At 35.7% G+C, this 72,089-nt stretch overlaps 4 protein-coding genes, 1 long non-coding RNA gene and 1 pseudogene across 5 annotated transcripts; 4 read left to right on the forward strand and 2 right to left on the reverse strand.

The window, feature by feature from the left end:
• The first annotated feature begins 213 nt into the window (after window positions 1-213).
• On the forward strand, window positions 214-2,253 carry LOC107607569 (uncharacterized). The gene is made up of 4 exons (XM_088494925.1): window positions 214-603; window positions 1,197-1,218; window positions 1,309-1,451; window positions 1,582-2,253. The coding sequence occupies exons 1-4, from the start codon at window positions 214-216 to the stop codon at window positions 2,251-2,253; spliced, it is 1,227 nt and encodes a 408-aa protein (XP_088351051.1).
• Window positions 2,254-19,335: 17,082 nt separating this feature from the next.
• Window positions 19,336-19,893, forward strand: LOC148553943 (uncharacterized). Its single transcript, XM_088494926.1, has one exon. The coding sequence runs from the start codon at window positions 19,336-19,338 to the stop codon at window positions 19,891-19,893; it is 558 nt and encodes a 185-aa protein (XP_088351052.1).
• An 8,008-nt stretch (window positions 19,894-27,901) lies between these two features.
• On the reverse strand, window positions 27,902-30,593 carry LOC107610074 (membrane steroid-binding protein 2). Its single transcript, XM_016312145.3, has 2 exons — window positions 30,093-30,593; window positions 27,902-28,428 (listed from the first exon to the last, which is right to left on the reverse strand). Exons 1-2 carry the CDS (start codon window positions 30,410-30,412, stop codon window positions 28,149-28,151), a joined length of 600 nt encoding a protein of 199 aa, XP_016167631.1. The 5' UTR covers window positions 30,413-30,593; the 3' UTR covers window positions 27,902-28,148.
• A 13,125-nt stretch (window positions 30,594-43,718) lies between these two features.
• LOC148553944 (uncharacterized) lies at window positions 43,719-56,137 on the forward strand. The gene is made up of 4 exons (XM_088492813.1): window positions 43,719-43,919; window positions 54,951-55,212; window positions 55,326-55,816; window positions 55,889-56,137. The coding sequence occupies exons 1-4, from the start codon at window positions 43,719-43,721 to the stop codon at window positions 56,135-56,137; spliced, it is 1,203 nt and encodes a 400-aa protein (XP_088348939.1).
• An 8,228-nt stretch (window positions 56,138-64,365) lies between these two features.
• Window positions 64,366-67,410, reverse strand: LOC148553945 (uncharacterized). Its single transcript, XR_015892026.1, has 5 exons — window positions 67,212-67,410; window positions 67,075-67,141; window positions 65,688-65,801; window positions 65,239-65,473; window positions 64,366-64,699 (listed from the first exon to the last, which is right to left on the reverse strand). It is a non-coding gene; the product is annotated as an uncharacterized LOC148553945 (long non-coding RNA).
• Window positions 67,411-68,136: 726 nt separating this feature from the next.
• LOC107607570 (putative magnesium transporter NIPA6) overlaps window positions 68,137-72,089 on the forward strand; it is a 4,336-nt pseudogene continuing 383 nt past the window's right edge.

Below are 72,089 nucleotides of genomic sequence, written 5' to 3' on the forward strand. Positions count from 1 at the left end.
AAATTTTCCAAATATAGGCGTACTGATAACAGTCGAACAGTAAAGAAAAGGAATGTGTACTAGACAATAAGTTCATTGTTTCGTATAATCCAGAATTGTTGCTCAAGTTCGGGTGCCACATAAATGTGGAATACACATGCCAAACAAGTTCTATTAAGTATCTGTTTAAGTATGTACACAAGGGTAATGACCACGTAACAACTACTCTATACAATGCTGGTGATCCGTCAGAAGCCACACAAGTTGTTGAGGAAAATTAGGAATTACTACGATTATAGGTACATTTCGGCATGTGAGGCAGTCTGGCGTCTATTTAGATACGAAATCCAAGAGAAAGAACCATTTGTGATTAGACTTCCATTCCATTTGGTGGATGAGCAACATGTGGTTTATGGTGAAACTTCTAATGTGAATGATATCGTCGAAAGAGCAATATCTCATAAGTCCATGTTTTTGGGATGGATGGCGGCGAACATGTCATATCTTTATGCTCGAAGTCTGACTTATGCTGAGTTTCCAACCAAGTTTGTTTGGAAGGACGATTCTTCAAAGTGGTTTCCTCGAAAGAAAGGCTTCGCAATTGGAAGACTCATGTACCTACAGGTAATGACGAGTTTATATTCAATTTTGATCTTACTTATTTAATAATTTAAATTTAAAATCTTAACAGCCTATACCCCACGTCCATTTTATTCGATTTATCTACACTAGAAAATAAATGTTCAAATAACTTTCAACAGTTATAATCTGTAGATTATACAATTTTTTTATTTTTCTATATTTTTTAGGAAAATTATTCTTATGCGGATGTGTAGCTACATAATAATTAAAATAGCGTAGCTTAATCCATTTAACAACTTAAAAGTGGGATTTTAACCAAATTTTTTGCAGCAAATATTGAAGAATATTACCAACGACTTTTCTTGAATACTCAAAGAGGATGTATGAGTTTTCGAGATATAAGAACAGTAGGAGGAATAATTTATGCTATGTATAGAGATGCATGCTTCGTCCTTGGACTCTTGCAAGATGACAAAGAATTCATTGATGCAATTAAGAAAGCAAGCTCATAGGCCTCAGGATCATATGTTAGGAGGTTATTTGTCATTCTATTAATATCCAACAATATCTCAAGACCAGAACATGTCTGGGATAGATGTTGGTATGAACTCTCAGATGATATTTTGTATCGACAGAGAGCTGTGATGAACATGAGGGGTGAGTTTTTATTAATTACAATGATAAAAGTTCTTCCTTATTGATCATTTTTAGTTTGATTGAATTTTTACAGTATCATATAATATGTAGAATTAACAATGTCAGATGATGAGATTAAGCAGTTGTGCTTAATGGATATAGACAAGATCTTACGTTCCTATGGTAAAACCTTGAAAGACTATCCTCCAATGCCTTTTGCAACTGAAATTGATAGTTCTTTGTTAACCGAAAGGGTTATTAGGGAAGAGCTAAACTTTAACAGGGATGATTTAAAGAAAAATGCCTCAGACATGTTAGCCATCGCAACAATTGAGCGGAGATATGCATTCGATAAAATTGTTACAACTGTGTATTGTGATGAAGGGGAGTTTTTTCTTTGTGTATGGTCATGGGGGTACTGGAAAAATATTTCTCTGGAACCTTATGTCTGCTGAGATTCGCTCAAGGGGTGATATAGTGTTAAACGTTGCTCCGAGTGGTATTGCATCTTTACTTCTTCCCAATAGAAGAACGGCACACTCAAGGTTCAAAATACCGCTGAACATAACTGAAGATTCTGTATGTAACATCAAACCTGGTTCCCCTCAAGCAATGTTGCTGTTGAAAGCCAAACTTATAATTTGGGATGAGACTCCAATGGTTAGTAGGTACTGCTATGAAGTGCCTGATAAATGCTTGGGTGATATCATGAGGTGTTCTCCAACATATAGCAAAGATTTGCCCTTTGGAGGAAAAGTGGTTGTACTAGGTGGAGACTTTAAACAAATTCTTCATGTCATTCCACGAGGATCGAGACAAGATATAGTTCATTCAACCGTGAATTCGTCTTACCTTTGGAAGTTTTGTCAGGTGCTCAAACTAACAAAAAACATGAGACTCTCTGTAGAGACGACTGCTTCAGATCAAGATGAGACAGAGCAATTTGGTGAGTGGTTATTGAAAGTTGGTGATGGTCTAATAGGTGACAATATGGATGTGAATATGAGATATGTCTTCCAGGAGATATTGTTATTCCTTCTTCGGACCAGCATTTGATGAGTTGGTTCATTTTTCTTATCCAAATATTTTGGAAAACATGTCCTCAAAGGATTTTTTCAAAGCAAGAACTATACTGGCTCCCACAATAGACATCGTTGAAGATGTCAACAACCATCTGATGCTATCATTCCTGGAGGGGAAAATTATATCTTAGTTCGGATTTCATTTGTATGGATGAAGGAAATATGGAGTAGAGTCAACTAGATCTCTATGGTCCTAAATTACTGAATAGCATAAATTGCTCTGGTTTGCCTCCACATAAATTAATACTCAAGATTGGTGTTCCGATGATGTTACTGAGGAATATTGACCAATTCAGTGGTCTTTGTAATGGTACAAGGCTACAAGTTAGGAAATTTGGAAATCATGTCATAGAATGTGAAGTCTTAACGGGTAACAATGTTAGTCATATTGCTTTGATTCCAAGAATGAATATGGTACCAACAAATGAAACCGTCCCAGTTAGATTCCAACGAAGACAGTTTCCTATAATAGTATCGTTTGCTATGACAATTAACAAGTCTCAGGGACAAACTTTATCTCATGTTGGATTGTGCTTTCCCAAACCAATTTTTACACATGACCAATTATATGTGGCACTTTCAAGAGTTAAGAGTAAGAGAGGTTTAAAAGTTTTACTTATGAATCACGTAGGAATATCTGCAAATTCAATCATCAATGTTGTTTATAGAGAAGTTTTTGAAAAAAATAGTATTCTAATGTAAATATTTTAATTTTATTTTAAATTCTGTATCAATGTATAATTATTTGACCTTAAAAAATATAAAATAATTATTACTCACTTTTTTTAAGTTAAACTTTGATTTTAATAATAATTTTATAAATTTCTTAAAATAATAATTATTTTGTACTTTTATTTTAAATATCGAAGCATATATTTTTTTTTACTTTTATAAATTTTTTCATGCTGAGCACGGGGTCATACACTAGTGTCATATAAAATCCACATATTAAAACAGCAAGATCAATTATATCTATTAATTTATCCTAATCTAAAATTTAATTCCAACCAAATAATCCATAATAAATCACAATTATATTCTAAATTTACAACAAACTAAATTACACCAAAACAAAAATGCTATAAGCCTTAAACCACTTAAATAATCACATCTAATTAATCTACAAGATTTTCCTACAAAAGTATATTTTACATGGTGGAAGATTTTATAATTGTCTTTATATGAAGATATTTTTTTTACCATTAGATCATAAATTATATGGTTTGATTTTGATGTATTACAAAAGTATTTTTTTTTAAAGTGTAGCTATGATGCACCATTATTTTATGATATATTTTGGACTGAATTGAGTGAGTTTGTGTCAACTAATCTCACACTTATTTATGTAAATTGCATGTTTTTCATTTTCTTCCTAATTTTGTGATATCATTGAAAACATGTTTCATACGCCTTAAAATTATTATTCTTTAATTCCCCTTTGTACCATTCGATGCCGTGATGTGTTTGTGAAGTGTTTTCAGGTTTACAGGGCATGAATGGCTTAAAGAATGAAGAAGAGGCATGTCAAAGTAGAAGGAACACAAGAAACTAAGGAGTTGAGCAGCGAGGAGCGACGCGCACGCATGGCTGACGCGTGTGCGTGACTTGGAGCATTTCACAGCGACGCGTATGCGTGACAGAGCGTCATGTGCTGCATTAATCAGAACTCGCAGGGGGACGATTTTAGGCTGATTTTGGACCAGTTTCAAGCCCAAAAACACATACTAGAGGCAGGGGTGTAGCTGGGACTTAACATACATTCACTTTCACTTAGTTTTGACTTTTTTGAGTTTTTGGGATTCTAGAGAGAGAAACACTACTTCTCTTAGGGTTCTTAGCACTATTAGTTCTGGATTCAATTTGGATCTTGAGAGAGTTGCTACTACCTTCAAGTGGAGTTATCATCGTCATAGTTTGCCTTTTTATCACTCTACTCTTTTGTTTTCCATTTAATTGCTCGTGGTCATATTTGGATATTGTTAATTTTGAGTTTATTAATGCAATGAACTATTTTTATATTTAATTCCATTACTTGTTTGATTTCTTTCAATTAATTATCAGCTCCAAATTTGTTTTTATTAATTTAATTTTAATTATCATGTCTCCTATTTACTCCCTTTACATGTCTGTGAAAATGACATTTATGTTAATGGAGTAGAACTCCCAACTTGGCTTTGGAGTTGATTAATTGGAAACCCTTGAGTTGGAATACTCAAGTATTAATCTGTAATTGGAAATTGTTGGCTAACTCAATTTTCACTAACTCTAATCCTTCCCTATGACTTGATTAGGACTTGTGAATCAGAGTTAGTGTCACCTGCTTGACTTTCCTTTATTAGTTAGAGGATCACTAAGTGGAAGCGACAACATTTTACTATTATACTTGGGAAGATCAACAAGGATAGAAACTCTAATTAATATTCTCCTAGCCAGGGCCTTTTATTTCAAATATCTAATACCTTTTGGCATTATTTATTGCTTTAATTGATCGCCATTTATTTCTCCGTTTCCAACTCTAAAATTTCTCAGAAAATTCCTAACCAATAAATTGCACCTTGTGTCAACTCTTTGGGAAACGACCTGGGAATTCTACTCCCAGTTATTTAATCTTAATTGTGACGCAAATTAAATTGATAGAGGAAATTTTGTCGGTTAAGACTATACTGATAACACTACTTTTATTAAAATTTCTTAATCAGCATTTTTTCTCCCATCAATTTTTGGCGCTGTTGCCAGGGAGTTGCAACAGTGTGCTAAATTATTGGTTGGTGTAAATATTTTTATTTACATAATCGCATTTTTTTATTATTTTAGTTGTGTGCTTTTTGTTTATTAGTAGTTTTATTATTAAATTTTCTTAATATATTTTATTACCATGAACTCTATGTTTCTTTTATTGAATGACGCGTTTATCACCGGATCCGAGCTTAGCCGCATTTGATCCTGAGATCGAAAAGACTATTTCGCGTATTAGGTGAGCTCGGCGTCGGTTAGCCTCTGAGGGTGGTGAAGGGGTTTCAGCCAATTCCCCAGTCTAATCTGAGGTTGAATCTGAAGCGTCATTTGAGGAAGAAACTAGTCTCTCTTCTACTGATTCTATTGACGCCTCTTCTGTTGATTTAAGTGCAAATACTTTAGCGGAGCCTAGAAGGATTATTCTTCAGGAAGCAGGAGCTCCGAACTTTACACTGCAACCATATCAAGCGTGCCATCCAAATTTGGCTGTGGATTTTGAACTGAAGACCGCTCTGATCAATCTACTGCCTAAGTTCCATGGCTTACCTGCTCAAGAGCCTATCAAGCACCTTAGAAATTTTTAGATAGCCTGCTCAACTACTAGGCAGCAGGGTGCGGATGAGATTACCATTTGGTTATGTGCCTTCCCATTTTCTCTTGAGAAAAAGGTAAGAGAGTGGTTCTACACTCAACCAGAAGCTGTTGTTACTAATTGGGATTTGCTCAGAAGGGAATTTCTGGACAAGTTCTTTCCAGCAGAGGTTACAGATAGATTGTGTCAGGAAATCTCCTGCATCATCCAAGGCGAATGAGAGACTCTCTACGAGTATTAGGAACGCTTCAGGAATCTCCTTGACACATGTCCCTATCGTAAGATTGACCAGTTGGTATTGATTAGCTATTTCTGCCAAGGCATGAAGCCTCAAGACAAGACACTCTTAGATGCTGCGAGTAATGGCTCTCTGACGAAGTACAAGACGACGACAGAAGCGTGGCAACTGATCACCGATCTAGCTGAGTCCACCTGAAATGCAAGGCAAAGGAACAATCATCCCAAGGTTATTGCGAAAGTTTCCTCTAGTAGTGAGACCGCTGCTCTCACCAAGACTCTGGGAGAGATGACCAATATACTGAAGTAGCTCCAGCTCAATCAACAACAACCTCAACCTCCTCCACAACAAACATGTCAACAGTTGGCCCCTCAGAGAGTGTGTGGAATATACGCTTGCTATTCTCACTATACTGATGAATGTCCACAACTCCAAGAAGACAATACCTTGGCGGCTACCAATGTTTATTACAATCATCCTAATTAAGGGTACTATTAACAAGGCGGTAATTATAACCAAGGTGATAACTACAATCAAGGTTGGCAAGATAACTCCAATCAAGGATGGAGAGACAATTCCATCCAAGAATGGAGGGACAACTACAACCAAGGAGGCAGAGACAATGGTGAAAATCAAAGGTGGAACAACAACTATCAACAGAACCGGTATCAACAAAACCCTCCATACCAATATCAAAACCAACGCCAAAGTTACCGGACACCTCATCAAAGGCAAGCTCAAGCACCTCAACATAATCAACAACAAGCCCCTCAAATTACCTATCCTCCCTCTTCCTCCAACCAAGATGAAGCACTCTGTTCTATCCTTCAAGGACAAAAAGAGCTCCAAAATTCACTTAACTCTAGTCTCACTGGTCTTAACTCCACTCTACAGGCTCTTATATCCCGCATGGAACCACCCTCTACCTCCAACAATCAACCTTCAAGCTCTAGTGCACTTTCCTCTCAACCTTTACCCAACCCCAAAGGTGGAATCAATGCTATTACTTTGAGGTCCGACACTACATTACAAGAGAGGAGTCCCGAGGAGCCAAGCTCAAGAGAAGACATTCAAGTTGAAGACATTGTTGAGGTAGAAGATGTTGAAGAAGAGGATAAGGTACAGGATGCGGTTGAAGAAAAAGTTTCTCAACCAAGGAATGGAGTATCTAAGGAAGATGATGTTGTGAGAGAAGCCATTCCCATTCTTTTTCCACACCTTACTAGGAGGACTAAGAAGCAAGTGGAGCTAGACCCCAAGATGGTGGAGATCTTCAAAAAGGTTGAGGTAACTATTCCCCTTTTGATGCTATTCGCCAGGTTCCTAAGTATGCTAAGTTTCTAAAAGATTTGTGCATGAATAAGAATAAGATACATGATTTAGAAACTATTCCTTTGGGTAGCTCTATTTCTGTTTTGATGGGTGTCATACCAAAGAAATGTGGTGATCCCGGTCCCTGTATGGTCACTTGTATTATAGGGGGTTTTCAATTTGTTGACTGCATGTGTGATTTAGGTTCATGTGTTAGTATTATGCCATTATCTGTATATGATGCTATGAGGCTCCCACCCTTGAAAAGGTCGGCAGCACGTTTTGTTTTGGCAGATAAGAGCATAATTCAGTGGTTGACATTGCGGAAGACGTCTTGGTGAGCATTAATGGGTTGACGTTTCCTATTGAATTCTATATTTTAGAGATGCCCCCTAATGAATCAGGAAGACCTTCATCCATCTTGCTTGGGAGGCCATTTTTGAAGACTTCGCGGTTTAAATTGGATGCCTTCTCGGATACCTATTCTTTTGAGATAGATGGAAGAGCAGTGAGCTTCAACCTTGATGAAGCTATGAAGCACCCACCGAAAGACCACTGTATCTTCCAGTGTGACATTATTGATGAGACTGTGGCTGAAGTTCACCAAGAGGCAGTAGAAGAGAAGAACATGGAGCAAAGTGCAAGTGTGGGGAAGCCCTCTGAGCATACTGAGGACACCTTGCTACCTCCAATGGTTCCGAATGATCAAGTGCCAAGCCATGAGCTGAAAATGGAGTTGAAGCCACTTCCATCTCACCTCAAGTATGCTTATCTTGAGGACAATCAGAAGCTCCCAGTTATAATTGCAAAGGAACTCACTTTCCAACAAGAGGAGCGGCTGCTTAGTGTACTTAGAAGTCACAAGAAAGCTATTGGGTGGAGTTTGACGGACATAGTAGGTATAAGCCCTCAAATTTGTGAGCACCGCATATTTCTAGAGGAGGGAGCAAGGCCTATCCGTCAACCTCAAAGGCGGTTGAACCCCACCATTTTAGAAGTTTTGAAGAAGGAAGTGACCTAACTGCTTGAAGCCAACATCATCTATCCAATCTCAAATAGTGAATGGGTTAGCCCAGCACATGTGGTTTCGAAGAAGTCTGGTGTCACAACAGTTAAGAATGAGCATGGGAAACTCATGGCTACAAGAGTGCAGAATTCCTGGAGGGTGTGCATTGACTACAGACGTCTGAACCAGGCTACTCGCAAGGATCACTACCCACTACCTTTCATCGATCGAATGCTTGATTGCCTGTCAGGTAAATCACAGTACTATTTTCTAGATGGTTATACTGGTTATTTTCAAATCCATATTGCTCTAGAAGATCAGGAGAAAAAAACTTTTACATGCCCCTTTGGAACGTATGCATATAAGAAAATGCCTTTTGGCTTATGTAATGCACCGGCTACGTTTTAAAGATGCATGACGAGTATCTTCTCAGATCTTCTTGAGCATTGTATGGAAGTTTTTACAGATGACTTTAGTGTTTATGGTGATTCGTTTGACCTTTATTTGGATAGTCTAGCTAGAGTATTAGAAAGATGTGTTAGTTCAAACCTTGTGCTTAATTTTGAAAAATATCATTTTATGGTAAAGTAAGGTATTGTTCTAGGACATGTTGTTTCTAATATTGGTATATCTGTTGATCCTGCAAAGGTAGATGTTATTTCTGGTTTACCTTACCCTTCTTCCGTGAGGGAAGTCCGTTCATTTCTTGGTCATGCAGGTTTCTATCGGCGTTTTATCAAGGACTTCAGTAAGGTTGCACTACCTTTGTCCCGACTGTTGCAGAAGGACGTAGAGTTTAAGTTGAGTGAGGACTGCATGGAAGCATTTGACAAGCTGAAGATTGCCTTGACCCAAGCTCCTATTGTGAGAGGGCCTGACTGGAGTAGGCCATTCGAGATCATGTGTGACGCATCAAACTATACGGTAGGAGCGGCGCTGGCTCAACGCGAAGGTAAGGACCCTTATATTATTGCTTATGCTTCTAAGACTTTAGATGGTGCTCAATCTAATTATACTACCACTGAAAAGGAACTGTTAGCTATTGTTTTTGCTTTGGATAAATTCCAAGCTTATTTAATTGGAACTAAGGTGGTAGTATATTCAGACCATGCGGCTTTGAAATATTTGTTGGCTAAGAAAGAGTCTAAACCAAGGTTAATCCATTGGATATTGTTGTTGCAAGAATTTGATTTAGAGATCAAAGATAGGAGTGGTTTCCAAAATTTAGTGGCGGACCCCTTGAGTCGCTTGGAGCATATTAAAAGTGACTCCACTCCTATCAATGATGCATTTCCACTTGATAGCTTGCAAGCAATATCAGAGGTGGTTCCTTGGTATGCACCTATAGCTAATTATTTGGTTAGTCGTACCTTTCCTTCTAATTTTTCTAAGCATCAAAGGGACAAGCTTAAAAGCGAGTCCAAATATTACATATGGGATTACCCATATTTGTGGAGATGTGGTGCTGACTAAATAATTAGAAGGTGTGTGCCACAATCCAAATTTCAGTCAATTTTAGAGGCCTGCCACTCTTCTGAGAGTGGTAGACATTTTGGTCCTCAAAGAACTGCTAGAAAAATTTTAGACTGTGGATTTTGGTGGCCCACACTTTTTAAGGATGCTACTGTTTTCTGTGAATCTTTCCCCTAATGCCAAAGGTTTGGAAATATATCCAAGAGGGATGAGATTCTCCAACAACTTATGCTGTTTTGTGAAATTTTTGATGTTTGGGATATTGACTTCATGGGTCCATTTCCAAACTCGAATGGTTTCTTATACATCTTGTTAGCTGTTGATTATGTTTTTAAATGGGTGGAAGCAATTCCTACCCGTACTGATGATGCTAACGTTGTTGTTTCTTTTGTTCAAAATAATATTATTTGTCGCTTTGGATCACCACGAGCAATCGTGAGTGATCAATGCTCTCATTTTTGTAACAGGAGAATGACAAGTCTGCTGAAAAAACATGGCATTATTCACAAGGTGGCGATGGCTTACCATCCCCAAACCAATGGGCAAGCCGAGGTATCTAACAGAGAGATCAAGCACATATTAGAGAAGATTGTCAAGTCTCATAGAAGAGACTGGAGTACTAGACTTGCAGATGCGCTTTGGGCTTATCGGACGGCTTACAAGACACCCATCGGAATGAGTCCATTCCTCCTAGTCTACGGAAAGGCTTGTCACCTTTCAGTGGAGGTGGAGCACAAAGCTTACTGGGCGGTGAAGGAATGTAACTTAGGATTGGGGGGAGCCGGGATTGAAAGGAAGCTGCAACTACAAGAATTGGAGTGCCTTCGACTAGAAGCGTATAAGAACTCAAGGCTCTATAAAGAGAGGGTGAAGGCGGTGCATGACAAGAACATCAAGAGAAGAGAGTTTAGAGCTGGGAATTTAGTCCTCCTCTATAACTCAAGGCTGAGACTCATGCCAAGCAAGTTGAGATAAAGGTGGGAAGGACCTTATAGGGTGGAAAAGGCTGAGCCATATGGAGTCTTCCACCTGAGTCACCCTTCAAGCCCCGCCTTCTTCAAAGTCAATGGCCACCGTTTGAAGCTATATCATGGTGAGAAGATGAAAAACAACAAGGAGTTGGAGATCTTCCTCTTGGAGGACCCAGCAAAGGAAGAGGACTGAGCTTGTGGACCATCCAACTTAAGGACGTTAAAGAAAAGTGCTAGGTGGGAGGCAACTCACCATGGTATGATCTTCCCTTTTTATTAGTTCTATTTTATTTTTATCAGTGTTAATTTCTAATTCTGCATAATTACCTCTATTTTACAGTATTTTAATACAAAAAAAGTGCCTCCGACGCGTAACAGTCGATGACGCGCACGCGTCATATGGAGGTATGTGCTCTCCCTTAAATTGAACAAAGAGTTACGCTGGAGACGCGCGAGAGAGGTGCTTGGTGCACAAGCCACCCCACGTGTACGCGTGACCCACACGTACACGTGACCTACGGATATGCGTCGCCTGCAATTTTTCGAATCCATGCGTAAGCATTAGCGACGCGCACGCGTGGTGTGCAGATCGGTGTAACATAGTGATTTGAACAGAGAGTTGTGCGGGCATGAGGATGGAACCGTGCGTCTGGCACGACGAAGGGTCATGCGTACGCGTGACCGACGCCTACGCGTCGACTGAAATTTTGCCCACCCACGCATACACGTGGGTGACGCGTGCACGTCACAAGCGCCGCGTCACTTACTCAGTGCGCCGCACAAAATTCTTTTCTTTCTCTCTTCTATTCCCTCTCTAATCCTAATTCTTCTTTCTTTCTTTCTTTCTTTCTTTCTTTCTTTCTTTCCTCTTACTTCCTTCTTCCTCCCTTCCCTCACCACCATCGGAGATCCCCAACTTCGGTAGCTACAATTTTCTTTCCTTTTCCTTTTTCCTTCTTACTCTTCTCGCATTCTTACTCCTCTTCACCTTCTTATTTTCATCTTCTTTTTAAGATTTCTTTTCTTCCTCTCCTCTAAGTTTTCTTCTTCTTTTATTTATTGTATTTGATTATTTTATTTATTTTTAATTTTATATTAGCTTTGTTAGTTATAATTTCTTTTTTATTCTTTTATCTTGCATTTTTATGTTGGTGTTAGAACTTTATTTGGATGATTATTTTTCTATATTTTAGCTTGTAGATATTATGAAGAGTAATTTGATAATTGACATTTATTTTGGGTCTCATATACACTTGAATTGACTACCTTACTTTCCAATTTTTATTTGCACACCAGGTGTTTGTGAAAAAGCTCACATGGCATTTTAATATCCTTTCTATTCTATTCTCACACTTTAATGCCCCCTTTTTCACAACCCTTGCAATCCTTGTGTATTGAGTATATTAGTCATAAATTGTCAGCATACAAGTGCTCATTATTTTGTTATATTTAATAATTGATGCTTGAGCTATGCTTTTCATGCTTGTTACTTGCATGCTTTTAACCCTCTTGCATCTAGTTGTTCTGATATGCCTTCATGATTTTCATTGATGTCTTTCTTGCATGTTGTAGCTACCATGTATTTAAGACATTCTCTTTTACTTTGGCATTCATTATTACTTGAACTTTTCACCTTCCGGTTTTTAGCTATCTATCTTTGACATCACTTCTCTTTCTTCCTTCTTCAAGATGGCCACCAAGAGAGGAAAAGAGAAGGTTTTTAACAAGACACCGGCGAATAGAGGAACTAAAAGAGCACCGGCCAAGGCGCAACCATCTACAAGTGTCAAGCCACCTACTAAGCGGGTAAAGAGGACCATCAAAGTTGATGAAGCGGAAAAGGCATTTCCTGTACGGGATTCTGCACGGTTCACTAACTGTTACTGTGAGTAGATGTTCCCCGTCTTAGCAGAGAGAAACTACAATAATGAACACTTGCTCATCCTTCCAACATATTTCGTTGACTTTGTGGAGCCACACATTGAAAGGAGACTGTGGGGATTCTTAAGGAGGCAGCCGCGGGAGGCCAATCTCTCTTGGGTAGTTGAATTCTACTCAAACTTCCACTCGCCTACCCTGCAGTCTGTCTATGTTCGTCAAAAGCAAGTCCCTGTCTCTGAAGGTGCCATACAGAGAGTACTAGATCTTCCACCTAGCCCAGAGGGGTTGGATGCCTATCAAGAGTCCCAGCTTCAGCGCCAGACATATCAGTTTGACTGGGACAGCGTCCTTGGATTCATAGCACAACCTAACAGCACTTGGATCTATGGGCAACATCGGGCAAAACCCAAGAGTATCTCCGCCAAAGCACTCACCTTGGAGGCTCACGTGTGGGCACAGATTATGTCCCACTACATCTTTCCGAGCACTCATGAGTTCACTTTCACTGCTGACATGGCCGTTCTCATCTGGTGCATTCTCACAGAACAACCTCTCAACTTACCAAGACTCATCCGGCAGGCTATGGGACATGTGCAGATTGCGGGCAACCTACCTTTTCCCGCATTGGTTACAGACTTGGTATCTGCAGTGGGAGTCTCCTATCGGGCTGGGAATACGAAGACCATGATCCCTAGGGACGATCAGTTTGTCCCGAATGGGAAGTATATCAGACCTCCAGCACCTTCTGTGAGCCAGTATGCAGGCCCGTCCTTAGACACCCCTTCATCTTCCGCTCCACCATCGTCCACACCACAGACACCATCACCATCCAACAATCAGTTGCTACTTGAGATCCTTGAGAGGCTAGACAGGCAAGCCCTGCGGATTGAGCAAATAGAGCGCCGCAACAAGCACCGATACACTTACTTGAAGGAGCTCATTGTCAGTACTCACACACCTCCGGAAGAGAAAGATACCCTGGACTCCACTTCACATGCCAACATGGAGAGCCATGACGAGCTGGATAGTAGAAGTGATGTTCCCAACACCACTCTGCTCATCACTGATGGCACAGAGGACCATGCAAAGTCTTAAGTGTGGGGAGGTCGGTAACTGACTTCCGAAGGTAACATCTCTCACTCTCAATACCAATATTTTATTTTGTTTCTTCTGTTAGCTAGGATAGATTGCATGGTAGTAGTTGCTTGCATGTATGTACTACTTGGTTGAAGTGATAAATTCTTTTTCAAGACACTGTTTTATAGGATTTCACTAATTTGAATTAAAATTTTTGTTAAACTTGTTTGAAGATTTTAATTTGGAACATGGTTTTATAGCTAAGAACACACAACCTGCGAGATTTTGAGCCTAATTATATGGTTATATTATTTAACCATGATTTTGATTCTTGTGTGCTTTCTTCTCTATGATTGCAATCTTTAGTTTGTTCCATTCTATATGTCCATTATTTAGTGTATATTCATGCATTTATGCGATTGAGGCTATCATTTGATTATAGCTCACTTATCCCAAATAGCCTACCATTTCATTTGCTTTTATTTGCCACTTTGAGCTTTTTTAACCCCTTTTTTGTTCTTTATATTACCACATCACTAGCCTTAAGCGAAAAAATAATTAAGTCCTATTGGAATCTTTGGTTAGCTTAAGATAGTGAGTGTGTGTCAACTAAGTGTGGGAAAATATGGAAACTTTGGTTGATGAAAATGTGTTTTATTTTTATTGACAAATATTGAGAATTTGGGTGCTTACTCGTGTATAATTATAGAAACCATATGCATTGATATATTATGCTTTCATTTTTTTTTAAAAAAAGAGAAGAAATAAATAAATAGGGGATAAAATCACCCAATGTTAAGTTTAATAAAAAGATCAATGGACATGTGATGGAATTAGAATTGATACATGAGTGTGAAAAGTGAGATTTTAGGTGGCTAAGCTTGATTTTAGAACTGTATAGAGAATGTGCATGTGTTAGGTGAGAACTCAAGTTAGTCAAAGATTCAAATGATAGCTCACTTGGCCATATATATATACCCTCACCCTTACCTTAGCCCCATTACAACCTTGAAAAGCCCTCACGATATTTGTATTTATACACTAAATATTTGTTGATTGGTTAGATGAAGAACAAAGTTTTAGAAAGCATGACTAGAGGAGATTCGAGTGGATTAACATTAAACACTTGAGCGATTAGAGTGCAAATACACTGCCAATGAGGGTTCGATGCTCGATTCTGTGTTTTCGGCTTTCATGAGCTTTCTTCTTGCAAGTTTACTTGTGCTTTATTTTGTGATTTAAATTAGTGGAATCCGATTTATGTTTGTCTTAGAGAATTTGTTTACTTTTAACCAAGTAGGTAGAAGCATCTTAGCATATAGTTGCATTCATATAGATAGGTTGCATTGCATGAGTCTCATTGTTTTCATCACCCCTTCATTATTTTGGTCTCCTTGAACTTAGCATGAGGACATGCTAATGTTTAAGTGTGGGGAGATTTGATGCACCGCTATTTTTTGATATATTTTGGATTGCATTGAGTGAGTTTGTGTCAACTAATCTCACACTTATTCATGTAAATTGCATACTTTTCATTTCCTTCCTAATTTTGTGATATCATTGAAAACATGTTTCCTAGGCCTTAAAATTATTAATCTTTAATTTTTCTTTGTACCATTCGATGCCGTGATGTGTTTGTGAAGTGTTTTCAAGTTTACAGGGCATGAATGGCTTAAAGGATGAAGAGGAGGCATGCCAAAGTGGAAGGAACACAAGAAACTAAGGAGTTGAGCAGCGAGGAGCGACGCGCACGCATGGCTGACGCGTGCGCGTGACTTGGAGCATTTCACAGCGATGCGTACGCGTGACTGACGCGTACGCATGACAAGCGCAGAAGACCAGCGACGCGTACGCGTGGCCGACGCGTACGCGTGACAGAGCGTCATGTGTTGCATTAATCAGAACTCGCAGGAGACGATTTTAGGCTGATTTTGGACCCAGTTTCAAGCCCAAAAACACAGACTAGAGGCAGGGGTGTAGCTGGGACTCAACATACATTCACTTTCACTTAGTTTTGACTTTTTTGAGTTTTTGGGATTCTAGAGAGAGAAACACTACTTCTCTTAGGGTTCTTAGCACTATTAGTTCTGGCTTCAATTTGGATTTTGAGAGAGTTACTACTACCTTCAAGTGGAGTTATCATCGTCATAGTTTGCCTTTCTATCACTCTACTCTTTTGTTTTCCATTTAATTTCTTGTGGTCATATTTGAATATTGTTAATTTTGAGTTTATTAATGCAATGAACTATTTTTATATTTAATTCCATTACTTGTTTGATTTCTTTTAATTAATTATCAGCTTCAAATTTATTTTTATTAATTTAATTTTAATTACCATGTCTCCTATCTACTCCCTTTACATGTCTGTGAAAATGACATTCATGTTAATGGAGTAGAGCTCCCAACTTTGCTTTGGAGTTGATTAATTGAAAACCTTGAGTTGGAATACTCAAGTATTAATAATCTGTAATTAAAAATGGTTGGCTAACTCAATTTTCACTAACTCTAATCATTCCCTATGAAGTGATTAGGACTTGTGAATCAGAGTTAGTGTCACCTGCTTGACTTTCCTTTATTAGTTAGAGAATCACTAAGAGGAAGCGCCAACCTTTTACTATTATACTTGGGAAGGTCAACAAAGATAGAAACTTCAATTAATCTTCTCCTAGCCAAGGCCTTTTATTTCAATATCTAATACCTCTTGTCATTATTTATTGTTTTAATTGATCGTCATTTATTTTTCCGTTTCCAACTCTAAAATTTTTCAAAAAATTCCTGACCAATAAATTGCACCTTGTGTCAACTCTTTGGAAAACGACTTGGAAATTCTACTCCCAGTTATTTAATCTTAATTATGACACAAATTAAATTGATAATGATAAAGGAAATTTCGTGTGCTTTTATTAAAATTTCTTAACCAGCATTTTTCTTCCCATCAAGCTAAACAAACAAAATACACTTTTAACATAAAAATCTTTATAAAAAGATATTTTTAACATTTTTATTTAAGTAGGAATATTAAAAACGAAATAGCAAATGAAGGAATCAATAACCAAACGTGCGACGATAGAAAAAGGTTAGACAGATGCTCTGTAAGCTCTCCTTGGAGGCAAGCATTTCAAAAAGAAATAATAAATACCACCGTGACAAAAAGGTCATAATTAAGTAAATAATTTGGAAAATATTATTCATCACTCTTATCTACTGTCATCATGGACCAAAGAAAATGATCTGGCTAAAATTAAATTAACTTAAAATATGCAAAAAAAAAAAAAAAACAAGTAATTTAAAGTATTCTTGCTTCAAGGACCCCGTTAAATATACTAGTTGAATACATGAAATAAAATTGAATTAATTATAGTGGCAATTCAAGTAAACAAAATAGCCAATGTTCTTGATCGACAAGTGTTACACACTCCAATCTTAGATAGTAATATGTTATTAACGATGGAAATTTTGATCCTCCTTCGGTAGTTGCTTGCGGCAGTAATGAAGTATGAACACAACACAGCATACATAGAAAATCTAGCTGAAAAGTGTTCCGTTTCATGGAACTTACATGCTCCATTCATAATACTAACACAAATCTTTCCAGAAGAGCAAAAGAGTGGCAAACCGCAAAAATAACATTATAATTGATACATGAATACGTGACCGTCGTTTCTTTAGGTATATCAATTTAATAATAGGGAACTGATGACCAAACTATAGAGGCCAATAACTAACTGCTTAGAAGGGTTTATGTACTTGCACATTTAGTACTTAAATTAGTACACAATAAATTTAAAAATAAAATAAAATTAAAAAAAGAAAAAAAGAGAGGCTAATGTTATTTGTAAAAACCATCACAAATATTTCCAAGAATACAATAAAATATTCATTTCAATCTTTTTCGTCGACTTTGGCCCTCATTTGAACTCATGTACCCTTTCACCATGGTTTTAACTTTCACCACTTAGAACCAATCCTTCTAAAAATGAAATAATTTTTTTTTTCAAATAAAAGAATCACAGATTTACATAAATGATGTTCAATAGTTCCTAAAAATGATGAGTTCATGTCAACTCATAAGATCCTACTATTCTATGATTTCTGCTAAGGCCTTCAATCCAAAAGTTTAATATTAAAGAAATGCCAAACCAAACTAAAATAACGTATTAGTTCTCAAGACCTGCCCAAAGAATCGCTAAAACAATATGCAGCCTTTCGTCCATACATAACAAGAAAAATCAAGGATAGTAGATTTACCACATGAAGTTTAAAATTTCCATTACATTGAAAAACTTGAATTATTTGTTTTTCTTTTGTCAATCTGGAAAGGACTTCTCTTTAAGGATTTTTTCAAGGTGCTAACTCTTTCATGGTAACACAAATAAAAACCTTTTAATTTGATCTGTTTGAGGAAAAGTTGAAATGTGTTACAAAATGAATAGGATTAAGTTATACACTCCACTTAAATCAATTCACAGGCATACAATGATGTTCTGCATTACAAAGACTTGTTTTAATGCAATTTCTCTAACCAGCCATGTGGTGGAATGCAAAACCACTAGACTTCCATTAGGAGTTGTGTTTAGGGGGAAAAGGAAAAAACCTAAATCACTTTTAAGATGGTTTTTCCCCATAAAAAAGAAGTAGCATTCAAACAAATATTTGATGTAAAGAGCCCAAATGTGACTAAATTATTAAGTGCAAATGAGAATATTTATTCTATAGAGTCCAAGCAAATACTAGTGAACACATGCATGGTTAATATATGGTTCAAGAAAGATATAAAATCTGTCGTCATGCAACTGTTCTCAAAATGGAGCATAACCAGATCATATAACTAAGTACTTAAAAGATGTGTTTTCATTTTTCCCTCCAAAAGAACAAGGAAGCAGGGAAGAAAAAAAAATGACCTACTTCAACCGATTCCTCAGGTTTAAGTGTACTTAATGCCCTCTCAAATAAAGCTCGTATATTTTGGTCATCGTTCAAACATTTCAAGAAATCAGCATATCTAAAGCATCATGAAAACATTCTTAATACTCAGTCAATAATACTTTGAATATGAAAGGAAATATTTTTAATAGAAATGACGACATGTACAACCAGTGAGGCAATACGATATCATCTAACTCGGAAAAAGAGGTAGTACAAGATCAAAAGAACTAGTACAATTTTTGTTCAGAGACAGCAAAGACATAACAATAAGAGGCACATAAACCAACATTAGTGGATGTATGTTTACAAAGATCCAAATATTAAGAGAGCAAGCTAGTCATACTAAGGATATGTTGAAGTGATATAATATCTAAGTATGTGTTGACTAGATCAAATCAAAATCAGATTCTTAATTCCTTTCATGAATCTTTTATGTAAATAAAATTAGTTATAAATATTTTTTTTTGGTTTAGCTTAATTTTAGGGATTTTATGATTAGAAATCTTTCCTTTATTTTAGACTAGTATCTTTCCTTTTATTTTTTTTTTTCATTTTCTAGTTATTTCTATTTCTGTAATTTCTCTATAAAGAGGATGATTTCCTGTACATTTGATAGTACATTTATATTCAAACACTTCAACTTGGTATCAGAACAGAATCTCTGCACTGTACCTCTGATTTATAATTATGACTGATAGTTCTTCAGTCATTAATCCTGAACAGAAGGAGAACACCACTCCTACTCCATTAGATTTAAAATCTGAGCAACGGGTACTAGTTAGTGGTGACTCCACACATTTCGACTCAATAGGTCAAACTACCTTAGGTGGTCTCAATCCGTTCAGATGTATATCCGTGGAAGAGGGAAGATTGGATATCTCACCTGTGAGCGAAGCCAGCCTAGCGTCACTGACCCACAATATAATATGTGGGATACCGAAAATTTCATGGTGATGACATGGATGGTGAACTCAATGGAAGATGATATCAGTAGTAACTACATGTACTATACCACTGCCAAAGAATTGTGGGATAGAGTAAAGGAGATGTATTCTAATCTTGGGAATAAATCGCAGATTTATGAACTTACTATAAATGCTAGAGAAATTCAACAAGGGAGTGACAATGTCACCAAATATTTTCACACATTGAAGCAGGTGTGGCAGGATCTTAACTACTTCAATAACTACAAGTGGAATTCAGCCACTAATGCCAAACACCACCAACAAACAGTGGAAGAAGGGAAGATATTCCAATTTCTTGCAAGACTCAATGTGGAGCTAGATGAAGTTTGTGAAAGAATTATTGGAAGAGCAATCCTACTCCCGATTGGAGAAGTATTTGCTGAAGTTAGAAGAAAGAAAACTCGTAGAGCTGTGATGATGGAAAAAGGCAAGACTTAACAGACTTCTTTGGAGTCTAATGCACTCTTAGTAGCACATGCTGCACTTAAAAGTTCATCAAATCAAAAGCACCCTTCCAATCTTTAGTGTGACCACTGCAATAAACCTCGTCCCACCAAAGAAACCTGCTGGAAGATTCATGGAAAACCAGCATATCTTAAAGGCAGTAAATCCAGTTCCAAAATACATTCTACCCCAACTGCTCATGAGGCTGAAAAATCATTGAGTAAGGAACACGTTGAGCAGCTCATAAGGCTGTTAAATTCCAGTTCTGTGTCTAGTACTCCTAGTGGTCCTTTGGTTCAAATAGGTAATTTTAGTATTTCTATGTCCCTTAATTGCACCTCAAACTTGAATGCACTATGGATTGTCGATTCAGGTGCATCTGACCATATGACTGCTTTTCTCCTTTATTTAAACTTATTCTCCTTGCTTTGAAAATGAGAAAATTAGAGTTGCTGATGGTAATTTTTCATCTATTGCTAGAAAAAGTACAATTAAATTGTCCAAAAATATTGACCTAAAAAATATCCTACATGTACCAAAGCTTTCTTGTAATCTTCTCTCTATTAGTAAAATCTGCAAGGATTCGAATTTGCTATGACATTCTTTGACACTCATGGTATTTTTTAGGACCAGACTTCGCAAAAGATGATTAGCAATGCTAAGATGATGGATGGGGTTTATCATTTTGAGGATATTTCGGAGGATAAAATAGTTCAAAGATTTAGTGGTATAAGTTCTATGCCTATAAAGGACCAAATAATACTCTGGCATAATAGACTAGGACACCCTGGATTTCCATATCTCAAACATTTGTTTCCAAGTTTGTTTAAGAATATTGATTCTTCCTTACTTAAATGTGAAAGTTATATTCGTTCAAAGAGTCATAGAGTTCCTTATTACTCTCAATCTTATCATGCATCTAAACCTTTTCCACTTGATTCATAGTGATGTTTTGAGTCCATCGAAAATAACAACTCAATTTGAAAAAAAATACTTTGTAACTTTTATCGATAACCAGTTAACCACACACGACTATGTTGGATTTATCTTATGCATGAAAAATCTGAAGTTTCTAAAATGTTTTAGTATTTTTCAATAATGGTAGAAACACAATTTGACACAAAAATTTCAATATTAAGAAGTGATAATGGCACTGAATACTTTAATAAAAATCTTGGTGAATTTCTTTAAAAGAAAGGTATTCAACATCAATCTATATGCCCCAATACACCCCAACAAAATGGCGTTGCTAAAAGGAAGAATAAATATCTTCTTAAAGTAGCACGTGCCATTATGTTTGAGGATAATGTTCCAAAGTATTTATGGGGAGATGCTGTCCTAACGAGTAAATACCCATAGTCGTCCCTGAGATTCACGCAATTACCCATAGTAATCCCTAAGATCCCGATTTTCCTATTGTAGTCCTCCAGATAGAGCTTCGAGCACTCAAACTAGTCCCTGACCATATTTCAGGTGATGACTCATCACCGGAGCGGTGACGTGGCCTCAGATTGCCACATGGGACGGGTCCAAAACGTCGTCGTTTTGAGTTTGGCGCCCTTGAAAGCCAAAAACGACGCCGTATAGTTGTTATTTAGTATGAAAAACAGTTTTCTCCCCCAACACAAACACTTCATTTCACTCATCTCTTCTTCTTCCACCCTCTGACTTCTTTTTCATCTCCCCATCAATGGCGTAGCAGTAGGGTTGTATTTGCTGGGTTTAGAAAAATTTGAGAGAAGAAGTCATCCGACCAGAAGTTGTTATCGTTCTTCCCTTCCTTCACCATAAACACGAAGTTCTGACGTTGTGATCAGACTCAAGGTAACCTTCCTTTTTTTTTTTTGCTTTGCATTTTTAATACAGTTTTGGTTGATGATATGCAAGTTGTTAGTGTAGTTGAGGTTCTGGAGTTTTGGTGTCATTGTAATGTCTAGGGTTTGAATCTTGGCTGGAATTTGTGGGGTTGCTGTAATACCCGAATGAAACAGGGATAAAATAGGGAGATGTATGGAGGATTGAAAAAATATGTTTTATTGTGGTGATTATTTTTCTTTTTTAATGCATCAGTAGGCTTTCAAATTCTCCCTGTATATTATAAAAATTTAAAATTTCTTGTAGATGAAAGAGAAGTTGGACATCATGTTTTATCATGGGGGTGACTTCAAAAAAAATGCAGAAGACACGGTTTGGTGGCCAGATTTTGTCAGCCGTGGGGTTAGATACAAATCATCATATCTATGTCATAGCCTGGGCTATTGTCAGAGTGGAGAATACAGAGACATGGAGATGGTTTCTTGAGCTACTTCATCAGGACTTGGGGTATTATAAAGATCATGGCTGGTGCTTCATATCAGATATACAAAAGGTGTGACCTTATATTGATTGTCTTGCTTTCATTTTATGTGATCTTATATTAAGAATTGTGCTGTTATGCTTACCGTGAAGAATTGTGCTTTCATTGGATATTGATGGTTAGTTGTTAGGGAAAGAATTGTGCTGTTATGGTTACTTGAAGAATTGTGCTTTCATTATGCTTGTATGCATTATATGGAGAACTTGTAATTATTGGTTGGAATTGTGAGATCATTGGATATTGATGGTTAGTTGTTAGGGAAAGAATTGTGCTGTTATGCTTACTTGAAGAATTGTGCTTTCATTATGCTTGTATGAATTATATGGAGAACTTGTAATTATTGGTTGTATGATTCATCAGGATGTCCTATAAACATGTTATATACTTCCTGGATCATTATATGTGGACTTGTATGGGTCACGACCTTCAATTGTAGGGACTATTATGGGGATAGTAATCAAATGTCAGGGACTATTATGTGTCACGATTATAATTTCAGGGACTATTATGTCTGTATAATGTTTATAATGTTTATTGAATCTGGCAGGGACTGATATCAGCATTGAAAGTGGTGATGCCTGATGTGCATCACCGTTTCTGCGTCTGGCATTTATGGAAAATTTTCAACAAGAATTGGAAGGACTTACAGCTACGGAGACTTCTGTGGGAATGTGCAAGGGCAACAACATACCAAGAATTCAGGGATGGAATGGACAAGATCAAAAGGTTAAATGAGGGTGCTTGAGCATACTTAGAGAAGTGGCCAATGGATGCTTGGACTAGAAGCTTATTCAGCCATAAGCCAAAGTTGGATAGCATCTGTAACAATGCCTACGAAGTGTTCAACTCTAAGATCAAGGATGCACAAGCCAAACCCATCATAACATTGCTGGAGGAGGTAAGGATGTTTGTTATGCGTACCATAGCGAAAAACAAGGTAAAGCTGCAGAATCACACTGCAGAATCACCCAGATGGAAGTGTATAAACAGGAAGAAGTGTATGAAAGAAGAAGAAGAAGAAGAGATGAAGAAGACAAAGAGGAGAAGTGTCTGAGAATTTGGGGATTTAGGGTTACATATAATAGGAGGGACCAATCTGGGTAAAAATTGGAACTTAGCCAGCTCAGCTAGCCGTTGGGAGCCCTCCAGCGTGGCAATCCAAGGCCACGTCAGCGCTCCGGTGATGAGTCATCACCTGAAATATGGTCAGGGACTAGTTTGAGTGCTCGGAGCTCTATCTGGAGGACTACAATAGGGAAATCGGGATCTTAGAAATTACTATGAGTAATTGCGTGAATCTAAGGGACGACTATGGGTATTTACTCCTGTCCTAACAGCAGCCTATCTCATAAATCGAATGCTCACACGTGTGTTAAATTATTGCACACAATTGGATACTTTCAAAAAGAATTTTTCAGCATGTAGGTTATATTCTGACTTACTTTTAAAAGTATTTGGTTGCACTGTGCTTTTGCATACACCTTCATATCGAAGTAAACTTGATCCAAGGACAAAAAAATGCATTTTTATTGGCTATTCCCCAAATAAAAAAAGTTATAAATGTTTCAATCCACACACCAAGAAATTTCATGTAAGCATGGATGTTACTTTTTTGGAACATGAAACCTTTTTCCAGAAAAATTCTCTTTAGGGGGAGAATCTAGGTGAAGAAAATTTTTTTCATGAATCTTTACCCACTCCTATCTTACATATTGAGGATACAACTTTCACTGATCAACTAAATTCTGAAACAATTACAAAACAAGTTGTGAAAACCAATTCTGAAATTGTGCCAGAATGAGTTAGAACCCAAACAGAAAAAGAAATACTACAATCAGAAAAGGAGTTTCTATGTTATGTTCGGAAATATTCGAAGAAGACTAGAGACCAGCCCATCATCTCTGTACCAACCTAATCTGAAAATCCGGAAGATGGCCCAACTGTAGTACTTCAGGAACTTCCAAGTAAATATGAAATTGTCACTTCCAATAATAACTTGCCAATAGCCCTTAGAAAAGAAACCAGAACCTGCACAAAAAAATACTCAAAACCAGCACTAACTATCCTATTTCCAATTATGTCTCTTACCAAAAACTCTCCCAAAAACATCAAGCTTTTACTTCTAAAATTACAAATCTGTTTGAGCCTAGGAACATAGAGGAAGCACTAGATGATCCCTATTAGAAATTAGCAGTGATGGAAGAGTGGCATACACTCAAGAAAAATAAAACTTGGGAGAGTGTAGATTTACCACTAAATACAAAATTAGTTGACTGCAGATGGGTTTTCACCATCAAGTGCAATGCTTATGGAAGCATAGAGAGGTATAAGGCTAGGTTAGTAGCTAGGAGATTTACACAAACCTATGGAGTAGACTATTCGAGAGACTTTTGCTCCAGTTACTAAACTCAGCTCTGTGAGGATTCTCTTATCTCTTGCTGTGAATTACAATTGGCCTTTACATTAATTGGATGTAAAGAATGTTGTTCTGAATGGGGAGCTAGAGGAAGAGGTGTTCATGAAACTTTCACCTGGACTTGAGGCTGAACTAGGGAGGAATAAAGTATGCAAACTAAAGAAATCTCTCTATGGCTTGAAACAATCCCCAAGAGCTTGGTTTGAACGACTTAAAATGGTGGTGAAGGGACTTGGTTATACTCAAAGCCAAGCTTATCATACACTTTTCTATAAACATTCAGTAGCTAATAAAATTGTCATCTTAATTGTATATGTGGATGACATTATTCTGACAGCTGATGATTTTTTGGAGCTAAAAGACTTGAAGGAGAAGCTTGTCAAAGCCTTTGAAATCAAAGAACTTGGCTCATTAAAAATACTTCCTTGGAATTGAATTTGCAAGGTCTAAGGAAGGCATTTTTATGAACTAACAAAAGTACATCCTAGATCATTTAAAAGAGACGAGATTACTTGCTTGTAAAGCTGCTGAAACACCTATAGAGTCTTACTTAAAATTGAAGCCAGCTGAACCAGAAAATGTAATGGACAAAGGGAGATATCATTGGTTGGTAGGGAGGCTAATCTATTTATCCCATATACGCCCGGATATAGCTGTGAGCATGGTAAACCAATTTATGCATTCACCTGGTCGAGAACACATGGATGCTGTCTTTAGAATCTTAAGATATTTGAAGGGGTCGCCTGGGAAAGGGTTACTCTACAGAAAGCATGGACATCTTCAAGTAGAAGCCTATGCAGATACGGATTGGGCTGGGAATGTCATGGCTAGAAGGTCAACATCTGGGTATTGTACTTTTGTTGGCGAAAACCTGGTTAGTTGGAGGAGTAAAAAACAGAGTGTTGTGGCACGAAGTAGTGCAGAAGCTGAGTTTAGAGCAGTGGCTCATGGAATATGTGAAGCACCATGGGTAGAGAAAATCCTACAAGATCTAAAAGTTCCCATTTTTCCACAAATGAGGTTGTATTGTGACAATAAATCTGCAATTTCTTTTTCTCATAATCCAGTGCTGCATGATAGAACTAAACATGTTGAAATTGACAAGTATTTTATCAGGAAAAAAATTGAAAGAGGACAAATTTGCATCTCGTATGTTCCAACCACGGAATAATTAGTAGATGTTCTAACTAAAGGATTAACCAAGAAAACCTTTGATAGCATAATAAACAAGCTGTCAATGAAGAATATCTTCAAATCAAAATTAAATTCCTAATTCCTTTCATGAATCTTTTATGTAAATAGAATTAGTTATAAATATTTTTCTTTTTTGGTTTAGCTTAATTTTAGAGATTTTATGATTATAAATCTTTCTTTTATTTTAGGCTAATATCTTTTTCTTCTTTTCTATTTTCTAGTTATTTCTATTTCTATAATTCCTCTATAAAGAGGATGATTCCCTGTATATTTGATAGTACATTTATATTCAAACACTTCAACTGTATGTTGATTTGGTTTGATCTTAGGTTGATTTAATCGTTATGATTAGATTGTTTGTTTATGATTAGGTTGATTCAATGATAGGAGGGAATATAACTCACTCAAGAATGTAAACAGGCTCATGCATAAAGCGTTTTAGCCCAGCATCAAAAACATTATGTGCCATCTGCATGGAAAAGCCGGAAAAGTAATCATATTATCATTTAGCCTTTAACTAATGAGTCTCATCTTCTTCACTAGAAGACATTCATCCAGAAGAATAGTTATTGTAAAGCACATGAATGTATGCAATACATATAATAATCAACTAACTTTATAAATACACAAAGCAAAAGACATAAATAAAAGGAAACAGGTAGGACCTTTGGATCTTTGTCAAGACACGGCCATTGTAGCATAAGCAACATAAACATGATATGTGCAACTTGGAGATTCGCGTGCATCCAGAAAGTACTTCCGGGTTGCTTAGAAAACGAATCAACTGTACCATGAAACAGATGTCACTTCTTTTGCAAGGATAACTAGCGGGGAGACAAAAAATATAAAATGCTCTACACAAAATAACTTCATTTTTCTTAAATGAACTTATTGCAGAGAATAAAATGTGTATTTTATTCTTTTCAGCACAAATATGACTTCCACTAGTGAAATGTGTTTGGAATCTATCATCAAATGCAGTAGACAAAACATATGGGCAAGCATAGAGTTCTTTCAACTAAGACGCAGAACAAAGCATCTAAACTTGAAATTCTGTCATGCAGGAAAAGTTCTAAAATTTTATCAATGATTTTCAATTCATAAAAAGATGGGAATAACGAACATACTTGGAAAGAGGTAAATACCAAATCGGTATCCGAAAGATTTTGGCACTGACAAAATGATATCTGACTTTTGTTATTACAAAATAGCCCCCGGAAGATTTTAAAATTTGACAAAATTACCCAACCGTGAAAAGATGACGTCACAGTAAACGGGAAAACGCTGATGTGGCCGTCGGCAAAGAGCTCCAGCAACGTTTCCAATGTTCTTCTTTGCCATGGCAGAAGGGGACGCAACAGTGTTATGACAGAGGGGACGCATTCTTCTTCTTCTTTGCCATTGCGGAAGGGGACGCAGCGACGAGGTGCTGCCATGGCAGAGGGGAGGCAGAGGGACGCAACGGCATGTTGAAGAGAAGAAGCGGCGAAGACAAGAACGCGACGAGGTACTGTCATGGCGGAAGGCGACGCAGCGGCGTGCCATGGCGGTCTAGTGGAAGGGGACGCAAAAGAGGACATAGCGACGTGTTGAAGAAGAAGCGGCAAACACGAAGAACGCCATGAGATGTAGCGGCGTGCCATGGCGGTCTTCTTCTTCAGCTGCCATGGTGGAAGGGAACGCAGTGGCGTGTTGAAGAAGAAGGTCGCTGGAAACATCGTGGAGCTCTTTGCCATTATCGGAGCTCTCTTCCAAGAGCCACATCCCCATTATCGGAGCTCTCTTCCAAGAGCCACATCAACATTTTCCGTTCACTATGATGTCATTCTTTCACAGACTCACGTTTGGGTGACTTTGTCAAATTTTAAAATTTTTCGGGGGCTATTTTGTCAATAACAAAAATTAAGCAACATTTTATCAGCACCAAAATCTTTCGAGTACTGATTTAGTATTTACTTCTACCTGGAAATTATCCTTAACTAAAATGTATGGAGCACTAAAATTAGGTAAAATTACTCAGTAAGTCCTTGTAGTAGTTTCACCAAAATTCAATTGTTAAACTATCTATTTGTCTCTGAGCTTTCACAAGTTTACACTTACTAGATTGACTTATTATACAGTGAAATGTTAAAATTTAACGGAACAAATATACATTCCATGTATTGTCATACAAATTCTGAAGTATCAATCACCGTATACAATAAAGTATGCCCTCAGTAACACACATCACAACCTATACACAAGTTTGAAAAAAACTGCAAAGTTAACTAGGCACTATGATTTTTATTTTGGTTCCTCCTTGGCCTCATCAAGGTTCAAATTGTTTTGAACTTGTTCATTGTGCTCATTTTGCAGAGGTCTTTGTCCTGGAACAAGCTGCCCAACCTTTGGGTACTTTTCTATGAATTTATATTCCCAATCCTCTAAAATTGCGAGCTCTGACTCGTCCAAACCTTCAAGGTTCCCATTAATATCGTCCGGTTTAAAAGACAAAAGTGCTAGGGCTCTACTGCATTCCTTTCCGGTAAACATCGCATAAGCCCCACCAGGGCCATAAAAATTCCTGCATACAGAATAATCCTTATGTTTTTCGGCAAGGCAGGGTGCACGCCCCCGCGGGAGGGAGCCAAAAGCATTTTCTAAACAAAATTTGCAAATAAGACAATTCAAACACATTACGATAAGCTGAGGCAAATTTAGTTGCTGATTTCATGATTTGAACCAGTAACCTTAAAATCATATAGAAACAACTCAACTAATTCTCCAAGACTTTCCCTCTCACTATTCAAATTTATCCTAACTATCTTTCGGAAGAGCCCGTTTAGAGTCATGCAAAGTCCAAAGGTTGATACTAGTATGTCCAACCTATTTTTATGTTCAAATAAACTTCCTATTTCAGATACAAGAAGTAACCAAGAGAATTAAGATGGAATGAATCAAGAGGGAGGATGCAAAAAAGAAGACATCTACTTATCCTAAATATATTTGGGCTTCAAGAGGTGAGCGAAATACAACACAGGTAACATAATAATTATCTGTTTACTAATTAATCAAATCATTAAATGTGTCACAAATTCAGACAACCAACTCAAACCTATTATTCTGAGGAGAAATACAACCCACTGACAAATAACGAATGCAAAAAGTAAAATTTTTGTCAGAACAGCAAGAATTGAGGAACTGCTCGTGATTTGAGCAGGGAAGAGAGAAGAAGAGGGATGTGTTGAAGGAGCTTAGAAAATTGAAGGATTAATTTTGAGAACATAATTGGTAATTTTTTTTGAGAAAAAGAAAAGTGATCTGATATGATTAACTGATTAAGTCATTAAGCTTCATTGATGAGTGTGCCAATTGGTAACTTCGAGTCTTTTATGAAAAAAGAATTTTGAGAGAAATTTACTTGTTGCTTGAAAAAAGAAACAACAAATAAAAGCTTCATATGAGTTGATTTGCATAATCTTTTTCCTTCCTAGCCTTCAATTAAGAAACTTTAAGCAATGATCAACCCTTATTAAAGAATTATAAAAAAGTGGAGTGGAATATGGAATTTAAAGTTGTATAATAGAGTCCAAAAAGAGTTGAACTAATATTCATTTCCATTGTTTGGATATCCAAATTCAATAAGTTTCCATCTTAAACAACCAAATTGGAAGTAACAAAAGCTGGGAGTTTTAGTAGAATTAGCAATGCTATATATTTTAGTTTTTTTCACTTTAACAAATGTAGGTGTTTAGTGGCTAAGTAAAAAGCACAGCGCTCCTGAATACTACGCTCTAAACCCTAAATCCTAAATCATGGATCTTAAAATCTTAAATACTAAATTCTTAACTCTAAACCCCATTAATATAAAATATAATAAATAAAGAGCTAAGATTTGTTTAATTAACAAGGAATGGTTAAGGATGAGCTATGTTTAGTGTCTATAAGTGTACAAATAATTTTTTTCCTAATAGAATGGGATGAAATCAATTCCATTCAATTGAGAAGGTCATAAGATTCCTTTGCTTTCATCTCATTCCTTCTCAAATCACCAATCTAAACATACCATCAGTAAGACAAAGTTCACAATAAACAAGAACTATAGTAAGTCACACTCAATGAACATATAAAACTCACTCACATTCAAAGCTTGCATAAAAGATAAGTAAATAACAATGAAAACCAAAATTAGGGCAAAGCAAACAAATTAAAACTAAAAAAATTTGAAAAAAAAATGGAGAGGGTTACCTCCCAGAGGAGACGTCATAGATCTGGCCTTTGATTGCGATCAAGAGGGGCTTAGCGGGGTCAGAGCCATTGTATTGGCGCAACTCCTGCTCGGTGATTTCGCCCAACTGAACCGGTTCCCTTTGCGGTTCAGTATTGTCGAACCGGCTACTGGTTCGGCCGGAAATGACCGGGGGTTTGTTGTAGTCTTCAGGGGACACGAACATGCCGCTAATGGTCTTGTAAACGACGAGCATCATGGCTGCGATGGTGAAGAACGCCGTTGGAGATAGACCAGTGTACCAGGTTATCTCATCCATTACTGTTGAGTAGAAACCCATTTCTGAAACTCTCTTTCTCTTCAAATTTGGGTTCTGAAGATGGAGAAAATATTCAGAATGTAGAGCAGAAGACGGAGAATGGCAGCTGGGGTAGGTGAACGGGGTGTGCTCATACCCGTTTAGGCGTTTACGACGTTGGACTAGAGTTTGGAGGTCAAAACTGATTCAAGCAAAATTTAGCGTAATAATGATTGGAGAAAACTATAAATAGGCCATTTGGCGATATTTTTGTTTTTGAACATTTAAAAATACTTATACGTGTTTAATTTTTTAAAAGTTGAATATATGAATCTCTTCATTTTTATGGGGCTCAGTTTTTTCTATTTTATAAATATATGTGTGATATTCAATAATATTTAAGTGGTATTATATTTTATTCTGTGAAAAAGTCTAGAAAGACAGTAACTTTATTAAATTCTAGCCAGCATATAACCAGTAAAAAAAAGTGAGTCATTGAATAAAATCTCACACCAATCTCACATCATTAAAATCATCATTAATGACTATTTAATGACCGCTACAAATCACAAAAATTACTGTCCCCTATCATTCCTCTTACTCTGCTATAAGCTTGCTTCAATTTTTTGAAAAGAATAACGTTTTGGGAGGTGAGTTTTTCTTTAATAAAAAAAAAAGTAAATCGGTGTTGACAGATTGCATATTTTTTTTTTTTAAATTTAGTATGGATAAAATATATGCAACGTATTGTATAAAATATATATATTTAATTTTATTATGGACAAAACGTTAGCGACGTATTATATATTTATTTATTTTTAATTGACACAAAGAAAAACGTCAGTAACATTTTGCTTGAAGACATGTTTTTAAATTATTTTTTTGTCAAAACGTCATTGACGTATTGCAGAAAAAGTAAAAATGTGAATGACGTTTTGTGAAAATGTCGGCGATGTTTTGTGCTAGGAGGAATAAAAAAATATAAAATTAACTATAAAAGAAATTTTGAATTGTGCTAAAACTTAAAAATAGAATATAAGAGTAAAGTTCTATATAGAAATGGAACAATGAGAGCTTTGTTCTACAAAATGTTCTCAATTTGAGAGAGTGAAAAAAGTTCGTGAGTGAATGTGATGAGTGTATAAAATGGAGGGTTATATTAGTTTAAAAATATATTACAATGGTAAGATTTTATCTTATACACATGAAGGCATGAGCTTTTTATGTGAGAATCCATGTGTTATTGTTGTTCCTCTTTCAATAACATATGAAGGACTTAAGAGTATACTTTCTCAAAATGTAGATCATCAAGTGCAAAAGAAAGTCATAAATATTCTGTACATGCAGCCTGTGCTAGTATTTGGTGGTTTCGTTCAATTTCAAATAATGCATATGACTGATGAAGGTAGTATGCAAAGAATGTTTTTTACCTATCATCAAACTAGAGCACAGGCCTCACTTATTGAGTTGTATGTTGAATTCGAAGAAATCGATGATATTGATTTTTCAGAACCTAACATAGACTGGGTGGGTTATAATACTGAAAGTGATAAAGAGTTTGAAGGTAATTATGAAGTTGTTGGTTCAACTGAAGATGTAGAGGAAGATGAGATAATGGTTGAAGGAGATGTGGCTAATGTTGCAAATGCACTAATCGGACAACATCCATCTAGAGAGCCATCTTTTATGCATGCTTTGAATCTTGATGCCATGCATGCACCGGAATTTTCTAAATACGTCAATACAGGTAATTTTGTTGTTGTTATTGTTGTTCACTTTTTTAATATTAGTAATATTATTTGTTTTGTTTTTATATTAGTATTTTCTTTATTTTTATATTGTTATTACTATTTATTGTTGTCATTATTATTAATAATAATAGAATATTATCTAGATTTATTTTTGTTTTATTATTGATGTAGTTCCAACTGTTGTAGCTGACGGTGAATTCGCCGTTGGAATGGAGTTTAACTCTAGAGAGGCTGTTATTGCATCAGTTAAAGAGTATACTATTAGAAGAGGAGTTGATTACATGGTATATGAATCAGAACCAACAACATTTTATGCTAAATGCGTACAGTACGGAACAAGCTGTGATTGACTTATCAGAGTTAGTCTTATGAAAGGACAGTATTGTTGGGTGATAAAGGAGATACAATGGTAGTCACACATGCACTAGAAGTACCATATCTCAAGATCATGCTAAATTGGACTCTGATACAATTGCAGAAGCGATAAAGCCATTAGTTGAAGTTGACCCATCCATAAAGGTGAAATCTGTCATTGCTGAAGTGCAATCGAAGTTCAACTATACGATAAGTTATCGCAAAGCATGGTTGGCCAAACAAAAGGTAGTTGAGAAAATATTTGGTGGGTGGGAATCTTCATATGAAGCTTTTCCCACATGGTTTGAAGCAATGGTTACAAAAGAACCATCAGCAACTGTTGAGTACAAAACTGCATATGGCTATCGAGGGAATGAGTTAGTTGAAGACCTCTGGATTCTAACACGAGTCTTTTGAGCTTTCTACCCGTGTATTAAAGCATTCAGAAGTTGCAAGGCAGTGGTCCAAATTGACGGCACACATTTGTATGGAAAGTATAAATGAGCTCTTTTAGTTGCAATATCACAAGATGGCAATGGAAATATGGTGCCTCTTGCATTTTTCCTAGTCGAAGGTGAGACTGTCGATGCCTGACACTTTTTTCTTAGCCATTTGCGACCACATGTAGTTAATCGGGATGGTGTTGCCCTTATCTCTGATCGACACGAGTCAATTATCTCAACTGTAGGTCGTAGTAATGGAGCATGGAAATATCCGAGAGCTATTCACATGTTTTGCATCTGACACATAGCATCCAACTTTTTGAGGAGTTTCAAGGCACCACTCTTGTAGAAGCTAATTGTCAACATTGGCTATTCTAGAACAATGTGCGAATTCAATACGCGTTACCAGAGATTATGTGAGCGGGCAGAAGCTTACAAGCAATGGCTAGACCGGATCCCTCGACAGTAGTATGCCTTGGCATATGATGGTGGACATTGTTGGGGCCATATGACAACTAACCTAGTGGAGTGCATTAATGGAGTATTGAAAGGGGTACGCGATCTTTCGATCACATCCCTTGTTAAGGTAACTTTTTACAGGCTAAATGCGTTGTTCACAAGGAAGAGAGCTGAGGCTAAGGCTCATATAAGTGCAGGACAACTATTCTCTGAATATGCAACTCAGAAAATTCTGTCAAATCAGTGCTCATCGAGGAACATCCAAGTTAACTTATTTGATAGGCAGAACGAGGTCTTTGAAGTGTGCGAGATGCCTAGTGGTTTGGAGTTTGCAGTAAACTTGCGCCTTCAGCATTGTGATTGTGGTGAGTTTTAGGTGGATCGAATTTTCATGTTGCCATGTATTTGCCTGCTGTGCAAACCAGCGCTTGGATTGGAAACAGTATGTGCACGATGTTTACACAATGGGAGAGATTCGAAAGGTATATAAAACCCAATTTAGGCCACTAGAAAATCCAATAACATGGCCTATGCATCAAGGACTAAGACTAATATCTGATAGTGAGAATTATCGTTGGTTTAGAATTTCTCAATAGAAATAGAACTTCTTTGTTGTAAACATAGTTCCAAACCAACTAATAATTCTCAATCAAATTTTAATATTGGTTGTCACATGTACAAATCCCAATGAAAAGTAACCGAAGTATTCAAACCTCAGGTCATCTCACAAGGAATTGCAACGAAGTGATCAATTATTGCTATAAAGGGGGTAAAGGGGGTTTGATTTGCAGTGAGGTATGCATATTATTGGTTATGGTATCTAGGAGGTTGGGTTGGTAAAAATGCAAGAAATTAAATGGCAAGTGAATAAAGCAAACAATTAAAGAAAGCAAGTAATAAAGAGAGACATTCATGGCAAGGATTGAGAATTAAGGCTTTCTATCCTAGTCATTAATCATAATACAACACTTAACAAGAGTTAATCCTATTTCGTCATCTCCAACATCGGAAGAAGGTACAATGTCATCTTCAACATAGGGAGAAAGTCAAATAGGACTAGTTAATTTCAATCTAAAAGTCCTAATCAACTTACTACTTGAATTAGCAAGAGGTTAGAGTCAATGGAAACAATATTAACTAACAACTCTAGATCACCAACATAAGTTGGGTATTAATGACTCAAGAGCACCTAAATTCTCTTTCCAAGCCAAGAATGCTCAAGAAGCTATTTTAACATCCAACCAAGCATTTTGTCAAATACTTGGAAGGCATAAAATAAAAGCATGGTAAAATTGTAAGAATAATAAATCTACCACTACCCAATGCAAGAATTTAACAATAACAACTAAGGAAAGCACATTAAACATGAAATATCTCAAAATTGCATTAAAGAGAACGGAAATTAACAAGAGTGTATGAACATAAAAGTGACCCAAATGAGAAATTAACAAGAAGAAATAGGAAAATCACGACAATAGAACAAGAAATTGAAAAGGAAACAAGATGGAAACAAGAAATTAAACCTAGATCTAAGAGAAGTTAACCTAATCCTAACCTAATTCTAGAGAGAAGAAGGAGTTTCTCTCTCTAGAAAACTACCTAAAGCATCATCCTAACCTAACTAATTGGACCCCTTTGTCCAAGCTTGAATTCTGCATGAAATAGTCTCAGAAATGAGTTGGATTTGGGTCTGGGAAGCTCAAAAATCGCCCCCAGCGAATTCACTTTAATGAGGTCAGGTGCCGCTTGTGACGCATACACATGGTTCACGCGTACGCATCACCTAGCATTTTCCTTGTCACGCGTACGCGACACCTGGACAACCTCTTCTTCACGCGTGCGCGTCTGTCACGCGTGCGCGTCGATCTAAGTACTCCAAATCCTTGTTTTTCCATGAATTCTCCACTTTGCATGCTTTTCTCTTCACTTATTCCATCCAACACTTGCCTTATGAACCTGAAATCACTCAACAAACACATCAAGGCATCGAATGAAATTAAAGTGAATTAAATTTATCAATTTAAGGGCCTAAAAAGCATATTTTCACTCTTAAGTACAAATTTAAAGAGAATTACAAAACCATGCTATTTCATTGAATAAATGTGAGAAAAGTTGATAAAATCCTCTAAATTAAGCACAAGATAAACTACAAAATTGGGGTTTATCAAACCTCTCCACACTTAAACTAAGCATGTCCTCATGCTAAACTCAAGAAAGAGACAAAGGGTATCAACATTTACTCAATGCAAGCTACCTAAATGCAACCTATCTAAATGCAACTATCTAAATGCATGCAACTACTTGGTCAAAATAAATCAACTTCCAAGAAAGCATATATGAACATAAAGGCTAAAGGTATCTCAATGAGATCAAATCTACAATTGATTTGAGTTATTGAAATGATTTTACAAACTTGCAAGAAAAGAGATGATCATGGGTGAAAACATGTAATTGAACAATCGAACCCTCACCAGTATGCTCTAGTCACTCAAGTGTATAGGGTTGATTCACTCAATTCTCCTCTAATCATGCTTTTCACGATTTGTTTTTCATCTAACAATCAACAATTATTTCATGCATGCATATAAATATCATGAGAACTTATCCATAGCTTGTAACGGGGTTTGGGTCAAGGTAGGATTGTATTTGGTCAAGTGAGCTTGAAATTTGAATCTTTGATTAACCTAAGCTTCTCACCTAACCTATATAACAACCTATACAATTCTAATACAATACTTAACTACCCATTCTTCACTTTTTCACACACTCATGCATTCTCTTTTTTATCACCACACATATGCATTGGTTATTAATGAACTTCACTTTGGGGCATTTTGTCCCCTTTTTATTGGTGGATGAAGGTGGCAATCCGGAAAGTCGCCGTACCCCCTTGCACATCTTTGAATGCACCGAGGATGGTGCAAACTTTTAAGTGTGGGGAGGTCATCCGACCAATCGGCATTTTTGGGTGACAATTTTCTAAACCCAACACTTTTACATTTCATTTTTAGGTCTTTTAGGATTTTTTTTGTTGCATTTTCTTATTTTGCATATATACATAATAAGCTTAGTCAAAATAATAAAATTTTCCAAAAAAATTATCTATAGGGCACACCAATTGATTTGAGTAAAAAAAATTTGATAAGTGAGAATTATCGTCGGACTAGAAATTTCTCAATAGAAAAAGAACTTCTTCGTTGTAAGCGTAGTTCCAAAATAACTAGTAACTCTCACATCAAATTTTAATATTTGTTATCACATGTACAAACCCCAATGAAAATTAACCGAAATATTCAAACCTCGGGTCGTCTCACAAGAAATTGCAATAAAGTGATCAATTATTGGCTATGAAAGAACAAGGGAGGTTTGATTTGGTAATTGGCAAGAAAAGTAAATAACAAGAAAGTAAATGACAATTAACTAATAAAAGAAGGGAAAAAAACATTTGGCTAGGCATAGGAATTGAGATCACCATCCTTGTCTACAAACCATGTATTGACAATTATGAGGGACCAACCCATTAAGTCTACTTCTATGCTTGAAGTACATCAAATAAGCTTGATCAGCATCAATCCATAAGTCCTAACCTAGCTACTAATTGACTTAGTAGTAGGCTAGTGCTAATGGTTATCAAATTGACCACATAGGGTTCTCAAATCACCAATTCAATGAGACCCAATGACTCAAGGTCACTCAATTTCCTTAGCCTAGGCCAAGTAAAGGAAACTACTCAAAAACTAGTGAAAATATTTTATCAAACACCTAGAGTGCAATAAAAGTAAACATCACAAAATGCAAGAATTAATGAAAGCTATAACTAACACAAACAAGAAATCAACAATAGCAAGTGAAGTAAACATCAAGAGATATAGAAATATAAAATTGCATCAAAAGAAAATTGAGATCCAACAATTGTTCATAAACATAAAAGAGAGCAAAATAAGAAATTAACAATAGGAGTAGATAAACTAAAGTGCTAGAACAAATAAAAATAAAGAAAAACTAAAATGAAACAAGATTAAAACATAGATTTAAAAGGAATTGAAATAAGAACCCTAAAATCTAGAGAGAGGAGAGAGCCTCTCTCTCTAGAATTCTACCCTAAAACATGATGAAAAACTAAACTATGACTCCTCCCCCCATTTCCTTGCAATCCTTGGGTTCAAAAGCATCAGAAATGAGTTGGATTTGGGTCTCATTGAGCTCAGAAATCGCCCCCAGCGTATTGCCTTTAGTGAGGTCACGTGCCGCTTGTCACGCATACGTATGGCTCACGCGTACGCGTCGCATTGCAAAATTCCTCTTCACGCGTGCGTGTGGGTGACGCATGTGCGCCGCTGGCGAATCTCCTTCTCACGCGTACGCGTGGGTGACGCGTGCGCGTGGCCTTGAGTTCAGCAAATCCTCATTTCTTCATGAATTCTCCATTTTTGCATGCTTTTTCTTCATTCCTTCAACCCAATCTTTGCCATCTAATCCTAAAATCACTTAACAAACATATCAAGGCATCGAATGGAATTAAAGTGAATTAAAATTAGCGATTTAAAGGCCTAAAAAAAATATTTTTACTCTTAAGCACAAATTAGGAGAAATTCACAAAACCATGCTATTTCATTGAATAAATGTGAGAAAAGTTGATAAAATTCCCTAAATTCAACACAAGATAAACCACAAAATTGGGGTTTATCAGTATCCAATCCCCACCTTAAGCGAGTGGCCAAAGGTCGTCCTAAGAAAACTCGTTTCTTGAATGAGATGGATATTCGTGATCTACGTGGTCCTAGGCGTCGTAGGCTTTGTGGCGGTGAGGATCATAACCGAAGCAGATGCCCGCGCCGTGGTGATGCTAGTGCTAGTGGATCAGCTCCAAATTTGTAGTCTGCGACCTTAGTTGTTTCTAATATTTTATATAGTATGATATTCAATTGTAGTTTGTAATCTCAGTCATTTCTGTCATTTTTTTATAGTATTATGTTCAATTGTTGTTTGTCATTTGAGGTGTATCCAACTCTTTATCTAACCTTATATTTGTATTGAGTCATGTGACGGATACTTTGCTTAAGTTAATTTTCAAGCTTACTTTAATTAGAGAATTAATTAAAACAACACGATGGGTAGAGAATTAAAACAATAATATAAAATTACATTCCCTGATCCTAAACCATAAACAACCGGGCTAACTCATTTAAATATACTTTTCTTCACATTTTTGGCCCTTTAGAGCATCCCTTTTTGACCCTCTTCTTGATCAATGACGAGCTCCATTTAGATCGACTCTTACGGGCCGGATCAACCCTAAGGTTGTAACCTTTACCTTGGACATCTGTAGGATAACACAAATATAGTCATGATCAATACACACCAACACAAATACCAATATAGATCAATGATAAATACAATTCTAGTCAACAATAACAATTAAATTACCTGAACCAGACTCGTCACCCACAACATCATCACCTGTACCAGGTTGATCAACCTCATCCTCATTTGCAAGAGTCTCATCAACCACATCCTCACCTTCAGAAGTCTCATCAACTGTATCCTCATTCTCCTCCTCATCACCCTCAGGCATAGAAATTTGTGTCAGACTTTGGCGACATCCAATCCCTATGTGGACACTCCTAACTAAATCAATAGAAATTCTTGCCCTAGAATGCTCAGAATAGGCTTGCGGTGGATGCCTCACATCCAAAACGTCAGCCACTGAAACCTGTAGAGGGTCCTGGATAGAGTATAAATCATTAACCCACTGAGATGACTCGGGACCCTGGACCCAATCAATAATGTGTCTATATTGATCCTCATCCTGTGCCACTGTGCCTAGTAAGTGTGTCGATATACCTTGCAGTGCCTGTGTCAGCCTGTATGCCTCACACATGGTAGATAGCTGACCATATAGCTGTAAGGAAGGGTGGGTGAAAGGTTGTGTATGTTCCTGTGTGTATGGTCGGGGTGGATAATGTGGATATGGTTGTGAGTATGGTGGCTGTATGAAAGGTTGGGTGGAAGATTGTGCATATTCCTGAAAGTACTGTGGATGTAGATATTGTCGTCGGTATGGATATGGCTGTTGATATGGTAGGTATGGATATGGTGCGTATTCATACAACTGTGAAACTAGTGGTTGTTTTTGCTGAGGTGGTCCTTGTTGTTGAGGTGGTTGTTCTTGCTGAGGTTGTTGTTTTCGCTGATGTGGTTGTTCTTGTTGACCTTCTTCCTCTTGCTCAGCAAGCTCGGAGAGTCGCAGGTGATCACCGAATTTACCAATATACCAGTCCATGTACTGGTCAGATGGTTGATAGTTGTTGACATGTTCACCTGTCAAGACACACACAGAACTATTTAACCATTGTGAGATTCATACTGTGTGTTCTACGCCCCAGTTCTTATTCTTTGGACCTGTCAGCACTATGTTATGGGACGGTCCAAGTTTCATAGCTTTGACTGGGGAATCTTGATAAAAGCCAAACTGTCTTCTAATTCTATCAGTCGGATACCACTTCACAGCCTCAAAACATATTAAAGGTACCGTTGTACTCCAAAGATTTGCACCGTTGTTAATGTCAAATGGAATAACATGAGACGCAACCAGATTGGAACTGTATGCGTCCCACACAAACTGAAAAAACATATCAAACCTAAAATGTATAAGTGCACCAGTCATCAATTTAATTCAATATAACAAAAGGTCTTAGCAACAAAACACCTACTCCATCTAGAGGAAGATCGTCCAACCTTCTCCTGACGTCAGAGGTTGTCCAATTTTTATAGTGCTCAGTGGTGGGTTGATAATCATTCTACCTGACATATCATGTTCATATTAGAAAGTAATTAATACAGCAAAAATAACAAAATCGACAACTTAGTTAAATATTACCTGCGAGCGAGTGGAAAGCTGGTATCCACCGACAGAGGCCTTATTGTCGGCATTTGTATCCAGGCCCACACAAGGAGCAACGCTAGAGGACCATCCATGTCCTTGTAATCATATCTTAATGCTCGACATAATGATCGATACATGTGCGAAAGGCAAGCAGAACCCCAACTAAACTTATGAATTTCAGAAAAGTCATGAAGCAACGGCAAATACTTCCAATGCACAGAGATTCAAGACTTGTCACTAAATAACGTCATACCAAATAGACACATTATGTGACATTTCACATAAGTTTCCTTACTTACTTGACCAGTCAAATGTTAGCGCCGCTTTAGGGCGCGGAACCATGCCAGCTTGATTTCGCTTCCTTTGTGGTCGTTCGGCCTAGGAGCAACACCAAATTGGGTCAAGCACTTATTTTCTAACCCACTTGTACTGTGATTGGTTGATCCAGTCACCGGCAAACCGTCAGTTCGGAGTCCAAGAATCATTACGACGTCCTCCAAAGTGATCATGCACTCGCCGTGTGGAAGATGAAATGTGTGCATTTTCGGACGCCACCTTTCAACCAGTGCGTCTACAGTCGGCCTATGAGACATGATCCTCCCAATTTAAGAAACATAATAGAACCCTCTTGCTCTCAGTTGTTCTTCCATTCTATTATCATATGAGTCTATTTGGTATAAGTGTCTCGTGTGCAAATTTCTTGAACCCTGAAAATAAAAAATAATAATTAATAGTAAATCACTATTAACCAGTTCATGACTATTATTATATTCAACACTTACTAAATCACTACATGTTCTAATAATTGATGATTACTAAATAAACTACTAATTATTAACTACTATAGTAAACACAAAAATTACTTACATATACAGAATGTCAAAGATATTTTATAATATGGTCCTCAGCATGTATGATGTCACGTTTTTTCATTTTCTTCTTTTTTAAACTCTACATTAAAAAGAACATATGAATAATTAAAATATTTTTCTAAAAAATATTTGAAATGAATGAAAATTTATTATAAATATATCTATCCTAATTGTTAATGTTAATAGTTTTTTTTTTAAAAAAAATTTCAAAATAAAACCAAAATTAATATATCCTAAAAATTAATAATAATAAAAGTAACGTAACTATAATTAATTCTATTTTCTAATAATAGTTCAGATTTAATTAGAAGATATTTCAACCAAAACTAACATCACTAAAAATATAAATTAATAATAATCGAAACTAATGTTTTGTGTAAAATAAAAAAAATTAAAATAATTATTAAATAATTCTATTTTTAATACTTTTTTATAATAACTCAGATTTAATTAAATATTTCAAGAAAAACTAAAATATAAATTAATAATTATTAAAACTAATATTTTACGTAAATTAAAAAATTTCTGAAAATTATTAACTAATTCTTTTTTAATTCTGTTTTTTAATTAATAAAATTATAAATGAATTATAAAGTAAATTTTTTTTTAAAAAAAAGACCAAACATTAATAATAATCAATTATTAATATATAAATAATCTTATTTTTGAAAACAGTTATTTTAAATAACACTAACCTAACGCTAACACTAACACTAAGTCACTAACAATAATTAATTTACTAAAACTAACCCTAACACTAACTAACAACTATACTTACTACTACTAACAACTAATTAACTTACTATTAGTTAATAACAAAATAACCTAAAAAAATCTACTAACAATTAATTAACTTACTATTAGTTAATAACAAAATAACCTAAAAAAATTATAAAATCTTATCCTATTTTTTTAAAAATTCTTGTTCACACTTTCAGTTCAAAAAAAAAAAAAAAAAACCAACAACTAAGGCATACAAGTATTTACCTAAATGGCTTTAGTTTAGTTGTGGTGACTGATAAGTATGGGTGCTGCTGTTTTACTTGTTTTTGGTGGATTTACTTGTTTTTAGTGGGGTAAGAGCGACAATGATGAAAGAGAGTCGTTTTGTGAAATTGAAAAGAGAAGAAGAAGAAATGGAAAAGAGAAGATGGTTACTACGGTAAAAAAATTTCACGCTGAAAAGAGAGAGTCCGTCAGCCACGTGTTAGCAATGCACAGAAAACGTCATTGACGTTTTGACGTTTTGTGCAAAAAGTCGTTTTGACGTTTTGTTGAAAAAGATAGTGACATGGATGGGAAAACAGCGGTTGTAAGACCCTAATTTTGAAAAGTTATTAATAAATTATTTATGATCTATTATATTATTTAAGATTATATTTTTAGAGATTTTTATATATAAGTTGAATAAATTCTTATTTATTATTTAGAGTACTTATAATTGAAAAAAAAATAGTGAATATTTTATACCTGCCTTAATTTTAAATATTTAGATTTTTAATCTTATTTTATAAATAAAAGAAAATTAATTTACTTATCTCTAATTTTTATTGAATTGGTATTTAATTAAAAATTATTTAAAGATTGGTAATTAAAAGGTATTTTTAAAAATAGATACTTTATATTTAATTTGATTTTTATTATTAACCTACTTTTTATTTATTTCATAAAAATTATACTACTACACCTATTTTTAATAAAAATACCTAAACTAACCCACACCACCCCAAATCCTAACACACTTACACACACTCACTCACTTTCCCCCACTCTAACCCACACACGCTGCCCTCCCCCTCACTCACCCACGGCAAACACACACACGCACACTCAACACAACTCACCCACACTCACTAAAATAGAAATAGGAAAAGAAAGAAAGGGATGAGAGGAGAGGGGAGCCGTGGGAAAGGGAGAAGGGGGAAGAGAGGGAGACGGTGCTGATGGGAATCACTGCCACCGTCGCCTCCGCTGTTCCGTAGAGAGAGAGAGAGAGAAGCCGCGCCGCCGCCGCCGCCACTGAACCGTCCACGAGCTGCCACCGTCCTCTTTAATCATTCGTGCGTTATCCTCTATATCCATCTTTGAAAGAGTGTCATCCCAAGAATGCAGTGGTTTATTATCGTCCAAGGCAAGCAGATCTTCAATCACCTTGGTATCCATCATTAAAAGAGCATCTAGCTCCTCTTCAGTCTTTGCTGCGTCATCCTTCATATCCATCTTTAAAAGAGCATCATCTATTTCCTTTTCAATCATTCCTGCATTTTGTAAGTCTTCACTCATTCTTCTTCTTCTTAGTTTCTTGGTCAGTTTCTTGGTTTAGTTTTTTGTTTGGCTTAATTCTTAAATAACACATTTATAGAAACTTCACTTTAGATTAGAGTAGTTTAGATTACATTAAATTAAGGGAACTTTCAGAAAGATTTCATTTCATTCAAAGATATTTTCTCCTCACATTTAACGGGCCTGCTACACATACAAGTATACAAGCATCCAAGTTGGCCCAGCCCAAATCGAAGACACGCGCATAAAGAAGCATAACATGGCGCGTCAAAATCACACGCTCAACACAAACGGTTACGTATGGCAGACTCTTCCACTTCCTCCACTTCTTCCACTTCTCAAAACGCTTTAAAAACAAGGAAATGCTCCCATTTTCGAGCAAAAATCAAAGTTCAAAATATACAAATCATTGTTCGAAACCTCCATCAAAACAACATCAAACTCTCCGTGAAGAATCTGAAGAGAAAACAAAGCAACAACACTCAACGTAAGTTCATTAAGATTACTGTATATTCTACTTTTCTTCTACGTCGTTTTTCTAGGGTTTACTGGGCTATTATTCTTGCTTCTTTTTTACACTGTTCTAAGTTCTACGTCGTTCTTCTAAGTTCTACGTCGTTCTACGTTCTTGTTCTAAGTTCTCCTGCTACTGTTGTTGATTTTTGGGGGTTTATTCCGTAGATTGGGGGGTGTATACTGCTTGAACTTGTAATGTGGCTTGATATTGAAGCATGTTTGACTGATATCTGACTGATATATATGAATGTATCTGAATAATATCTATCTCACTGTTATCAATGAGTGTATCTGATTCTTACATATGGGTGTATCTCACTGTTATCAATGGGTGTATCTGACTCATATATGCGTGTATCTTACTGATATCTCAATTAATTTGATATTGAAGCATGTTTGAGTGATACCTGACTGATATATATGGATTTATCTGAATCATATCTATGGGTGTATCTCACTGTTATCAATGAGTGTATCTGAATCATATCTGTGGGTGTATCTTACTGTTATTAATGGGTGTATCTGACTCTTATATATGGGTGTATCTTACTGATATCCTTGACTTTTTATTTTTCGTTTCAGATAAAATGGCAGCAAGAAAATGTAGAACCTAGGCACAATTACTCAAGAGGGGGGGTGAATTGAGTATTGCAACAACAATGAATCTTTTTGCGAAAGTTAAAGACAATATACAAAAGTGTTATTGTACTAGTATTTTTCCAAGAGCTTAACTCAATTGCTAAGCATTTATAAGGAGCTTTTACTTTCCAATAGACACCAACTCAAATAAATTGATCAAGCTTTTCACCAATCGGACTTAAGCTATTCCTTAAGTACTTACGAAGCTACTTTTCGATCACAATTTATTTGCTCAAAGGTAAAAGACAATAATATTGAAGAGATGAGTTTGGAGAGATGCAAACGCTATTTAGAGTGGTTCGGCACAATCCTTGTCCTACGTCCACTTTCTTTCTCAATCGCTATTGAGAAGTTCCACTATTGCCAAGCTTCAAGGTGCTCGCGCAAAACCTTTTACAATCCGAGTCCTTAGTTTCTAACACCTCACGGTATATGATCACCACTCGTATACTAACCCACTCCACTTAGAGATACCTTCTCTAAGATTTGCCTTGAGTACTTAGTATACTTCTTTGGTATCCTCACCGACTATAGTGTTTATAACTCTTGACTCAACCTTGGAGATCACACTCCAATTTACAAAGTGTACAAGAAAACAATTCTCAAAGAATTGTTGAGACGAAATGAGTACTCTCTAGAAGAGTGTATGATTACAAGTTTAGCACTATTGAACCAATTGATATTGCTCTCTCAAATTGTGTATTATAACACCTTAAAAAATGTGTAGAATGAAAGAATATGAACAAGATAGTTTGCAAATACTCAAGTATTGAAATAAGGCTTCAATCCATCTATTTATAGACTCCCCAAACCTTAGAAACGTTGGGGAGTTAATGGGATGGAGCCTTTTTGTCAAAACTAGCCGTTTTTTATGTTTTTGAATCATTTGCATCGATGCATAACACTTTGCATCGATGCAAATGTGTCTTTGAAGCTGAAATTTGAATTTTCAGCTAGGTTGCATTGATGCAAACATCTTTGCATCGATGCAACAAGTCGTCGCATGCTTTGCATCGATGCAAGATGAGTGTGCATCGATGCAAACCTTAAAGAATGGCTTAAAATCACTTCAAAATACTTAGGATTGATCTCAAACTTGTTGGAGTCAATTCCTATGCTTTTGTACCTTTGAAAACAAGTTTTTAAACCATTTGGCTAGCATCGAATTGCAAGATGTGCATCAAAACATTTTGTGAGTGTGTGTTGAGAGATTTAGCAATTGGTTCTTAACAAGAAGTTACCTAAGTCCTAAGACACTATACTTGTCTTCAAATGTTGTGGACTTGAGTTTCTTGTTGTTGTTGTGTTGCTTTCAACTCTTCATTCCTCAACGTTGAATGTTGGTTGATCTTTCAACATGCTTGTTCATTCAAGTTGTTTGTTGGTTTGTCTTTCATGTCGTTTGTTGGTTTGTCATTCATCAAAACCTACGAATACAAACTTCGCATACAAGCAACATGATTTACAATTTCCCCCTTTTTGATAATGACAAACCAATTTTGAGGATATGCATTTATAAATGATTTTGAAAGCAACAATAATGCACTTTGTTTTATAGAAAGCTTTGGAGAAGACTTCACAAAAAAAATTTTGCAGGAGTTCCCCCTAAATATGTGCATTTGTTCCCTTAAAGGGCGTTTATCAAAGAAAACGATTTAGATATCAAAAGTTTTTGCTTAGCGGAAGTCTTTTTGAAATCATTGTTTCGCAAACTTATTTCTTCTTTTCAAATCCTCAAACTTCTTCTTTTTCAAAAGTTCAAAACTTCAAATATCCTCAAACTTTTCTTCCCCCTTTTGACATTATCAAAAAGAAAGGAGTTTGAAATGTGTCATAGAAGCATGCATAAAACAATGAATTTTTTTAAGTTCAATATCTCTATTAATCTCAAGGATGAGATATTCCCCCTTTCAAAAAGAATTTGATTTCCTCTTTTTATATATAACAAGCATGCATAATTCCCCCTAAAGAAGTGAAATATATCAAGGCATGCACATTAACTTAAAATAGGGGTACCAAGCCTATTTTGAGTTATTCACCAAATAAGCATACAAGCATTAATCACTAAACAAAATTATGAAGGAAATATCAAAGTATTTAAACCATAATAGAAATCCTTAGCTTACTAGGAGTTAGTTTAACAATTCATATAATCAAATAAACATAAAGCAATAAAAAGTGACTTGATGAAGAGGAGACAATCAATCTTGGTCTTCATCATCATCATTATCCTCTTCATACGGTAGGTGGATGCCGAAATGCTCATATAAGTCATCAATACGACGATCCAAGCGACCCGTGCGATGATCTACACGAGACACACGACGATTAAGTGCTTCAAGTTGCCTACCATGCTCTACTTCAATCCTTTGGATGTTTTGGTTGATGGATTGTAATTCTCTCATTACATCAACCAAGGAGGGTGGTTCTTGAGCTTGAGGTGCTTGTGGAGGAGCTTGCTCTTGAGGACCTTGTTCATCAACATTTCTTCTTCCCATTTTGTTGAGACTATGAATGTTGATACAAGATTGAGGTGGTACTTCCTTGGCAATCTCATTTGATATATCAATACCAACATAATCAAAGACTTTAGACCATAGGCAAAGGAATCCTAATCCACCATTCCTATCCTTCATCTTGAGCCTAATCATATGTTGTACTATAAAGTATGGCCAATTAATCTTAATCCCATTCATCATAGCCCACATGACAATCAAATCTTCATCATTTACATTCGCATGCCCGGATATTCTAGGTTGCAATACATAGGTGACTAGATATAACAAAGTTCTATGTTCCGCACTCATTGAATTGCAACTAATTTTGGAGTGAGCTCTTTGTACAAGGTTGAACAAATGCATGGCATTGTCCTTTGAATAACCCCATTCATCAATTGGGGTTTTACCACCTTGAAACAAGTCACCTTGATTTGGCAACTCCCAAATGGTGGCTAACTCATCACCATCTAGCCTATAATCCTTTCTTCCTATCTTGAAGAATAATGTGAAATTTGATTCATCTTCCTCATTAATCTCAAGCATGAGTGTACTATAGGCTATGGCAACTAAATCCGGATAAAATTTACTCTTAATTTGAACAAAATCCATGAGGCCTTGATGAACTAGAATAGCCTTAAGAGTATCAAACTTATGAATGACAAGAAGGGTCGGATCCAAATACCTCGGAGGAATTTCCTTTCTTCCGGCGAGCCTTGCCTCATAGAATTGAAGATCTTCATTAGAAGCAAAGTACCTTGCCAAAGGATGATCATTTGGAGGTGGAACCACACTTGAAGAGCCTTTTGACTTCTTGATGGTTCTCTTGATTCTAGGCATTGTGGATGATTTTGTTTTATGGGTTTTGTAGAGGAGAATGTGGGGACTTCAAATATGTAATTTGTTTGTAGTGGGTATCTAAGTTTTGTGAGTTGTATGAAGCTATATGTGAGCTTGTTTTGGAGGTTATGGAGGTTTGAATGTGGGGATATGAGTTGTGAGGTTGAAGATGATGAAACAGTGGGGTTTTGTTGCTCAAAAATGCCAAATTCACGTGTTTTTGTGCAATTTGGTCGTGTTTGCATCGATGCAATAGGCTTTGCATCGATGCACATAGCACGTTGTGTGCTTTGCATCGATGCAAAGCTTGGTTGCATCGATGCAACATGCATCATTTTGCCCAAAATCACCAAATTTTCATCCTTTGGTGGTTCTTTCTTCAATCCTTTGAGTTCCATCATGTATATACTCACTTAAACTATTATAAACTTCAATTTGTTGATCCTCCATTGTTTATAATCTTCAAATTCTTCAATCTACCTCAAGATTAATCACTCATTCATCAACTCATAAACCTACAAAACAATGGCTAATTGGATATCTCCAATGCTTAAGTTAGTAAGAGATACAAAAATAGCAATATAAATACAATGAATTCAAACAAATCATATTAGATTAGAATCCAAGATACCAAGTTCATTTCGGATGTTAAAAAAACTTTCTTTACATAAAGGTTTAGTGAAGATGTCCGCTAGTTGTTTACTAGTTTCGACAAATTCAATAACCACATCACCCTTTTCAACATGGTCTCTTATGAAGTGATGTCTAATCTCAATATGCTTGGTTCTTGAATGTTGAACCGGATTCTTGGTTAAATTTATTGCACTAGTATTATCACATTTGATAGGAATGTGATCAAGCATGAGTCCATAGTCCACAAGTTGTTGTTTCATCCATAAAATTTGGGCGCAACAACTACCGGCGGCTACATACTCGGCTTCGGCGGTAGACAAGGCTACACTTACTTGTTTCTTACTATGCCATGAAACAAGAGAGTTTCCTAGCAAGTGACAAGTGCCGCTAGTGCTTTTCCTATCCAATTTGCAACCGGCAAAATCGGAATCGGAATAACCAATCAAATCACAAGTGGATCCTTTCGGATACCACAATCCAACATTTAATGTTCCTATGAGATACTTCATAATCCTTTTCACCGCACTTAAGTGAGATTCCTTAGGATTAGCTTGGTATCTCGCACACATGCATACACTAAACATGATATCTGGCCTACTTGCCGTTAGATAAAGTAATGATCCTATCATGCCTCTATACTTCTTTACATCTATGTTTTTACCTTGTTCATCTTTGTCAAGGTAGCAAGTAGTGCTCATTGGTGTGTCCATTGCCTTAGCATTGTCCATTCCAAATCTCTTGAGCAATTCCTTGCAATATTTGGTTTGGCTAACGAAAGTTCCTTCTTTTCCTTGTTTGATTTGAAGACCAAGGAAGAAGTTGAGTTCGCCCATCATGGACATTTCAAATTCACTTTGCATGAGGTTTGAGAAAAACTTGCAAAGTGATTCGTTAGTTGAACCAAATATTATGTCATCGACGTAAACTTGTACCAAAAGGATATTTTTGTTTTCAATCATGATAAATAAAGTTGTATCAACCTTCCCTCTTCTAAAACCCTTTTCTATTAAAAACTTGCTCAAACGTTCATACCAAGCTCTTGGAGCTTGTTTAAGATCATAAAGAGCTTTCTTGAGTTTAAAAACATGATTAGGATTTTCATAATCCTCAAAACCGGGAGGTTGTTGAACATATACTTCTTCTTGAATGAAACCATTAAGAAAGGCACTCTTAACATCCATTTGATAAAGTTTGAAGTTATAAGAGGATGCAAAAGCAAGTAACATCCTAATAGCTTCTAATCTAGCTACGGGAGCATAAGTTTCGTCATAATCAATGCCTTCCTCTTGATTATAACCTTTAGCTACCAATCTAGCTTTGTTTCTAACAATTGTACCATTTTCATCGAGTTTATTTCTAAAAACCCATTTTGTTCCTACAATTGTTTGATTACTTGGTTTAGGCACCAATTCCCAAACGTCATTTCGTTTGAATTGGTTAAGCTCCTCTTGCATTGCCATAGCCCAATGTTCATCATCAATTGCGGACTCAATGGTAGATGGTTCAATTTGAGAAACAAAAGCACTATATGTAAATAAATTTCTAAAAGTGGATCGAGTTGTTACCCCTTTCGAAACATCACCAATGACGTTGTCTAGAGGATGATTCTTTGAAGTACGCCAGTCCTTTGGAAGTGCATTTATTTGTGCTTGTGATGGTTCAATTTCTTCAACTTGAACACTATCCTTTGTTGAGCTTGTAGAGGCTTCATTTAAATCTTTTTCTTTGTCTTCACCATTCAAATTTAGTGAATCAAAGTTTTCTACATTTTCATCAAAATCTTTTCTAGCACAACAACGGTTAGTTTCATCAAAAGCGACATGAATACTTTCTTCCATAGTCATGATGCGTTTATTATATACTCTAAAAGCTTTGCTAGTTAAAGAGTAGCCTAAGAAGATTCCTTCATCAGCCTTAGCATCAAATTTGCCTAAGTTATCTTTTCCATTATTTAGAATAAAGCATTTACAGCCAAAGACGTGAAGGTGGGAAATATTTGGCTTTCTTCCTTTGTACAATTCGTACGGTGTTTTCTTAAGAATAGGTCGAATGATAATCCTATTCATAACATAACACGCGGTACTAACCGCATCCGCCCAAAAGTACTTAGGAATATTAGCCTCATTGAGCATAGTTCTCGCCATTTCTTCTAAATGACGATTTTTTCTTTCAACCACACCATTTTGTTGTGGTGTTCTAGGAGAGGAAGAATTATGCTCAATGCCATTTTCTTCACAAAAAGTTTCAAAAAGATTGTTTTCAAATTCTCCACCATGATCACTTCTAATAGATGATATATGCAAATTCTTTTCATTTTGAATAACTTTGGCTAATCTTTTGAATGCTCGAAATGCATCACTCTTGTTTGCTAGGAACAAGGTCCATGTAAATCGAGAGTAATCATCAACAATAACTAAAGCATAGTAATTGCCACCAAAGCTCATAGTCCTAGAAGGACCAAATAAATCCATGTGCAAAAGTTGTAATGGCCTTGTTGTTGAAACAATGTTTTTGGATTTAAAAGAGGCCTTTACTTGTTTTCCCTTTTGACATGCGTCGCAAAGGACGTCTTTTTCAAAACGTAGCTTTGGTAAGCCAATTACTAACTCTTTAGAGACCAACTTGCTAAGATGGTCCATGTTAGCATGAGCTACTCTACGATGCCATAACCAAGTTTCATCATTTTTACTAACAAGGCATTTCACATCATTTGAGGAAACTTCATCTAGATTAATCATGTATACATTGTCAACACGGTGCCCAATTAGCACAATTTTATTAGTGTCTTGCCTTTTTATCAAACAACATTTTGAATCAAAGGTGACTAAGTTTCCTTTGTCACAAAGTTGGCTAACACTAATGAGATTATGTTTGAGACCTTTGACAAGTATAACATTATCTATGGAGGTAGAAGAATTTTTACCAACTTTTCCAACGCCGATTACTTTGCCGGTGTTGTTGTCTCCATAGATCACGTTTCCTCCGTTTGTAGGCTCTATTGCGGTGAACTTTGATTCATCGCCGGTCATGTGTTTGAAGCATCCACTATCAACATACCAATTTGTATCCTTAGCTCCAACACGTACCTACAAAACAATTAAAATTGGGATTTAGGTACCCAAGTGAATTTGGGTCCTTGATGGTTAGTATGAGCATAATGCCCATAAGGTGCCCATCTCGTATCTTGACTACGAAAGTTTATATGTTTAATTCTAGTAAAGCATACGGGTGCTATATGACCTACTTTATTACAATAATGACATATGACATTTGGATTATGCATCCTATGCATGTTTCTAAATGGTTGCCTAGGTTGTTTCCTAAATGCAACATCTTTTGATCTATATGCATTGTGATTATAATTTCTAAATGAAGCATGTTGAGGAGGATGTTTAAAGGCTTCATTCCTTTTAGGCATGCTTGCCTTTTGGGCTTGCGGTTGCCTAATAGGAGTTTTAGTATTTTTAAATTTTCCTTTTTCAAAACCTAAACCTTCCTTATTATGAACATGCTTTTGGTTTTTCAACATTTTATCTAAGTTCTTTGAAGATTCATTGAACTTAGCTAAAGTGTTCTTAAGATTTGTAATTTCATTTTCATGCATTTTACAAGATTTGTATGGATCACTACTTGTGCTACACTTATCTTTTCCAAGATTGATATTCTCGTTTTTCAACATCTCATTTTGTTTTAAAAGATCCATATTCTTTTTCTTTAGGAGAGAATAATCTTGGGTAAGTTTTGTGTACACCTCAAGTAAGGCATCATATTCATCTTGTAAATTAAAAGAAGTGGAGTTGTCATCACTAACCTTTTCTTCGCTTGCCATTAAGCAAAGATTTGCAACCTCGTCGTCATCGGAGTCGGATTCATCCTCGTTCTCCCATGATATGTATGCTTTCTCCTTCTTCTTAAATTTCTTGTTTTTGTCCTCCTTTTGAAGTTTTGGACAATTGGGTTTAATGTGTCCAACTTCTCCACACTCATAGCATTTTGGTACCTTTGTTTTGCTCTTGAAGTTTTTCTTCATTGCAAACTTATTGAATCTTTTTAATAAGAGTGCAAATTCTTCATCTCCTTCTTCTTCATTATCATCACTCTCTTCTTGTAGTGATGTTGTTTTAAGGGCGAGACTTTTCTTCTTGCTTTCTTCACCTTTTTGTCTATTTAGCATAGTCATTTCATAGGTGAGAAGATTACCTCGTAGTTGATCAAATGTAAGTTGATCATAGAGCCTTCCTTCCACAATGGCGTTCACTTTGGAGTTCCATTTTGGTGTAAGGCTTGTAAGCACCTTGGTCACAATTTGTTTATCATTGTATTTTGTGCCAAGCATGCTTAGGTTGTTGAAGATCTTGGAGAGTCTTTCAAGAGCTTCTTCAATGCTCTCTTCATCTTTCATTTTAAAATTTTCCCATTCATGAACCAACATAAATACCTTTGATTCTTTAACGTGGTCGGTTCCTTCGTAAGTGATTTGGAGTTTATCCCAAATCTCTTTAGCGGTTTCACATGTAGAGATCTTCATATAATCATGCTCGTTAAGTGCACAATGAATGAAGTTGATGGCTTTATCATTCATTGCCACTTTCTTCCAATCATCGTCACTATATTCATCTTCTCCTTTCGGTACTTGCTTTGAGACGGAGACTTCTCCTTCTTTAGCGCTTGTTGTCTTTGTTGGAATGTGATTTCCATTCTCAATCACTTTCCAAATTCTCACGTCTTGAGAACGGATCCAAATTCTCATCTTATTTTTCCAATAAGAGTAATTTGTTCCGCTAAAAAGAGGAGGTCTAGCGGTTGAGTTACCTTCACTAGTGTTGTTGTTGTTAAAGCTTGTGCTTGCCATGATCTTTTCCCTTAAACGGTTAAGTCTTTCAAAGGGTTAAGCTCTGATACCACTTGTAGAACCTATGCACAATTACTCAAGAGGGGGGGTGAATTGAGTATTGCAACAACAATGAATCTTTTTGCGAAAGTTAAAGACAATATACAAAAGTGTTATTGTACTAGTATTTTTCCAAGAGCTTAACTCAATTGCTAAGCATTTATAAGGAGCTTTTACTTTCCAATAGACACCAACTCAAATAAATTGATCAAGCTTTTCACCAATCGGACTTAAGCTATTCCTTAAGTACTTACGAAGCTACTTTTCGATCACAATTTATTTGCTCAAAGGTAAAAGACAATAATATTGAAGAGATGAGTTTGGAGAGATGCAAACGCTATTTAGAGTGGTTCGGCACAATCCTTGTCCTACGTCCACTTTCTTTCTCAATCGCTATTGAGAAGTTCCACTATTGCCAAGCTTCAAGGTGCTCGCGCAAAACCTTTTACAATCCGAGTCCTTAGTTTCTAACACCTCACGGTATATGATCACCACTCGTATACTAACCCACTCCACTTAGAGATACCTTCTCTAAGATTTGCCTTGAGTACTTAGTATACTTCTTTGGTATCCTCACCGACTATAGTGTTTATAACTCTTGACTCAACCTTGGAGATCACACTCCAATTTACAAAGTGTACAAGAAAACAATTCTCAAAGAATTGTTGAGACGAAATGAGTACTCTCTAGAAGAGTGTATGATTACAAGTTTAGCACTATTGAACCAATTGATATTGCTCTCTCAAATTGTGTATTATAACACCTTAAAAAATGTGTAGAATGAAAGAATATGAACAAGATAGTTTGCAAATACTCAAGTATTGAAATAAGGCTTCAATCCATCTATTTATAGACTCCCCAAACCTTAGAAACATTGGGGAGTTAATGGGATGGAGCCTTTTTGTCAAAACTAGCCGTTTTTTATGTTTTTGAATCATTTGCATCGATGCATAACACTTTGCATCGATGCAAATGTGTCTTTGAAGCTGAAATTTGAATTTTCAGCTAGGTTGCATCGATGCAAACATCTTTGCATCGATGCAACAAGTCGTCGCATGCTTTGCATCGATGCAAGATGAGTGTGCATCGATGCAAACCTTAAAGAATGGCTTAAAATCACTTCAAAATACTTAGGATTGATCTCAAACTTGTTGGAGTCAATTCCTATGCTTTTGTACCTTTGAAAACAAGTTTTTAAACCATTTGGCTAGCATCGAATTGCAAGATGTGCATCAAAACATTTTGTGAGTGTGTGTTGAGAGATTTAGCAATTGGTTCTTAACAAGAAGTTACCTAAGTCCTAAGACACTATACTTGTCTTCAAATGTTGTGGACTTGAGTTTCTTGTTGTTGTTGTGTTGCTTTCAACTCTTCATTCCTCAATGTTGAATGTTGGTTGATCTTTCAACATGCTTGTTCATTCAAGTTGTTTGTTGGTTTGTCTTTCATGTCGTTTGTTGGTTTGTCATTCATCAAAACCTACGAATACAAACTTCGCATACAAGCAACATGATTTACAGAAACCAAACGAAAGACCTTAAGTGTGCCACACATCTCCTGAGTGATAAGTTCAGAAACATGACTGAGGAGAAGAAGGCAATTGTCAGGGATCTCGGATTTGGTGGGTTGATTCACGTCCCACCTCTAAGGGTGGATCACCAACTCTTAAGGGAACTGGCAAACAACTTCAAACTTGGGGAGAACAGGCTGAAGACAGGATATGGTTCTTTCCAAATAACACCAAAGACAATAGGTGATGCGCTTGGCATCAATGCAACAGGTAACTAGCTCAAAATTATAGGTGTATATTAAGTTAATGATTGGGTGTATTTAAGGTTGATGCTTGGGTGTTTTTGAACCGATTTTGATACTTTGTTGTTTTCTTTTTTGTAGGAAATCTGTTTCCTGAGAAAGTTGAATATAAGCAACTTTCTGATGATGACAAAATAATTTATAGAAGATTCCAGGGTAAGACCCTCAAAAGTCTTACCGATGAAATGATGGAAATAGGCGTTGGCAGCGAAGAGGAACGCCTGATGTTCAAGAGGATATTCATCCTCTACATACAGATGGCGTTCCTTTTGCCAACGACGATAAACAAAATATCGCCCGTGCACCTCGCCCCAATTTTTAAGATGGACGGCATATCGGAGAGAAACTGGGGGGGGCATGTTTTGACCTTCTTGATCAAGGGCATCACAGACTACCAGGAGAAGAAGAAGAAGGCAATTGATGGCTGCCTCTTTGCCCTCATGATAATATACTTTCATTTTTCTGAAAACAAAGGCAAGAAGAGGGCTGAAAGACCACCAAAGCCTTGGATTGCCAACTGGACTAAGGAGCAGTTGGTGGAAAGAATGACTGCAGAAAGAGAAGAAATTTTGGTAAGTAAACATAATATGTTGCTTGTATTTTATTTACCTGAATGCTGCTAGCTAAAATATCTCATGTTTCAGGGGATTGTGAAGATGGCGGAGACAAGAGCAAGAGAAAAAATTAAAAAAAAAAGAAAAAAAAAAGAAAAAAAACAAGAAATCAAAAAAACAAAAAAAGGAAGGCGAGTCCAACATCGTCTTCGGAGACAGAAACAGCTACTGACAGTGACACTTTTACCTCTGAGTCTGAGACTCAACAAGACTCGGAGGATTCAGCAAGAAAACACCCCATCAAAAAGGGGAAAAAGTAAGTACCATACTTGGGTGTAATTTCTTTTTCGAGTTGGGTGTATTTTGTTGATCACGTTGGGTGTATTTTTAGTATGTTCTAAATAATCACTGTTTGCCTTCCAGAATGGACTCCAGAAAAAGAAAGCAGAGGCAAGAGGAGTCAGATTCTGATTCAGAATCTGAATCTGAACAAAGTGATGAGTAATGTCCTGAAATTATTACTCCTTTCTTTTGGCTTCATTATAAAGATTTCGTGTATTAACTGAAGTGTCTATTATTAACCTATAGGAGCAAAGAATCATCACCTGCAGAGAAGGAGAAGGAGAAGAAAAAAACAAAAACAACACCAAAAAAGTAAGCACTTCTTTGCATAATATTCTGTGATAAAATTAATTTTTTATTTCTGATTGGTACTCTTTTTTTCCACCCAGAACACAACCAAAAAAGAAAAAAGTTGTCGTGGAGGATTCACCTCCTAAAGAAGACCAATACTTTGAGGGGTACAGTACCTCGTAAGCTATATTACCGTCTATCGTCGTAATTATTTTTGTTAACATCTTCTTTTATGAATGTAGTGAGACATATGAAATATCAAGTGACGAACTGGATGAATGGCTAGGGCAAAACATTGATAAATCTGCTGCAGAGGGGTATGTCTTGCTGGGCTGTCTATTTCATATTTTGTTGTGTTTTGTATGCTAATAATTGTTTCTTGTTTCGCAGGGAGAACCAACCTGACCTGCGATCGACAGAAGGTCGCTATGTGTCGTCTGAAACGTAAGAAGCTTTATTATTTAATAAAATCTTGTTATCATGATTTAGGTGTGTCTTGTGGAACCATTTAGGTGTATTGTGTGGATCAAGTTGGGTGTATGTTGTTTAATAAGTTGGAATATTAACTTTGTTGTGTTGGGTGTATATTGTCACAAAATAAAATTTTAAATAATATTCTTACAAAAAATTATGTTAGTATCTTGTGCATTCATTTGGGTGTATTTTATACCTGTATCTTATTTTGTATGAATAACATGAAATCTGTTTTAGAATACCGGCTGTGAACTTGGGAAGTGATGGTCCTTCCTCTCAAGGACACACAGAACAGAGTAGTGTAAACCAGCAGTCACAGAGCATGTAATTTCTCTTTCAAATAACTGTTACTTTTGTTCTTCTATTACCCTTCTACTTCTAATTCTGTATATATATTTTTTTAGAAAAAAAAAGCCCTTTATTATTTTATTCAAGAAAAAAAAAGGTAGGAAAAAAAAAGTAAAAACTGCAATTATGTAAGTTCTCAAAAAAACAAAGCCTGTCTTCTTTTTGAATTGTTCGGGTGTATTTCTTGAATTTCTTTGGGTGTATTTTAGGTTGAGTCCGTCTGATTCGAATATGATGATTGTGAGGGAACAGACACCGTCGGAAGCGCTTGCAATGTGAGTTTTCCAATAATATTTCAACCTTATAACCTTATTATTTTCAAAGGCGTTGTTAACCTTTCATTTTTCTTCTTGTTTAGAGTCCCGATTCAGGTTTTTGTGCCGGCATCCCAAACAACCACTGAGGCAGATTTTGAACCAACCCCTATGCTACAGATTGAAGGGACTACAGAAACGTAAGAAATAGTATTGAGTGTATATTTGTTTAGAGTTTGGGTGTATATTAGCTAACAGTTTGGGTGTATATTGTTCTTGATTAGTTTCTTTTACGCCGTGATTAATTTTTTGTAACTGTCCAGCACTCCTGAAACCCCCAAACAACTTCAAGAGACCACACCCACGGTTCCCCCAGCTCCAACTAAAATGTAAGTTCATCAGACTAAAATCAATCTTTGCTTATCATCCGTATATTCTTATTCTTATTCTTATTCTTATACATGATGACGCAGTCATCCAGACGCAGAAGACGCTGCTGCCTTGTTGATGATGGCACGGACAGCATCCTATGTTCCTAAAACAGATCCAGGGGTGCCATCATTCAGCCTTGGATTGACTGATTCAAGCCAGGAGGGGGCGTCAACGCAGGAGACAGAAAGGGAAAAATCTCCAGAAGCTACGAATTTGATAGAACAATTGGACAGTTTGGTCCAAAGAATAGCAAGCAGCGCGGCGAAAGGAAAAAACACAAGTCCACAAATTCAGAGGGAGACTGGGGGAGAAAGTTCTGCAAAGTTTGAAACTCCTGGGGGAATGAATCAAATTCCAGATGATATGAAACAAAAGTGCTACATCTGGGGGACGAGACTGAAGGAAGATGCAGATGGCAATACTAACGAGTATGAGGAAATGTGCACTCTGATTGGCCAAGGAGAATACATTTTGATGAGAATGCACCTTGCCTCCCTACAGGCAAAAAGTGATATAGAATCTCAGGTAATATTAGAATAACATTAATCTTTTTACACCAAAGTCAATTACAATGCTTATTAATGTAAAATTGATTTTGGCATATATTTCTAGATTGTATCTGCCATCTGCCTCATCCTCAACAACAAAAATGAAAAGAGGTTTAAAGAACAAATATACTGTCTCCCCCCCCCCCGATATTGTGGTAAGTGTTACTTCTCCGAACTTTGGGTGTATTTTCTGTATTGATTTGGGTGTATTTTTTACGTTCCATTGGGTGTAAGTTTAGTATTTCATTTCTTGTTTCGCAATTCTTGCAGTGCATGGCACTTTCGGATCACCCAAACGGGGAATTCGTATCACCGAAAACGAAAAAGGAATTTAGGGTGGAAGCCTACCCGAGTTTCATTCCCTTCATAGATAGAAAAAAATTGACTTCGCACCCATATGTAAGTTTTCGTTTGCTAAATTTGTTAGTATGCTTATTTACTTATTTGCAAAATAAAATAACACACTGTTCACATGTGGCAATCCTTCAGATTTTTGCCCCTGTCTGCTACTCGGGGCATTGGTGGTTATGGCTGATAAATGCAAGAAAGCGGAAATGTCAAATACTTGACCCGCTACACAAAAAAGCTCCCACCGATGAGAGAAAGGCCATTAATAAATTCACTATAAGTTGCCTCTGTCTTCTTTACTTTAATAGATAGGTCTATTTCTTTACTTCTGATGGGTGTATATTGTCCATTCCGTTGGGTGTATCTTGTCCATTCATTCGGGTGTATTACTGATTTGTTTTCGTATTTAAGGGATACGTATTTTCAAGATTGATAACATATGCCGGCGGGGAACCTCTTCAGAAAGGGGAGAGGGAGAAGGAAATTAAATCACCATATGTTAAAATATCTGGCCAAAAAACAAGGTATAAATTTGTGACTCTGAACATTAAACTTTGTGTAAATGAGATTTGTAATTTATTTTCTTCGTTTTCAGCTATGACTGCGCTATGTACGTTATGAAGTGGATGGAGTTAATTGAGCCGGAAAACATCAAAAAGGGGAAGTATCAATGGAATAATTGGCCACAGGTAACTGTTTTTAGAACCATATAACTCTGTATTACTTTACTGAATTAATATTGCTGTTTAATCAGCATATACTTTTTAATTGTAGGAGGAGGTGGACCACTATAGAGTGGAGTACGCATCCCGGATACTATTCAGTGAGATGAATACACAGAGAGATCGGGCAATAAGAGAGAGTAGTGCTATAAGGCTGTCGAAGCCATCCTCTATATTATTAAGTCCGTTTTGTCAGATTAATTCTGCTGATATAGAAACTGGGTAATCCAACTGCTTGGTAGTTTGTAAATTGAACAAATGATGTAAATATTTGCCATTTATCAACAACTTCTATTCCATGTATATTTTTTCCCATAGTTAAACTATCTGTGCTGGTAAACTGTCTGTGATGTATTCAAAAGCTGTATTACAGGTGGTAAAATATGAAGGAAAAAATCAAGGCATATATAAACTGTTACACCCAACGCAAGTCTAAAAATACACCCAAGATTGCATAAAATATACACCCAAACTGTCTGTGCTGTATTCAAAATGTATGAATTACATGTACTAAAATATGAAGAAAAACATCAAATCAAATATAAACCCATAACCTGAGAATTTTTACAGCTTTTGATCTATATGTATCTATATATGTGTCTATATGTAAATTGTGAATTAACGAAAATACACCCAAAATAACAGTGCTTTTACACCCATATTCTGTAAAACTATACACCCAACGAGTTATCCCCTGCTGCTGGTACCCTGAACTGATAACTCATAACGTGTCCTTGATATTGGCTGCAATTTGAATGCACCGCTGATGCAGCATCAAAAAGGTTTATCTGAAATATAACACACACACATTACCTAAACTATTAACGAGAAAAATAAACTCAATTGCCACAAATTTAAAGAACAGTACTTTTACCTCGCTTAAAACTTTCGTCTTCTTCTTCTTCGTGGCATTTGCGATCTGTTTCTCCAGCTTTGAACCTAGCCTGTTTTTTGGACGTCCTCTTGTTCGAATCCTTGGCGGGCTTTAAAGCTCGTTAACGGATTCCAAGTTGGCGTCTTCGTGCGATAAAGAAGATGTCCCCTTCCTTTTGGCTTTTAATGATTCCATCTCGGCCATGACGTTATTGTACGCACGGTGCAGAATTGCAGTCAGCTCCTCCGATTCGGAGGCAAATTCGCAGATATTTTGCGAACGAAAAACCAATTGGTCAAACCTCTTGCTTCTTGGCTCCATTAGTGGCTCGTCGTGGCTGCTCTTGATGTGTGTGTGTCGCCTCTTTACCTTCTTGCTCCATCGTTCCAGTATGTATCTCGGTGACACTTGGCTTACTTGTTCGAAGCTTAACATGCTTAGTGCATGACGGCACAGTATCCCTCTCGACTCGAATAATAAGCATTGGCATTTTACCTCGGCTGCCACTGAGTCGTAAGTAACCACAAACTTGTTGAATATTGAGCTGGAAACTTGTTCTCCGACGTCGTATACTGAATAGCCTAGAGCGGAATTCTTTAATCTGGTGATGCAATTCGCCTTTCCTTTGAATTGCGCTTGGACTTCCCTAAACTTTGCGTGAGTGTACGCATCTTGAAACTAAGCTTCAATGCAGGATTTGGTTGCACACGGTATGAGCGTATGAAAATCTGCAGCATCTGATTCTCTCTCTGCTTGCTCCCTGCTTCCGAGGCAATTATCATATTGTTTGACGAACTGAATAAGCGAGCTGTTCCGGGTGATATACTTGTTAAAAAATGAATGCATGCTCTCGCTCCTTTGTGTGCTTCTCATCCCTGCCCAGAAGTGCTGATCCAGATAGATAGGAACCCATATGTGACGGTCTTCGTACAGATCTGCATAATACACTCAAACACAGGCTGTAAATACACCCGAGGGGACATACAATTTACACCTCTGCTGCATATTTTAAAAAGACATTACCTGAAAGCCACTTGTTGTCCGCAAGACCAAAATTCAGCAGAAAATCATTCCAATTCCTATCGAATGAGTCTTTGCTGTGAGAGTTCCAAACAACTTGGCTCATTTCTTGTTCGATATCGGCATGTCCCTTGTACCCGTTTAATTTGCTTGGAATCTTCTTCATGATGTGTCAAATACACCAGCGGTGAACTGTTGTTGGCATACAGGCCTCTAAAGCCCTTTTCATGGATGCACATTGATCGGTGACAAACCCTTTCGGAGCGTTTCCTCCCATGCAACGAAGCCAGCTTTGAAATAACCATTTGAATGATTCAATTTCTTCGTTCTTCATCAAAGAGCATCCGAGAAGTGTTGATTGACCGTGGTGATTCACCCCGACAAAAGAACCACAGACCAAATTATACCTGAAACAAATTACCATGGTCCAGAATGCAAAATCATTAGTTACACCTTAACAAATGCTTCGCATACACCCAATGAAATAGCCAATATACACTTCTGATGCGGATTCGTAAAAATAAATTAATTTAGCATCTTAAACAGGGGCAATTTGTTACCTGTTTGTGTTGTAGTTGGTGTCGAATGAAATGACGTCTCCGAAATACTCAAAGGCGGCTCTGCTTCTTGCATCGGCCCAAAAAGCCAGCTTAATCGATTGATCCTCTTCGAGTTGGAGCTCAAAAAAGAAATTCGGATTCTTCTCTTTCATTCTTAACAAATATTTCCCGAATTCCTTTGCATCTTCTTGTTCGGAAACATTCCGCACTTCCCTGGTAATGTAATTCCTCACGTCCTTTTCGATAAAATTTAGCTCGCGGTGACCCCCAGCAGCCGCAACAAATGATTGGTAGGTTTTGCTAGGTCTGATACCGGCCTCCTCGTTATTCTCTATCGTACGACGAATGGACATGCTTAGTTCCCTGTGTTGTTTGAGCATCTCTGCTTTACTTGGACAGCAGGGGTGTGAATGATCCAGCACAACCTTTGAAATGATCCAAGCACCGACATCCTTCAATGTGTGTATATAAATTCTTGCAGGACAGTTTAAACCGGCTGTCGGATTCGTCTTCTCGGTCGGAGATATTTTAGATTTCCATTTTCCCTCTCTGCTACATGTAATCAGTTGGTTCTTAATCTCGTTTCCCTTCCTATTTGTGCACCGAACTCTTGTAGAGAAACCTGCAGCCTTGGCGTAGTTCCTGTAAAATTTTCCAGCATCTTCAAGGGTGGTAAATGTCATTCCGACCTTTGGAACAAGCTCGTCATCAACAACTGAGAGAGACTGCAAAATACACCGTGTCAGAACTGTGAATACACCCATAGATATGATTCAAATACACCCAATCATGTCTAATACGATACAACTCAACTACAGAATGACTTTTAAAGCCATAAACTGTAAATACACAGCCTGCAGATATACACCATCTCAAAAACTAAAAACATAGCTAATCATGTCTGATACACCTGAACAACAATAAGTCAATTAAAATAACAAAAAACCAGTAAAGTGTAGATACACCCACACTTCTAGCTAAAATACACCCAAACAAGAATTGATCTACACCCGAGCGTCTGCTACAAATTTCAGGTAATTAATCACAACTAATACATTGAATCGACAGATTCAGGTAAACGTGTTACTTTCACAGTCAATGTTCAGCAATTTTTCAACTACACAATGCTATACAAATTACTGAAAGAAAATTCATACTAATCCTATGTAAATCAAACCTCAGGGACTTCGTTAGATTCTGACTCATAATCCACTTCGCCTGCATTCAGCTGACAATCTGAGGTTGAATGATCCATTATCTTCAAAACGAGATCAAACTTTGATTTCAGAAAACAACAAATCAAAAATAAAAACGAAGCTCGAGTTGCAGAGAGAGAAAAAGGTAACCTAAACGAAGAAGATGCTAGTGAGAAAAGGAGAGGAAAAGAACGATGGAGAAGAAGGAGGGAAAACGCGCGAGAAGAAGAACAACGAAATCTCAAAATAACGAAAACAAAAAGGGAAAGAAATATTTTAAATCTGGTAGTTAGATATACGCGCGATGTTATATAGCGCGTGTAATCAACGTACCTGAAGCAGCGCATATTTTGATTTTATTGTTTAATGAACTTGTAAAGCATACAAGCCATTAGGGCTTGTATGCAGAGCTTTTCCGCACATTTAATATAAGCTTCACTTTGTAAATTAAAGTGGTTTAGATTACATTAAATTATAGACAAAATCCAGAAAGATTTCATCTTCAAAATTTCATATTAGAATCTTTTAATTTTTGTATAATGTAAATTTGGAAAATTTTAACTAAATAAAGAAACTACTCTAAAAGGATGTCGAGCTTCTTTCCTGGCTTGATGAAGTGAAGTTACTCGTAATAACTCGTCGAACCCAAAAGAGATGAAAGCCAATGGAATAAGCATATGAGTTGAGCCTTAATGAACCGTTCTGTTCTTAACAGCTATGATTTTGAAGAATGATAATGTGGGATTTGTTATCTTTAGTAATTATTTTTTAGTTCCCTCATCTGATTATCAAACAAGCTCTTCTGCTACTACCTGTCTTCTAATAAAAAATTGATTTAAATTTGTTTTTTAAAAATATATTTCTCAATGTAAAACAAAAATTTTAAATCTAGATTTTATTAGAAAAATCACATTATCAACTAATTTTTTTTTAGTTTAAATAACTAAAAAAGTGAGAAAAATAAATAAATCTTAAAATAATTTAATTTTTATGTATATATTTTTTATTCAATTAGGATTTATTATTACAAGAAAATTACTCATTCAACAACTCTTGAAAAGTATAGCTAAAAATAAAAAAAATTATGCCTTTGACAAAGGCTATACTTTTTTTTTTTTTGTTTTGTAAACGCTTTGGTGAAAAATGCCTAGTCAGATATATATAAAATTCTGTATTTTTAATTAAATTAATCAAATATTATAAAAAAATAAATGTATAATACAGAATGAGATTACAAACAAGCTCTTCTACCTAACTCTTCCCCTCTCTCCTCCTATTTGGACTAAAACTTTACAAAGACAATTTAACAGAGGTTTTGCGAGGAAATAGCCATTTGATTAGTTGAGGGACCAAGTCCATGGCCAAGACAAATCCTCTAATCCGGTAACAAGGTCAGGAGTCGCGCGAATTGGTTTTGGTGCAATGATTGCAGTGCCTTGACTTCCAGGCACAGATGTATTAGTCACTGGTGGTGTACTAAGATGAGGAACACCTATAAGTGGTAAAAAGAAAACAATATCAGGTTTAGCATGAGTCAGACCATCAAGGAAGTTAACCTTCTTCTTATCTTGATAATTAATATAATCTACTTTTGTTAAGCTATGCTTAGCCAATTGGCTCATTATCCTCAAAATATTTATCCTATTGGAGCAGTCATCAGCATAAATAACAAGAAATAATATCAAACAATAAAAAGTAACTTGATTAATTAAGAAGTCATAGAGTGCAAAAAGACAAAATCAAAGTGCATCCAAATCCAACTTTTTTTTATCAAGGATCATTTCAAGATATGATTTAGTGATCCAAGGTCCATTGATACCAAGCCTTATTGCTTCTGTTCAGTCTGGAGAAAATTATGTTTTTCACTCAATTGGATAAGTAACTTAGCATATTATTAATAAATAAAATGCATAATTAGAGTAGGCAGCAAGGATATACACAGAAATCCCTAGCCAAACAAGGTTTTTAATGTGAAAGAGAAGGTAAGAAAAGATACAGCAAATGAAATTGAGAATAGTGCAAGATCATAACTGATAGTTGAAATACCAACGAGCTAGTTAGTATCACAATTGACACTAGGCCCAAGTTGTAACTCTAATTGTTTCCACAGAAGTGGCACACATCCAAATGAATGCAGCTGACAGGATAATTTTACAACTGATGGGTGAAAACTTCAACAAAATACTTAGGAGAAAACAAGAAGACTTTATGATCACTGATAGATCGAACCAAACTTGCCCTTCAAAATCTCCTGAAAAAGTAACACCTACAAAATAAAATCTTAGGGACCATTTATCAAACAGTAGAATAGAACCCATTCGAATTTCAGGGGAAATTACAAGAGAAAGCTGCTAGGAAATTGAATAAGTAAACAGCTCTGGTATGCATTGCTTTATCACGTTTCTGATAAAACTTGTGTTCAAGATCAATCATTGAGTTAAAATTGTACTGTCATAATAGAAAGACATATACTTAAGTACCTGGTGGTCAGTATAATCCCCTAAAGGACAAATTCGGTGGGGAGATGCCACAATTCGAACTTCCTTTTTCATAACGCCTGCCATGTTAGAAACTCTCTGTCTCACTTCAGCTACCTGCAGGTTGCACAAGAATGAATCACGACATTTGAAAGAGTATTGAATCAGACTGGATGTTTAATCGAAAAGGCAATTTTCACTTTTCATTCTACATTCTTATTATATATATGTTTTTACGAATTATTCCACCACCACTGAAATATACAATTCCTTATTGATTCTTAAAATGCTCAGTAAACTCAACAGTAAACGATCTTGGCAAGTTGTCAAAGAGTGTACCAGCATAACCTTACAAAATTATAGGCATGCTAAACATTTACACTATCATAATATTAGCCATTTTAACACAATTCAGCATAGTTTAACACAATTCATGGCACCATAATTATCTGGTTATCAATCAATCTTATGTATTTACCACAGCTGCAACAGAACAGAACCACAGCAGAATGATAGAAGTGCCTAGCTCCTACTGTAATAATTGAAATTCAAGAGAAGTTGAATGAGTAAAAACGTCTACAAGAACATAGTAACCAATTGTCAAAGACTCAAAACAGTTTTAAATCCATTCCACAAAATGAAAATTAGTATCATATCACCAAGAAATAAGAAGAATCTAAAATGAGATTGAAAAATAAAAAAATTAACCCAGACCAAGGAGAGAAGAGAATTAAAGAGGACGAGGATGAGAAATCCTTGTAAGAGCTTCCAACTATGAACAATATAAATAACTTCCAATGCAAAACACAGTTTAGGCATCTAAAGTGTGGAAACAATACTACAAATCACAAATGATTCAAAAGACACAATTATGACACCATTACTATGTACATTCTCTTTGTTTCAATTAGCAAAGAAGAGAGGCAACTTGCAAATAGTGGAACCAAAAGAAATAGCACTATGAGTATCAATAACCTGACTTGAAAAATACTAGACTTCCCTCCAATACCCATGGCCTCCAGATCAATTGCCATACAAACAGTACTACTCCAAGGATGCTAAAAATGAAACCAAGTAAAATATATAACACTAATAAGTAATGAAGAAGAACACATGGTTCATGGAATTAATAAACAAACATAGATTACAGCAGAAGCAAGTTTGACCATCAAAACCAGTGCATTCAGTTATTTATACCACACAAATCTCAAATCCAGCATTTAATTATATATAAAATGCAGTTAAATATACCATCTCTAACAATCAGAACCTAGAACCCTAACAACCAGAAACAATACACATTCAAAAGATAAACTCCCAAAATTAAAAACCCTATAATTGCAGAACCTCCCCAATTCACAGAACCAAATTTAGGAAAAACGAAACATACCATCTCTGTCTCGTTTGGCCATTGTTGTTCATCATCATCATCATAGCCACACACACCTTCTTCGACACTGAAACGAGAGAAGAAGTGAGGTAATGAGCGAGAAAAAGAAGATAGAGATTGAATTAGAGAATGATTACCTAGTGAGTGCACGATGGTGAGCGACGATGATGAGCGCACGAGGCTTGCGACGATTGGGAGCAGCGACAGTGAGCGCCCAAGGCGACGATGGTGAGCGCACGAGACGACGATGGCGAGTGGCGGTGACGGTGAGAGATGAAGGAAGGTGAAGAACAGTGGTGGAGCTTATGGGTGGCCATGGCCCCCAAATTTTTTATAAAAAATTTAGTAATATTTTTTCAAAAGATAAAAAATAGTTCAATTGACTTAAATACTTTATTATGATTTAAAGTATCTAATAAGTTCAATAAACAACACTCTCTCTATCTTTAGGTTCAAATATAAAAAATTAGATATCTTTTATTTATGTAATTTAATATTATTTTATATTTTACTATTTATTTAATTTAATTTTTTATATGATAAAAAATAATAGAATATTCAATAAGTATTAATATTATTGTATTTGTATAAATTGATTAAAAAATTCAATAAATATTATAAATTTTAATATTTGTGCTTCTAACTTCTTCTTTATATATTTTACAGGATATATATTTAAATTTTTATATAAAATAATAATGAAAAATCAAAGAATTGATACATTTTTTAAGGGGAAGGCTAATATTTAAGAAGGAGAACATATAACTTTTACAATATCAACACTGTTCTTCTACTTTAATGAATCACGGAGAAAGTGAGATATAACCTTCAAAAGTTCAAAAAGTTATATCGGATGACTTTAACTTTAACTTTTTGGAACGAGATCTTGAAAAAGGGCTTTAAATTTGGCAGTATCATCCAAACCAGAGAGATGAGATTAGACGAGCTTATCTTAAATGAGGTCCATATAAAAAAATATTTTGATAATTATTTTCTATTTGGCCCCCAAAATTTTGTTTCAAATTCCGCTACTGGTGAAGAAGAAAACCTCTGTGAATTCGAATGGCAGGTAAATTCAGTAACTTGAAAACTTGGCCTTAAAAAATTTTCATTAAGCGCGCACTAAGCATAGGAAACACTTTTGAGAAACGTTTAAGAAAAATATATTCATAAATATTAAAATAAAGTTCTACTTTTATAAGTAATCTTTTTAATATTTATTATTTAAAAAGATATTTTTTAAGTGATGTTATAATTATATTTTTTATTCTATTATAAAAAAATAATATAAAAAAACATAACCTATTCTATAAATAGATTATGCTTTTCAAATATAATCTGAATTATTAAATGGATAATTTTCTTGTAATGTTATAAAAGTTATAAAGTATTTTTAAAAAAAAGAATAGATGTGAGAATTTAGGGAAGAAATTAAAAAGTAGAAATAACAATAACAAAAGATTCATTGAACAAAATAATTAAAAAATTAAAATATAAAAGAACAATAAAAAAAAAACCATTAAGCAAACTGGTTAGCTCGTAAAAATATATCTTATCTAATAGTTTCAAGTTAACAGAGTTTATATAAGTTGATACCCATTTAATCTCAGATAATATGCATTGCTTCAATTCTATTATACGTGCGTCAAAAAAAGAAGACTTGTGTGTAATTATTTTTATACGAAATTAATAATTAAAAATTATTAAATAATTTAATATGTTTAAATAAATTATAATATAAACAATTTTTTCATCACCAATTTACATAAAAATAACTTTATTTGAGTTTTTACTAACAAAAAAATAATCTTTAGTGACGAAAATTAATATTAAATTATTTTATCTTTCTTCGTTTCCTATTCTAAAAATCAATAGATACTATGTCATGGATAAATATATTTATATAATTTCAAAATAATCTCATAAAAATTGAAAAGTGAGAGTTTTCTAAACAATGAAAAATCTACAAAATATTATGTAAAATAACTTATGAATAAATGTATTTAACATATTAGTATTATTTGTTATTATAACAAGAAGGTATAATATATAGAAAAGTAAAAAAAATATATATTTATGAAAATCATCCTTCAAAAAAGGTAAAAAAAAAACTTTGAACATGTCTAAGGATATTCCATACATTCTTGACACATTTGTGATAAAATAGTAGTTCCTTAGTGTAAATTATGCATATTATTTGTAACTTATATAATATTTATCTTTTTCAAAGTAAGCAGATTATAACAAATATTTGTAAAATAATAACAAAAAGAACAAAAATAATAATAAACATATTAATTATATAAATAATATTTTCTTAAATGTACACAATAATATATACAACACATATATAATTGTTGAGCAATAAAAAATGATTATAGAACTAGTTGGAATATAATATTTGTTGTTATTTTTAGTAATTTATTGTTAAAAATAATAATTCAAATAGGTTATGAATTTAAAGTAATTGTTCAATTTGCTACCAGCAAATACTTTTGTAATAATACGAATTACTATTATATTAAAATTTGGAAGTATGATTTTTTTTCATATAAACAAATATATATAATTTAAAATTACTAAAAAAATCATAGTCATTTGATGTCTTCAAAATAATGAATATATAAATTTTTTAGCTAACTTTAAATAAGAATATATAGTTGATTAAGGAAAAAACAATGAAACCATGCTAACAAGATAGGTAACCATAGAAATATAAGTGATTGAGTGTAAGATTTGAATCTAGAATCTTAAAGTCGAGCAAACTTTTAACTACTTTTAAGAAAGAAAATTAGGACATGTTGTGTCAATACTGAGTGAAAGATTAGAAGTTCTTTGACTTCATCATAAGCCTATAATTTTCTTTGAAGTTTTCTCATTTTAGCAATCTTTGTGGGGATTCATTACAGTTTTTCATATACCATTTGAGGTGCACCAAATCCAACAATCCTAATCATATGTGTAGATTTTAGATCAAATCAAACCTATATCGAATATCAACCTTATATTGTTCCTGCCTATTTTTGAAGACGGATATAGTTGAATGGGAAAATCATTATGAACAGACTGAGTTGTGTTCTGCATTTTGCAAGTTTACAACCTAGCAAAAATACAATGTACAACTCAAAATATTTACGATGATTTAACCCATCCAATTGTTTGATCTTCCTTAAACAAAAATTATACAATCACACCACAGTGTCAAGCATACAATATGCTTTTTGCACCAAAATTCATATCACAACAATGAACTTGTATTAAGCTTGTGTGTTAAGCTTTAACATATATCTTGATCACTAATTGAATAAATACACAATTACGTATTAACATATATACAAACAATTACGTATTAACAAACTAGCGCTTAAAACCTTCTCTCTTTCTGAGACGCCATGTAAAACATGCAATGAACATGACCATACACATCAGATAACACTTCCTACATCTTAGGTGTCGGCTTACAATATTTAAGATAGATCCATGCCTTGAATGCCTCATCATTCGCACAATGCCACTACATCTTAGCTGATTTTGGAGTGTGTTTGGTTATAGTGATTGTTGGAGAGATTGCTAATTCATAGCATACATCTATGTCCCAGTTGTTCTTATTACTCCTCTTGGTGCTTTGCGTATTATAGTTAGGTAAGAGTTCCGATTTTTTAATTTGAGTAGACTCCTAATTTGGTAAACTAAAATAATGAGGAATCAATAAAGTAGAGTTATTGAGGATTTGAATGTTCTAATTCTTTTACTCAAGTATGTCTGCATGAGTATTTACATCAAATACTATTGTTACATTTAAACTTATCTTTGTACCTATTTTCTTTCATAAAATTGAGTTTTTATATATCATACCACATACTTGTATCCATATTCTAGCACCCTTTTTTGGACGATGGGAACAAATTTGCCATTTTAAAATTTTGAGAAATGACTTTATCCTGTATGTTTCTGCCATTTTGTTACAATCTGTTGATAGATATATGATTATGTAATTATAATACTTTTTTGTGGTTTGTGGAAATGGGGTAGTGCTATGTTGGCACATTTCATGCTTAAGGAGAAGCTGCAGAGAATGGCATGTTGGGGTGTCTTATGTGCATTGTAGGATCGACTGTGATTGTACTTCATGCGCCTCAAGAGAAGTCTCTTACTTCTATTTAAGAAATTTGGCTATTGGCTGTTCAACCAGGTATGCTGCCCGTATATCTGTTGTGTGGTTTCTTTCACTGTGTTATATTCACTACGACATGAAGACTCTGGTTTTGTTGTCTATATTGGCCGTTCCATGTTCAGATTGAAGATTTTAGCTAAAGTCACTTTCCAATTGAAGAAATGATTTGGAAGCTAAGAGCTAATCTAGAAGTTCAATGTGTAACCCTCTAACCCAAATAACAGAAATGTCATGCTTGACCTAGACTAACAATTGATGATATAGAAGGCTGTATTCGAATTTTTTATTTTTCATAACTTTTGTTTGCATCATTTTCTTGGAGTTATATGGTGACAAACACTTTCATGTTTGCAGGCATTAGATACATTTAACACTGCAGTTGTGTCTCCAAGCTATTATGCCTTGTTCACATCTTTTACAATATTAGCTAGTGCAATCATGTTTAAGGTTAGTATTCACTAAAACAAAACAAAAAGTGTGCCCTAAAAGAATGAGTTATCTCACACATCAAGTGCTTAACTATCTGTTGTAATCTTCTATCCTCTTTTTCTTATTAGGACTATTCTGGTTAAAGTATAAGCAGCATTGCATCAGAGCTATGTGGTTTCATCACAGTGTTATCTGGCACAATAGTATTGCATATTATAAGAGAGCCAGATCCTCCATTCTCTACAGGTAATGCCTCATTCCTCACTGATGAGCATGTTGGTTATATAAGCTCCTCATAGTTGTATTTACCTTCATAATTGCACTTATTGACTTATTTTCCTCACTGATTCACTTTCTAAAATATGCAAATTGTTTACACATGCAAAATGGACTTGGAGCTTGAAACTGTTGC

This window comes from Arachis ipaensis, chromosome B7 (assembly GCF_059453495.1).
Source record: "Arachis ipaensis isolate K30076 ecotype BB chromosome B7, ASM5945349v1, whole genome shotgun sequence".
Lineage (NCBI taxonomy): Eukaryota > Viridiplantae > Streptophyta > Magnoliopsida > Fabales > Fabaceae > Arachis > Arachis ipaensis.

Excerpts from the sequence above, each read along its gene's own strand:
- LOC107610074 (XM_016312145.3), bottom strand. The coding sequence starts at position 30,412 with ATGGGTTTCTACTCAACAGTAATGGATGAGATAACCTGGTACACTGGT. Across the intron at positions 28,429-30,092 it reads TATGACGTCTCCTCTGGGAG|GAATTTTTATGGCCCTGGTG; the intron begins GTAACCCTCTCC and ends TTCTGTATGCAG.
- LOC148553943 (XM_088494926.1), top strand. The coding sequence starts at position 19,336 with ATGTATATCCGTGGAAGAGGGAAGATTGGATATCTCACCTGTGAGCGA.
- LOC148553944 (XM_088492813.1), top strand. The coding sequence starts at position 43,719 with ATGGCAGACTCTTCCACTTCCTCCACTTCTTCCACTTCTCAAAACGCT. Across the intron at positions 55,213-55,325 it reads GCTTGGCATCAATGCAACAG|GAAATCTGTTTCCTGAGAAA; the intron begins GTAACTAGCTCA and ends TCTTTTTTGTAG. Across the intron at positions 55,817-55,888 it reads CAGAAAGAGAAGAAATTTTG|GGGATTGTGAAGATGGCGGA; the intron begins GTAAGTAAACAT and ends CTCATGTTTCAG.
- LOC107607569 (XM_088494925.1), top strand. The coding sequence starts at position 214 with ATGCTGGTGATCCGTCAGAAGCCACACAAGTTGTTGAGGAAAATTAGG. Across the intron at positions 604-1,196 it reads GAAGACTCATGTACCTACAG|AGAGCTGTGATGAACATGAG; the intron begins GTAATGACGAGT and ends TTGTATCGACAG. Across the intron at positions 1,452-1,581 it reads GTTCTTTGTTAACCGAAAGG|GGGAGTTTTTTCTTTGTGTA; the intron begins GTTATTAGGGAA and ends ATTGTGATGAAG.